Source organism: Homalodisca vitripennis, chromosome X (genome assembly GCF_021130785.1).
Source record: "Homalodisca vitripennis isolate AUS2020 chromosome X, UT_GWSS_2.1, whole genome shotgun sequence".
In the NCBI taxonomy this organism is placed as follows: domain Eukaryota; kingdom Metazoa; phylum Arthropoda; class Insecta; order Hemiptera; family Cicadellidae; genus Homalodisca; species Homalodisca vitripennis.
In genome coordinates, this window is record NC_060215.1 from 114,280,010 (window position 1) to 114,352,098 (window position 72,089).

General features: G+C 32.7%; 1 long non-coding RNA gene across 1 annotated transcript; it reads right to left on the reverse strand.

The window, feature by feature from the left end:
* Positions 1-19,299: 19,299 nt before the first annotated feature.
* On the reverse strand, positions 19,300-48,340 carry LOC124369805. Its single transcript, XR_006923096.1, has 4 exons — positions 42,267-48,340; positions 37,148-37,235; positions 32,670-32,758; positions 19,300-21,345 (listed from the first exon to the last, which is right to left on the reverse strand). It is a non-coding gene; the product is annotated as an uncharacterized LOC124369805 (long non-coding RNA).
* Between the last annotated feature and the right edge of the window lie 23,749 nt (positions 48,341-72,089).

The window sequence follows — 72,089 nt, forward strand, 5'->3', positions numbered from 1 at the left end:
AAAAACTTAATAAGTGTATTTCTTCTGTTTTTTAAAAAAGCTTGTGCATGAACGTGAGATCGGAAAACCAGTAATATTCCACTAAGCAAAATTATTTCTTAAGCTCTTATTTTTATTTGTTTACGTGTTTATTGCAGATATAAATATATTTGATTTAATGTTCATTTAACCTCAACGCAAAGAAATAATACACACAAACCATTTCAACGCTCATTAAAGTGATGTAACTCAGTTAATTATAGTTTTTTATACTATTTCTATTGTAGTTGATATGTAGCATTGAATAATTATTCATGATTACAAATACGTAATGTATTATTCATGAATTATAATTATTTTATCTAAATAAATCATGTCCATCCACAACAGAATCACAAAGTTAACACTTAAGGAAAAAGCTTACTACTTCAAGAAGCACATACTACGCTACTTCTTCTGTACAATAGTAGTGTATGTTTTTAGTAATTTCAATTATTTTAGACAAATTAATTTTTACCTTGACGTAAAAAGTATCTATAAACACGATAGAGTATAATTGAGTGTAAAATTTCGATAATGTATTTTATTGAATTTTCAGAATTCGATAAATAAACAAACATCTATGTAAATATAGAAAAACTCTAACAAGTTCTAGTCCTACAACGAGAAGATTCAATTCCAAGTATTTCAAGTGTAGGTTCAATTTAAATTTTCTAAGTGTGCCAATGGAATGTATAACTAATGAGTATTCCTTTCATGTAAAAATGCTTAAAGACATTATGTGGTAAAATAGGCTTAATATGAAAAATACTTAGTACAAGACGTAGGACATCTAATGAGTTCACTAAAGGATGTATTAATTCAGCTAAGGATAAAATAAAATAGGGGAAATACTGTTAAAACTCAAAAAAGCCTACTGACCTATAAAAGAATATTTTTGAATTATAGCATACGAATTGACTGAAATTAAAGTGTATCTCATTTTACAACAACCTTGATCTTCATCTTCATCATTGTTAGCATAATCGTGTGACCCAAATAAAGTGTCAAAATGTTAATTTAAAAATACAAAAATGACTATCCCCTGAGTGGTACGCGAGATGTTTGAAATTTTAGGACCGAAATGAAAATAAGAAATACATTATGGACAGGGCATCTGTAAGTATCATAAGTGTTATTTTTATATTCTGAGAATAACGGTAAGATATATACAGGAAAAATTTCAAATCCAAGTTTCACTAGACTTTTTTGCTCGATCTATAGTTAAAAGGTCTTTCTACATACGCACGTAACAGTTATAATCAGGTTGTTATTCGGATGTCGAATTTGAATAGTCACAAACAAAACAATACCATAAATAACTGTGAAATTTGGCCGGGAAATTATGCAGCCTAAAAACTGAGTGTTTAAGACATTCCTTTCTACCATAACCCAAACAAGTATGATTGACACCAAAAAATCATTATACAGTAACAATTTTTTTTGCAATGCAATTACGCACGCAGGTGGCCAGCCTGTGGTGTGGGACTCCCCTAAAAATGGGTTTACCCACTAAAAAACCTCCTCTACTCTTTAGGATTCTAACCTGGGATTGTTTATCACATTACTTCAGGCTAGGCCTAAATTTGGCTTAATCCCGTGGGGCTTGCTCCTTATCCAGCCGCTCGGTCAAGGGATCTGGCCCACTTCGCGGTCCAGATCGGGTTTCTTTTCCAGGAGGATGCCCCGGACGAACTGGGACAAACAATCCCAGTTCCCCTCATCCTCCATAATCTTTTCGCAGACCATATACAGTTACCATTGAGTAAGTGGTAACTACCAGTATAAGAATACTTTCAAAGCATAGGTTTTGTGTCGTGTATATTATGATGCACTAGCAATTATCCGAGTCTTCGCACACAATTTCACAGATTTCGCACTAGTATGAGCAATTCAGGGTCGAGTGAATTGTATTTCCGTCGCCAATATTGAGATAGAAAATATTTATACAATTTTGTTATTATTGCCAAAGTAATTTACTCCGGTCTTAGTATTTTTTGTGTCATAGTTAATAATTCCTTTCCCCCGATCAAACAATACATATACATCCATAGGTCTGAGGATCAACGTGGAACATCGGAGCCATTAATTTATTTTTAATGTGAATGCTTTCAAATCCAAACAGCGGAGTATCAAAGGAGTCTGCAGAAAGTAGCGAGTTTTTAACCAAACGAACTGTAGCTTTGTTCCCAAATTATTACAACTTTGATGCCCTTTTACTCTGTCTGTTGTGCCCAAGTTTGATCTCTCTAGGATCTTTACATCATGATTGGACAACCTTTCGCAATTGATTCACTATAAGGTATCAAATATTTCAAAAATTCAAAGCCTTAAAATAAAAATGTAAAACATTTCCTCAGCACACTTTCTTATGTTACGGATTAAAATACGTGGATATACACGTCGTTTTTATAATTATAATAATTAATAATGACAATGTGTAAAGGGCTGAGGAATATTCATGTTTATATATTTTTCAATTAAGTGGCAATGCACTATTACAATTTTTCATGACTAACATAAGGAACACTTCATGTAATACGAATTTACTTTACATGTATAATTAAAGGAACGCTTAATCTACTGTGACTTTTGTTTTCATGACTAAAACGTGCTGGCATCTTTCCAAGAACGTAAATATTCATAATGCTAACGTCCAGTGTTATGACTATCACCAAGGTGTCGTGATTCAGAGTGCGCAAAAAATTCCAGACGTTTCAAATATTGAATTGTAACAACAAATATTTTGATGCGGGTAAAACAGGAAAAACTGGATAGAAGTTATCGCCAAAGTCAATCTTATATTCCTGAGATCTTTTCTGTTCTGTAACTACTCCCATATTTAGCCAAGTTCACTGCACACCAATTTGTAATCCACATTTGCTGAGGTGACTTCTTGGCGTGATAAATCCTGTTGATATCCTGATCTGGCAGACTTGTGCCCAGACATGGCGAAGGGTGAGAGGCTTGCCCTATGTTTGCTCAATATCGCCCAGACCCCAATTAAGTGGGCAGGCACATCGATTGGCATCGGTTGATTAGAGGTGGCTTCCTCCAACTCCCCCCCCCTCGACTCCAACGCCTCCACACCCATTAGATCCTGATGGTTTGACACATGACAGGTATGGGCTTGATGGATGAGCCGCTCGTCAGTGAATCATTATTATTAATTGGAATCTTTGAAGTGAAGTTATTTCGTTTTTAATTATGGGCTGGTGGTTACGACGATTTTGCCCCACCGATTACGACTCTGTTAACGTTTAATCTATATTAGGTATTTCAAATTTCTCTATTCATATACCTTTGAAATATGTTATACTCATATACTTTGACATAATCTTAATACCTTTAATATTCCAACAATATTTACTGTATATCAACCATTTATACAAAGTAAAACATCAGCACGGTTTTCCCGTTGGGTGAATAACAATCTATCAAACGTAACATATCATTAATAGCTATAACATTTATTCTACGAATATATATCAACAATCTGCAGTATACAATGTACAACATTAGCGTGTTTACACCGATTGATGAAGTAGGAATTTCTTAGACGTGTCATTAACTTCTTTTAATTGCAGACTGTTTTCATATTAGATTTCCACTTTCTACTGTATAAGAAACAAAACACGAACTTGTTTACACAGTTAGATAAAGTAACAATAATTACGTATACACAAATTAATTCCTTTATAAAGGTAAAACATTCTTTCCTACAGTGAAGTGGCTGAAGATATCAGAGTTTCGGATTTTGGTGAATTGATAGTAAAATTATGGCTGAATATGAATTCTGTATTATATCAAAGCGCACATATACCAACAGATTTTGAAATCCATTGTGTATACACGATGTAACATCCTTTATGGTGTTATAGTTTTAATATAATTTGTTTCTGAACCTAGATGTATACGATCAGTAGACATGTGCATTTCCGAATGAAACAGAATTGAATTATCTGCGTGGTAATGTCTTGTACATGACGAATGCAGGAAAAGGTTTGGACTTAATTGGTTAAAATGAAATTAAAACTTATTAAAACATCTGTTTAACCTGTAAAACAACTTTAAATACAAGTAATTTTTTATTTGTTGAAAGTGTACAGAACAGTTTAACTTCAAAAAAGACCATTTTTATAATGAAATGAAATACATATTTCATATAACTTTTACAGCATTCTATAGTCTCCTATAATCTGTGGTTATGGCCGTCACATTGAATGGTATATAGTAATAAATATAGCACAGTGAAAATGGGTGGTTATAGTAGTTCTGAACAAGTCCATATTTATACAATAAAGTTTGATTTTTTTCAGCATGGAGTTACATTTTATGTAAGTAAGATTCAAGTAAGTCTACCTGCGAAATTATAATAGCTATTCTTATTGTATCGAGATATTAAATTTTGTGTAATTCCACAATTCCTTTGGCAATAAATCTGTGAGTAATAAATAAATAAGCAAAACATTTGTAACAAGCCAGATGTCATTAACTTTAAATTTCTTCTTTTTAACGAAAAGCCAATCTACTCTAAGTCTTAGTCTGCCGTTCTCATGTGCCACTGGCCTGTGCGAGGATCTTATCAGACAAAAAAAGGGGGAAATTAAGGTCGAGGTTACTGAGGAATGTGTTAGGTCACAAACAGTTAGCGTAAATGAAAATGGAAATTTAACACATTAAGCCTTATTTAAACATTACAAAGAAGAAAACTATAAACTGAGGTTCTCACAGGTGCAAACAGTGATAAGATAAAACTTTAAAAACAGGAGCAACCTGTACTGTGAGTTTAGAACACCTCTTGTGGTGTCTATTGTGTGAATTGAAAGTTCTATTACTAAATCAAGATTACCAATTCAAGTTGTTCTATGTTCTATAATAATAATCGGGAACATTTCTATATGAGTATTGTAAAATTAGAGTATAAGTTCACTATATTTATACATTTTAAAGATTTTAATATATATATATAAAATATATAATACATACGTATATAATGTATATATAAGATATTATATATATATATATATATATATATATATATATATTACTCACCAAACTACTCACAAATAAATCATTCATACAGAGTGAGAGAGAGATATTTCATTTGGCACAGGATAGACTTGGTTTACCCTTATTAGGATCATCGCTCATCCTTATAAGAAGTCAAGGATTAGGTGACTTCATTTGAATAAATTCCTGTCCACTCAAGTTCCTGTATAAATTAACATGCTGCAATACACATCAAAGTGGTTATGTCTATCTGCAATAAATTGTATGGTGGTCCGGACGCAATGAGGAGACAGCCTGTTGGCAGCAAATTCAAAAAGGATTAGAATTATAAGCTCTCAGGTCAATGTGCTATTTCAAATTTGTAGTTTTTAAATTCTATAGAACTAATGAAATTTTCACACTGCAACACAAAGCTTTTCTCTAATACTGTAGTAATATTTGTTTCGTTGAAATTGTTAGATAATATTAGAGGATCAATAAAAAATCGACTGTATGGTCATGTAACAACCTGTAAACATTAACTTTGCTAGTCTTCGTATATACTTATACACAGAATCAAGCATTTAAATTATCAAAACACCTGGTTGTTGTCTCTACATTAAAGTTACTTCTTAATAATAAATATAAATAATAATAATTATAGTATAATATAGTTATGTCATAAAATATTAATCAACAACAGATAAACTATTTCCATGCACACTCAAATTAGGTTTGGAAGGTGCGCAAAATGAACTAAATATCCTGCAATATTAATTTGTTTCTTTTTTTAATAAAATCATTTTTACTTTCTTCACGGTTCCGTGATTGGCGGAGTTTTAATGACGTAAAAGATGTTCTGGAGGATCCATGGGAATTAGCCATCAGGTCTGCGAAGCTTGTGTCCAAAGTTCGAATAGATTGTTGCTTTCTAATATTATATCAAATAACTTTATATATTTTACTATAATCATCTATCAGATGACATAAAAAAAGAAAATTAAAAAATACAATTATGATATCAAAGTAATAAACAAAGTGTTTAAATAACTGTCAACATATATATTTTGAGTCTGAGGTATTAAAAAGCAACACGACATTTTTAAACTGCTATCCTATCTAATAATTTATCAATTAAAAGAAAATAAAGTAACTCAGACCAGTGTATTATATAATAATATATAATATAATATTGAATTTACACAGATTTAGGAAAAGGAATGGAAACCTAACGTTGGTTGATAAAATTCTCTTAGCTTTTGATTAAAGTTTCCCTACAAAGATCGTACAGTGGGTGAGTTCCTTATTTCAATCCAGTTTTGCCTCACCAGGACCCTGGTATATCAATTTTCACCGAGGAAGAACCAATCGTACTTCTCTTACATGGAAATTGATCATTGCCGTCTCACATATATGTAACCAATACCAGTTGTTATAAAAATGCTACAACGTAAGTTTCTTAATTTTCCACTTCATCGCTCTAGGCAACCGACTTAACTCCCATTTAAACAAGTTTACCTTAGATCCATTAGATTTAAAGTATTAACGTTTATCATTCACTATATGATGAATTTTCCTTAAATGTAAAAACCATTGCCTTTCGTAAAATCATATTTCTCTAACAAGCCCTCCATAACTTAAACTCTCTTTAAGAGATATGTCTTTGTACATAAAAAAGTATATTTTTACAAAACAAATTTCTGCGAATTATGTAATTTGGATTCGAAGATATTCTTGCAGCAGTCCAAACAGAATAAAGTTACTGGCAAGACATAGCGGGAAAGTATTAAATACGTTTCGTGGTTTATAAGTACAATCACCATTTAAAATGAAATGAAGTAGTGGTTTCGTAGCAAGTAGTTTTCTAAAATATGTCAGCATATTTAACGTAATTAGTAATAGTATGCAGTTTCCAATCTAAATGTATGTATATATGAATTCGAGATAATGCTTATTAACGGCTGATTTTTCTTCTTGAATTATTAGAATGAGGTACAAAATGGTAAAATTTAGGTTTAATAAATGTTAAAATAAAATGCAGGTAAAAATCTGTTGCAATGTTTCTTTATAACAGAAGCAACTATTCCTAGGCCTAATACCCTTAATACCATCGCTTTCAACATTTACTACACTTCCTTTCGTTGGGGAGGCTAAACAGTAGTTTTCTCAACTGCCACACAATAGTGGCTATAACTCATGTGACTCGAGTAAACGACACACGTGAACTGGTTTACGTGGTCAGTAACATAAACATGAACAACAACAAGAACCGTATTGGTGTATAACTTGATAGTTGTATACAATAAATTTTCTACCAACTTACAATACAACGCATTTCTAAAACTGTCCATGTTCTACTATTAATATATATTTTCAAGGTCTTTACCGAAGGTTAACCACGTGTCTCTATAGCAGGTTTACCGCCTTTGGAAACAGCTGTTTAAATATCGTAAAATGCTAATCAATTATAATTAACTCCCAGGATCAGAGCGTGTTATAAGGCGATAATTAATCCAGTGGTAGATTAAATATTGTAATAGTTCGTTTGAGTAGTTACGAATGGAGTTTGCCCATAAAATAGGAAATATGTGAAACCCCTTACTTACTTGGAACTCCAAATTAATTAATTTGTAGTGGGCAATGTGCCAGTAGATCATGAATTACTTTCAGTTTGTGTAATTTAATTTTAAAGGTTTTTATGAATAGATGTAAACAATTTTCAACTGCTTCTTTCTTATTAGTTAAACGGTAAAATTAATTGTATCAACACATTAAAAAATTATTAATAAAGTACAATTTGATCATTAAAGATTAAGTGATATAATTAACGATGTTCGCAGGGCTCAAATTTGTCTGGTTCTATAGGTTAGTCAATAAACATATTTATTACAGTTACCCTGTGCATATAGGTACTTAATTATTTAAACTTTATGAAGGCACGATTCTTATTCCAGAAGCAATATGGTATGATAACTCAACTTTTAAATTAATTGTGATCATTCGGGATTAAAACATTTTATGTTTCATAAAATCTCTTGGTGAAGAAATTATTGTAACGCTGGGTTTTATTGAACTTTGTCCGTAATGACTTAAAAATCTTCTAACAGTGTAAATCCCTCTATATAAATTGAATTACAATTCTAATGGTTTTGAATTCATGAGATGGATGGCATGCTATTAAAGAAATGCAGAGTTTATTATATTTTAAGTGTGAAAGATAGACATCGGTATGTTTTCAGTGGCGTTACTATTCCTGTCCTAGCTTTTCATAGAACTACTAAGCCTGTCAGACAGATTTCAAACTGGAATCGGCTGGTGGTTTTGTCTCCAATAATAAACTATGGATTTGTTTACTTCGTATTTTATAATCCGAACTGTTGAGATATATTGAAGTTTAAGCCAAAGAGAGTTTATTGGCTTCAGTTACACCCATCTTGAAATATATACAAGACGTGTTGAATATATTTTTACGAATGGTAAAACAATCTTAGATTATTTAATGGAGTTGGATAAAAACTTTATGATTAGTATGAAGTTAGTAAGAACGTTCATACTGATATGTCGAAACAAAATTAATGCTACCTCAAAAATGGAATCAGTAATAATTCACTTACCTATTTTAAATAGTAAATATTTTGAAAAACGCAGTTAAAACTGTAAGTTGTAGGCCTATATATTATATAGGAAAAGGTAACATTACAGCAAATTCGGAGGGTAACTATCAACCAGACAAACTAGATAGGCGATCTTATAAAGAAAATAATACTTCAGTATGTAGTAAGTGTTTCAATGAGTATTATGTTTTACTATATCCTATGCATATATAACAAGAAGTCCAAGTATAGTTCAGAAGCAGAAAAAATATAGAAAACATACGTAATAAATAATAATTAGGATAACGTAATTATAACATATGCACTGAAGTAACATAATCATATAATACAAAATAATATTTAATGGCATATTTAGAAAATCCAATAATGAATTAAAATATATACTATCGATCTAACGACATACACTCAATTAAATTAGAAAAGAACATAATTATAATCTAATGTGAATGCAAGTGGTAGTGTTGTTTAATTTTGTGGGAATGAAGTTGAGTAAACTTACCGACTCGATTAGAAATAAAATGTTACGCTACTTTCATTTATGAGTAAACTTACTTCTTTAACAATTTGTGACGAATATATGGACCGTTTATTATGTTGTTTGGAATGTATTGCGAATATATGGACCCTTTCTTGTGTTGTCTGGAATGTATTGAGAATATATGGACCCTTTCTATTGTATGTATTGAGCTAGATGATAAGGTCAGTAGACCGTTCAGGAATAACTAAAAACGTGAGAGAAGTACTTTGAATCGTGCTGACCGTTTAACACTCCAATTAATCTGCAATTTATTGATGAATTTTCTGACAGATCTCGTATGGGTAGACAATACTAAATATAGGTACTCATATCATCTTTACCATTACGCTGGAAAATTAAGTCACAGAATACAGGAAAAGTTCATGGGTGAAATTTTAAGTCTATTAGAATTAAGAAGATGTAAATACATGGTTTTCAATATTTAGAAATTTGTATTATTTCACATTCCTCTTTATTTTAACGTTGGCTATTAACTTTCCCTTTAGTGTAGTATTAAAACAAAAGGTTTCGTTATAAACGGTCAACATAATCTTTCCAGTTTAAATTTAAATTTCCAACGATAAAAATTTGTTATTTCATTAATCAGAAGCCACAGTATATTTTTGAAATTAATAATTAATAACAGTTAAAATCAGATGAAAATGTATTAGCAATTATTTTTGAAAAAATAATTTAATAGTACTAGTGTTATTAGTAATATAAAATATAGTGCAAACAGAATAGCAAACTATTTGGAGAAATAAAATTGTTTAAATAAATAAATAAATATATGTATGATATCTGGTACAAAGAACTGAAAAAATTGCAAAAAAAGATTAAATCGTCAAACTTAATATAAATAATACAATTTTAACGGAGAGGGTTTTTGTGCATGTATAGTACGCGTGCACGATTAGCCTACTTTGCATGTCAAAACAATACGGCGTTATTTAATATTTTATTTTGTATCATTTAATAGGCCAAAGTAGCTTGTATCGAACTGTAGCCTATCTATGAATGACTTCCTAACGCTCCCTAATTCCGACAACAAGGAAGTATCAAAAGCATTGCAATGTCTGAACGGCTAGTAGCGTACGTCTTAAGGAACTATAAAACCGAGTTTTATGGGTCGTAAAGCCGGAGACGCTCGATGTAACCCGAACACTTCCGAACCACAATAATAATAATATTTGTAGGTCAAGGCCACTGTGAGTGTCAATTAATCGGTTGATAGGCTATAAAAATAATGTAGCGCCTGCGCAATAAACCGTGTGACGTCAGGTTACGGCGTGCGTGACGTAGCTCACGTGGCAACTTTTATTGGTTTACAACGGCGACGTAGCTATACCGGTCCTGCTCCACAATTGCTGTTTGGGTTACCGGTTATTTCTCCAGCCAATAACGTCTTAAACTCAAACTTCCATTTACACCCACGGCCCTGACCATTTCCTGTACAGTATCGGGCAAACGTTTAATAACAGAACAACACCTAAAAAGAATGAAATCATATTTACTATGATTATTCCTCTTTAGCTCATGTGAACATTGTTCATTTTGTATTTATATCACGTAAAGAGATAATACATGTAATACATGACAAAACTGTAAAACAATTTTACTGTAAGAACATTTTACGGAAATTACAGTTACCTGAATTGCAATAATTCAATAGAACTTTTGAGTTCTTCAAGGTCAAAATTATGTTTTTTCGAGAAACATAGTTGAAAATAATTATATGATTATAGAACATAAACTAATTTACAAAAATATAAATCCCTGAATGCAGCTCAAAATAGTGAGCTTTGCTTCCTCCGCAGTAGGTTCTGAATCGAAGCTGAGCTTAATTAAAACATATATCACTTATTCGTATACGATGTCAAAGTGCAGATCCTTGTAAACCATGGTGTTAATTCCTAATGATGAGGAACCTCTGCGAGAAAATTAAAACAAGAATTAATGAGGTAAAATGTTGCCGTGCCTACCACTGAGCTCAAGTGCATAAATTACCTCCAGCCCACAAATAACCCACAATGCTTACCGCTATCAATGGTACTGCTACAGTTATCTTGGCGGAAACGAAGTTCCATGTTTCAAGAAAACTCCGCGATAAGAGCTCTCTCCCTCTCACTCACTCTTTCACTCTTTTTCTCTCTCTCTTTCTCTCATGACGCAAATCTTGCTCTGTCATACTTTTCGTAACCATTTTGCCAGCTCTCACAAAGGTATAATTTGTAAAATCATCGTTTATCCATTTTTTGGCCTGCAAAACAAATTTAACTGACAATGGACAAGCAGAATATTCAATATAGTACTGCTTTGGATTAGGATCAAAACATTTCCTACTAGTAAAATGTGCATGCATCAAAAACTGTTAATACTATTGCTGTACACTAAGAAAGGAGCCTTCATGGTCCATTAACATACATATCCAAACTTGGTTGTTTTTACATATTCAACTGTAGTGGTCCACAAAGTAGGTAATATGAATTGAATATAATTGTTACTGCTTTGCTATCCCAAATATTACAAGGATATGTCTACGCTCAGAATAGATAACAACGAAGTCCTCATTTAAGGTGATAGGAAACTTCCCTTACAAGATAAGGTCTCAGTTCTTTTTAAATTATGAGTGACTGAAGCAAGACTTTCCGCAACTAAGTTACTTACTGAGTAAGTCCTGCTTATACTGAATATCTTACAAAAAAAATAAGACAGACTTTATAAATATTGAAAGACTGTGTTTTGTAATACTATAATCAGTTAACACTACAAATTCGAGTTTTCATATTCTTTCACCCCGAGTAAACAATAAAATTAAATAGTGAATTATTACTCAACGAGCTATTTATACAACCGTTTATGTGTATACCATTTGAAAATAACGAACATTGTGTGTTCTGATTTTTAAATGTATCAAAATATACACATAAACATTTAAATTTATCGTATCATTTTCTCAGTGCTTATTATATATTATTTCTTGCAATAATAAATCTACTTATGATTTTAATAATAATGTTGTACTTATAATAGTAAATAGTAATTAAAATTGTATATAAACCATATTTTAGCTTAGATATATGAATGAAGAAAACGTTTTATTTAAAGCCTCAGTTAAGCATATCTTTTTTTCTCAAAACCCTCAACAAATCTGTAGAGAACTTGTATTTAGATCGTCAAAAATATATTTCGTAACCATAGAAACGTACTTGGCTGTAGAAATTCAAACTAACCCGACTATAACACATATTACAAACATACATATATTTCTATTTTAATATACAAAGCTTAGTTTCAAAGAACTTCTTTGTCAAAAACGCAAAATAACGATAAACTCTAAGGTTGTAACAGCTATCTTAACATACGCACTAACTTTGTAAGTTCTTATCTACGACAAAGTTAGTGCCACATCCTTACTCGTGTGAAATTATAACTGCAGGTGGAAAACCTGGCAATCACAACGCATCGCTTTGTTTAGAGGTTCTTTATATACACACATCCACTTCCAGGAAAACAATGTACGATCATAGAGCATGTACGCTGGTTTTATTTTGGTTAACTTGCACTTATTCAGATTGGTATTTATTTCGAAATATTAAATTTCGATTATTTTTTTTGTAATTACTAATTAATTCCATGGTAGGAGCATATTTTTCGGAATTATAAAGAAAATAAGACTAATACTACAAAAATTATAGTTTCTACACTATATAACAATACTAATTATATACTTATTCACACTCTATTTCATAAGTTTATACACAAATAATTTGGTATTCAAATAGGTGTTTAGATAAATTTTGTTAGCAATCCAAAAAAATACATTTATCTTGCACGTTTCGGTCTTAAAACAACATTGGCAAAGCAGTAATGCAATCTTTAAATGTTTCGGCACTAGATGCCGTCATTTGTCAAAAACACAAACACGGACACGGACACTAAATTTAAATATTTTAAAAAACACTATAACCAAGTTTAGTAGGCCTACCAGTGTGGCTCGACTGAGGATACGTATGAGACATCCTAATAGTTAGGAGTTTTTACACTACACGTAACAATTGTACTGTCTATTTAATCGGTAATATTATTTGTACAGTAACTTCATCAGTACTATTATTTTTTACTAAACTTCATGTAAAAATTCAAATTCATCAACCCTTTGATTTGTATCTTCAAATAAAGTGGCAGATAAAGCATTGGTTTTGTTGAATTTGATAATGAACTCAATTTTTGTTGTTGTTATTTTATAAAGCAAAGACAGAGGGATTAACAGAGTGTCATATAATATACTTTTAAAACTATAACGCGACTTTGCGTTTCAAACGTTATGATAAGTTAACTTTAACATAACATTGTACATTTAAATTATATTGATTTTAAACACAATAAGTTTAAAATGCTTGAATAATTAAATTTACCATTCATATCATTTTTTTTTAAATTATTAATTTCTCTGACAGTAAATTAACTGATTTGTTGTTACTCGCTTTTTAATTGTTGAGGGGAGGGGATTGAACGAGATAAGAAACGCAATTATTTGTTCGCTTTCATAGTGAGGTTTTTTCTTTAATTTTTTGTGTTCACATGGCTTAGCCCTTATATACCTTATAGTGATAATATTTTATACGTTTCCAAATGGTCTGATTTATAATGATTTGGGTATATGGCTAAATATAAAAATACCTATGTACATGATCAAAAATCTTAATACTTCAAAAATAGTTAGTTCTCATAAATTGTCCCATTTTGGACATATACCGTTTTGGTAATAGTTCTAAGTAATGTCTTGTGTAAATAAGTTTTTGTCCATAATGTGTCTGTAACATTGAAAAGTGGATAATGTTTTAGTTTTTCCTGGTAGGTTCACTCCAAATTACTCAAGTATTTACATTTCTAGGTTCTATAACTTTTTGTAAAGTGGGCCTGTCAACCTATCAGATCAACTGCGGTGTAATGTGATTGATGCATAGGTCAGACATAACCAACCCAATTAACGCTTAAGTACTGTGTGTGACGTGCAGTTATGATGAATATTGTAAATAGATGAATAAATCGTGATTGTGTATTTTAATTTTTCAAAACTGAAATGGTCGGCAGAGCAATGCTCTGAACGTATTGGACACCTTGAATACTGTGCTGGAAGGATATAAACGCTATGTACAATTGTGTTAGTATGTGTGGCTGACTAAGTCGACTCGGCACCAAGGGGCCAGAGAAACAAAGGGGTGTACAGGTCAAAATGACCTTCATTCCACCCGGGGGCCGGTATTTGTTTGATTGTTGTGGACTGTGACAGAGTCGAATCTATATCCTCCCGCTTGCTGAGCCTCGTCTGACACCCGCTTACAAACTAGGACATATCCGAGTCTTCTAATTGGATCCATATTGACCTAGGAAGACGCGTAGGCGTCTGGATAGCGTGGGAATAATGTGACCAAATTATACCACCCCACATGCCTCAGAGCTTAAATCAATGCTCAAATCATGGAAGCATTCAAATTTTTTTTTCGGAAATCATTTTAGACACTATTTCAATTATTGTCTTCATAGACTACTAAAATTGAATTCTAAGCGGTTACCATTCAGTAACGTTCTAGTTATATTAGCCTTATATCTAGTCCTGTGACGATCTGTTCCGTTCGTCTTGTGTTTACTGTAAAAATTAAGAATGACTTTTCTCGTTCGAGTTCACTGAATAAAAAGTTTTTTAGTCAATCTGTTGAAATCGATGCCACAACATATTTCATGAATCTCAAAAAGTTCTAATTTCCCTAGCAATCGCACAGACTTAGACACTTTACTGATATAGATCTAAGTAAAGATTACATACTCGAGTGTGTGAGTAATGTTATTTGAAAGTAGCTTCAAATAGTGGGTCGTTAGGTTGTTAGTTGCTGTTATTTTCTATGTAAAGTTATTTTGATATTTTCTTTGAGTGTGCTATCGTTGCTGGGAATAGAGACAAGAAATTAACTGATTCGTAATCTTGAATTTAATAGAAACTCCCTTTTCCTGGATAGCACTATGAATATTTATAGAGACTTTTATGGAATAGAAGTGTGTATCGATCCAGCCTTCTAATTAGTTGCCAACGATAATACTGGTAATTACCTGGATATTATTTGATAATAAATCTGACTTCCCAATAGATAAAATCAAATAAAAAACTAATTTACCAGAAAACGGACGCAAACTCCCTGTCAGTGCCAAGGTTTCTTGGAATTTTGTTTTAAAGCCCCTAGTTTATTTTTAGAGGTGTACCAATTTTAGCAATTCTACAGTGATTACGAAAATGGCAATACTTTTGTATTTATTGGTCAATATTTATAACTTTATTCAATACAAACAGCGCTGTTATGACAGACAGCAAGCGTTTTAAAATTCCAGATTATTGTTTATGTAAAGTGTTAGAAGTCTTTAGTGTTCTTAAACGGCAGGCGTGTTTTGTCGGCTGCCTGAAGATATTTAAATTATAAATTTGATTGAAGCACATATTAGTCTAGGTTGCTATATTCTATTGAGTCTAGTGTGATATTATGTAATTATGAATTTTTGGTGTTTCTGCTCAACTTTCCCACTGAGGTTTAGTCATCTCATCGCTACATACTACACGTTTTCACTGAAGCAAGTAAATCTGAGCAGTGATTTTCCGTGCGCTGTAGACATTGAACAGTTTGCGTGTGGTCTCAGACTAGATCATGCCCCTGTGTCGGTGACCACTATGTGTCCAGATGACCCGGTTATCGCCGCCATCTTGCCTTTAGAGTAACGTCACACAGGCCGACTCGGCGCTGGCGGCATGGTCTCACAGGCAGCCGGTATCAGTGGCATATCATCCACTCATTAGATAACAAGCTGTTTGTGACAAATGCGGGTTGAATTCTTAAAGGACCACCTCGGGAGCGGAAATGATAAAAAGCAATTATGTTAATTAATTGCAAACACAATTTATCTACTCGGCTGTTCACCAGTATAATGATACCAGTTGCTGTTAAGTGTCGATCTATTACATACTAAGTGAAATAACATTACTGTTTAAAACTGTTCTTCTTTAATTATAAAATTACCAGATATTCTTACATAAACCCGTTTATCAATTAAATTTACTCTGTATTTCGAGTTTCTAATGTCTGCGATTAGTACATCGTATTTCTATTAAAATATACCCACTTCACGCCTCGTCAATGGGATATGTGGTTACATGAATAGGGGTGTAACTCTTTAACTTTCTCTTTTGTCCTCTTAATGACTTAATGTACTGTATAATCTTTCGCAGTATTAATTATATTGCAGTTATGTATATTATATAACATACTGTGAATTGGTCAGCTACAGTATATTTGCTTTAGGGAGGTAATATTTTAAAATAAAATTTAATAACTTGAACAAAAGTAGTTTACTTCTATAAAACAAATCTCTGCACAATTTTGAGCAAGAAATTTTAACAAAAATATCCAACAACTTCACCTTTGAAAAATATATTTTTCCCTACCATTACATAGTTTTCAGAATTATCATGATTAATTTACAATTACCGTGTCTATAAGGCACTATTTACGTTTTTTTCTTTCTTTTTGTTGATGTGTGTGCTTGTAAAGTCGCCTTCAAAACAACCGTAACAGTAGCACTAAATTAAAAAATTATACAAAGCACAGAGACAGAGACAGAGAGAGACGCACTAAACAATTTTTGACGTCATGTTCCATTAGAAAGTCAAGTGGTCTAAGTATAGCTGCGAAACGGTGTGGGTTAACAGAGTATTGGGTGCTAGTTGACCATCCTGTATCTCTGTCATGCATACAAACAATACGTCACGCCTCAACCGCCATCTGCATGTCTCCACACTACTGTGGGCGCGGCGCGGCGCGGCTGCTCTTATTTAGCAATGACGTCATTTCTTAATATAACCTCAGAGATATTTTTTAAATGTCCTCTATATACAATGATATTGACATTTAAAATGATGGCCTCCTGCTGAGTCCTCCAATCTAAAGAACACAGAGTACGAAACATACTATTACACAAACGCATCAGTTAGTAACAGTAGGGTCTATTTGTAACACTACTTAAAATTATAAGCGAATAAATGATACTTGATTTGATATTGTCTTAGACAAATCCTTACGTGATACCAGATGAATATGGACTATGCTACTGAACTCATTAACCATTTTTAAGTGTGTAACCTTTTAAATTATCTGTTTACCATTATTAAATTACTTACGTATTTAATGTCAAAGATCTCGTAATACAAGGTTATTCTGATTAATTATAGAGCATATTATGTAACTAATTTTTTTTTATTTTAGGGGCAGAGGTTATTAAAATAACTGCTACACTACGTACGTTTGCTTAACTTTTATGTAGGTATTGAACTTTATGTTTACACCTCGTTTATATCATATTTTATTATATGCTATAGGTTATAGATCTAGGCGTCATCTACAAATCTAGGAACCAGGATGAATGGCTAAATTGAATTTCTAATTATGGCCAGTTCTTAAGTTACTAGATGCTGAAATCTTATACTGAGCAGAATGTTACTTGTGTTTTAATCCAGGGATCAGATTCTAAGAATTCTCGTGTTACAATGAGAACTTATTGTGATCATATCGGAAGCTGAAATCCGCCCTCAATTCAATTCTACTCTGGAAATCAATCAGCCTAGCAGCGGACACGTGCTGCAAACACAGCTTGCTGAATTCCAAACAGTTGAAGGAGACTAAAAGAGAACCCTGGAGCATTTGAAATAATCTTGCTGAATCTTGGCGGGAGATTAAAGAATGTAAGATGGCAGTGGGGACGGTCTGGTCCGTTGCTAGGCGACGGCAGAGTATAAATTACGATAATGTTTTCTTGTCGCCTTGGCAACGAGCGATGGCCGCCGGTTTCCCGCCAATAGACGCAGCTGGCGGCAGCCATGACTGTCTGGGCCGGGCTCTCGCGTTCTGGTAGTTCCGTTCTTCGTCACCAGAGGGTTTCTCGACTGGACATATCTCTCTCTCACTCTCACACTATTGATTTTCGCTTTAGGAACATGCCGATATTACAAAAAAATAGGATGTTGCATATGATAATACGTACGTCCGCAAGACGGGTAGTCGGTTCTCATCGTACACTGGATCCGTATAATTATTTGGTAAGATTGGTAAGATTAATCTCTAACATTATGTTCTGAAGAGTAAATAAAACTGAAAAGGTTAAAATTAATAAAATTTCTTAAATTATTGGGAAGACTGTTACGGTATATGGACGCATAAACAGACAGACCATTACTTACGTAACTAGTCACTTACACAGTAATATATTATTTCCGACCTTATTTCATATTTCTAGCCTTAAAAACATGTTTTCAGTCTTATATCATACTCATTGTTTTAATTAATTATAACATGATAAATAGTTGAACACACAATGCACTGAAGACCTATCAAACCTCTTTTTCAATAAGTTGTAAAATTATGTACCCGGATGGGATTTGAAACAGGATGGGACTTAACTTCTATCCATCAATAATGCCACTTATTTTTGAGAAATCTATCTAAAATTTATTTCCCTTGTGAAAAGGGACTTTAAATGTTTATACAGGAATCCGATCATGTGTTCCAACTTGATACAATAAAAGTAGCGCGCTGCTCTCTGGTTAAATCATCGAACCACTCCCGATTCACCACATCGGTGCAATACCATCTATGTTAGTACAGTACTAATTAGACAACAACTGACCAACAGAAGTGAACAAGGTCGTGTGCAGTAGGGTGGACCACTTGACTCTTCAGACGTAGAACTGTCCACATACTGTTCCAAGTCGTTATATAAGACGTGCAGCAAATTCGCTAACAGTTTATACTTTTCAAACGAAAGGAGCTAAATTATTTTTTTATTTGCCTGACTTACACTGATATCTCAATACTAATTTCTCCTGCTTAGCAATATGTTCATTTTATGAAAAATATTGTTTTATTAACTAGAAGACTAACATTCTGAGTAAATTATGGTATTAGTATACATACATTTTAGAGTCCATTGTTGTATTTAAATCTTTATTCGTTTTTATTTTAATTAATAAAATATTTAAGTTGCAGTTTAGATTTATCGGAACAAACAGGGAAAAAAATATAGATCAAAAATTAAAATCAATAATGGTTGATTAATTAATAAAATAACCATTTGCATTCAGTAATACAAGAATGTTACTATAAGAAAAAACAATAAAAAATCATGGATTGCATAAATTGTAATACACCTAATTACTATGTGGAATAATATAACAGTGTTTAGCATTGAAAAGTAAAATCACGATAAATCCATTGAATGAACGATATTGTACGTTACATAAATAATACTAGCAAGTTTATATGTGCAATTGTAAAACTAACAAAATGGATGTAATTTCTCAGGAAGAGAAAATCCAATCAAACGGCACGTATTGTTTTTGGAAAATAGAGCAAATCTCCACCCCAAGTTATTTGAAAGTGATTTACATAATCCATAAATTAAAGTTATCCTCACCTTAAATAGTAAGATAATTGCGAGTGCTGACCTACCAGTTAAGTAAGTTTATTAAAGGTCATACACTATTTATTGTTAAATACTGCTCGTATTATTAAATAATTAACTTACTAACTGCATTAATTTATATTTTTCATGAGAAATATAATATAAATGTATTTTAACATTCCGTTAAGTGTGATTAAATAAAAAAAAACTACAACAAAGAATCCGAGTAACGAAGGTTAGTAGACTAATAGAATAGCTGTGTGGAAATTAAATTATAATAATTGACCCAAAAGTTATTTAATCTAGGGTTAATTGGCTGAAACACCTGGCATTATTTAGTAAAAAAAAATGATAATTTCAATTAATAATGTAGGCTACTGAATGAGAATACTAAGATGTTACATCAACCTTTCTCTTCTACAGTTGTCTACTCTTCTGTGTTACAATTTAAAACTTACAAATTTAAAGTTTCCTCTTTTTAGATATGAACTTTGGAAAAATGGACGAAGTACAACAGGTTTCATTGAGGCTGATTCGAAATCTATACAACAGGGAACGAGCGTTGCGACCTCTTAAAGATCTTTGTAATACTCTTAGCAATATGTCTGAACTGTTATGTCACAGTGTCTTGCAATTAGTCGTTGAACCGCTTACGATACAACGACCTTCAGAGAGAAAGTCAAGGTTACCTGAGCACAAGAATAGGGGTCAAACTACGCACTTCGTTCCGCACTCACATTTACTTGCCCATGCCTATTTATTTGTTCGGTCAGAAGTTATTAAGCCAACTTCTAGAATAAAAAACAAGATTTTTTGCCATGTATCTTAAATCATCCAAAGTGTTCTTATCAATTTGTCGATATACAATTCAATAAGATATACAGCATGCCAGAGAATAAAAAATAAAATCTTAAATGAATTTTAGAATCTGTAGCAATGCAAGATAGTTAAAATAGTCACTTATTCATCGTATAACCTAACTACGTCTAAATTAAGTAAATTATCCTCATACATGATATAACCATATAAAATAAATTATATATCTACATAAACACAGTCTAATAATATGTTACAAAATCTAGATGACAGGATCAAAAATAAAAGTTAATCAACTCAAATGTAATCGTATGAAAGTGATGTAAAATTTCCTTTACATTGCTGTTTTACATTTCCTTGAGATTGTCCATTAACGTCTTAATGAAGAATACAAAAATTTGATATAAATCAATTTTATGTTTGATATAAACTAAAACCATTTCTTTCCATTTTATTCAGTACTTTATAAACTATAATTTATGAGCATGGAGATAGCAAAACCGTTTATTTTATAAAAACATGTACGTATGAATTTCACGTGTAGTTCATACAATAGTAATGACAAATTAATAAAAAATGCAACCATGTTTCGTATACAAAAATACAAAAGTGATATTTTCGTTCATTTCGTTTAAAATTATAAAGTGAAACATTTTTATTAAACATATCTCAAACAGCTTTAAAAGTACGATTACAAGTAATTTAATATAAATAACAACAAAATAGTAATTTCTTCAATAAAAGTTAATTACATGTAATAAATTGTATTGGTAAAGATAAGAACAAAACATGTAGGGCTGAGTTCCAATTCAGCGGACCGTGACCGCATCGATTTCTGCTGCAGAGGGCCTTGTCTCCCGGGATTGTGTGGAGCTGGCGCCCCTAGAACTGAGCAAGCGATATTTCATCACATATATCGTATTACTTAGAGTATACACACTTATAATACTTAATTATTTTGTATTTGTATTAGCATAATCTTCACATTTCATTTTTCTTAATTTGTATTAAGTTTTTTATGCAATGTTTCAATCAGAAACGGTCGAACAAAACTAATATGCATTACCTATATTTTCAGTCAAAATATAAACTTAAAAATAATTGTCAAGTAAAGATATTTATAAACTTTGTATAATTGTTTCTTACAATACAGCGCATTGTCCAATAAACCAAAATAAAAACGTCATTTAATAAGCTAAGTAATCTGCAACCTTTGTTCCGTTTTTTATTGTAGAGATGGGCAAGGATGACAACAGTGCACTTATACAGGCCTCATACATAATTTTCCGGTTTATAATAATAAATATTAAATATAAGCGAAAGGTTCAAGTCATATTGATATGCAGTTTAAAAAAAAGTTTCTCATTTCAGTTTATTTGGATAAAGTAAAAATTGTTTGCACTCTTTTGTACAACAGTTCATTGGTATTTCCATTAATAACAATATATTCAAAATCATTGTTTTGTATTTACAATTTATGTATATTTTTTAAATCTGTTCCGATATGTATTAACCTTGGGTACAATAAGTGATTGTTTAGGTTAATTGACAATCTGTTGTAGAGGCACTTGTCTTTCAAGAAATACTTTTTATTATGAATTAAAAAAATAAATTTCAGCTATGTAGGTCTTATGAGGTTTTTATTGAAAACCAAAGTACTCATGAATAAAAAGTTATACTCTATTGGGGTTTTTAACTGAGAATGGTTTTTTGTGTATAAACCGTGTGTAAAGGTTTGATCCAATGCAGTTTTATCAGTACATGCAGATCATAATTGCATATTGTTCTATAAAAATAATAGTCCAGTTTTTATTGTATTATTTCTTAAATTACGTGCATAAACCTAAAATTAAGTAATGATATATCAGAGAATTTGGTAGGCCTAGAAGGTGTATGATTGAACTAGTCACACAGATATCTTCAGGAAATCTCAGTCTATGAAGTGTCTCAAATTTATAATCGCAAGGTTATAAAACTTAAGGCAACGATGTATATGCATTGCTAAAGTGACAAATATAGATTGGTGCACGCATCTGTACTGTGTTTGGGATAAACATAGCCAATCATATCTCAGCAAATAGTAAACAAACCCATTGATTCGTTGGAAATAGTGATAATGCGCGGATGAAGGTCAAGACCTACACGTGGATGATATCTGTGGTAGATCCATTAGAGTTCTTCCTTGGTCACATTGCCAGAGTAGCGAAGAGTGGGGTGTCTGCAAGATCTCTCGTCCTGCCTCATAAATCCTTCGTACAAGTCTTGAAATATGGCAGTGTTGTTTAAACACCTTGTTAAGCCAAAAATTTAGACTACAGGGTTTCCAACGTCGTTATTGGGGTCCCTGCTTGGCTACGAATTCTGGAATGTATCTGATGTTCAAGTGGAACTGGACTTTAAGCTGCAACCACTAGAGCATCGGAGAGCTGTAGCAGATGCCCCGTTTCTCTTCAAATTGGTTCGTGGAATTTTAAACTGTCCTGAACTTCTGCAGCTCATCGGTTTTCGTATACACGGGTCAACAAGATTTACAGAAACGTGTACACGATGCGAAGTGACTACCCTTTGTGTGAATCTATTGCCCAGACAAATACGAAGTACTGAACAAAGCTTCTTGTGGTGCAACTGATAATGAACAAGATTTCATTAGTTGCCACTTTTTTGATACCATACATTAAACACCACCAACAGCATTATAATTTAGGCGTAGATCGCCTTGAAGTTAAAGTGAATAAGGTTAGAAGAATGACAAAAAAATGTTATTGATAAAAATGTTAAATAGTAGGTTTTAATTAGTATATAGTATTACTTATACATGTACATACACTTCGTACCTAAATAATCGTCCTCAGACGTCATGTTATAATTGGACTGATGCAAACTTAACATATTATATGTTTTGTTACCTTTTCCATAATGTTTTGCAATTTTAAGAAAAGGCGGTATGAATATTTAGCACCTGTAATATAAATATCAGCGTTTAAACTTTATACACGTTTTGCGACCATTACAACACGTTTTGCTCAAAAAATGTTTTACATCAACATTTTGTACCGTTGTTCCTACACCACTGTTAGTAAGCTGGAGTACTTTAGTGTACATATGATCGCCCTTAATAATAAAAAAAATAAAGGAAGGGCGAACAATTTGCTCCACTTTTATAAGTAAAAACCATTAATTCTGGAATTTCTGGATAAGGACGGATTTCAGAGCTCCACGGATTCCTATATAGAATGACCCTTTGTCAGAACCACTATCACTAAATTCAATCCTGCACACTTCTAGAAACATTCTGCACTAATGGATCCCTAGGAACTCTTTTCCAGATATGTTCTTTTCACTAAAAAACACATTCTGTTCCTATCTTCTTTATATATTTCTATATTAGTTTTTGTTTTTATTTAAAATTATTTTCTGGTCTTGACAAAATCATAAGTTATTCTATTAATCATAGTTATCGTATTGATCAATTTATGTAGTATTATCTACAATATTTATAGCAAATCTATTTTTTGGGAAATGTATGTTTATTATTTTATTATATCGTACTCATTGTTGTTTTCCAACAGTTATTATTGTTTTTTTTATGTCGTACGTCATACATAAGTCTGTTCACTTGTTCATGTTTCGACTAAATTCAGATCCTTTAAATGGTATCTTGTTTGTGAATGAGCTATGATCCCAGTAAAAAAGTGTATGTGGTTTGCTTATATTGCATTTTTCTGAGAAGCCTAATTAAGTGCAATGTAGCAATCCGGCCCTAAGAATGTAAAATGTACAAGTTAAGTCACTAGGATCTCTTTAAAAAACATTAAACTGAGTAGTATTTCGGTTAGGTTTAATTTCTGAATAATAATTATTATAGTACATTCACGTCATTATTATATAAAGGTAATCCTTAGTTTCATTAAATGTGTGACATATACATATACATATATGTATATATATATATATATATATATATATAATTTTACACGATTTTCAACTGTACTAGTAATAAATCACAAGGTTTTTTTTTTGTTGTCATAGTATTTAGTTTAATGTTTTTGCGTGCAAGTTTTCATGCGAAAATTTAAATGGGAAGACTATTGACATTAACGTTGCCTTTAGCACATACTCCATGTCGAGCCTTAGTACCATTAATCCCTTGTCAACTTGATGTTTGAATTGTTTTCATGGATTATGTTTATAACAATCATTCGACCACCACAAACTTTCGACAAATTAATTGTTTGGAAAAAAGCTCACTTAATTCATAACTAAAATGTTAAAATGTTATCTAAATGTATTTTGAATAATTTTATTTTGCGTAAAGTGTAACGTGGCTAACTCTCGTATAATTATTCATTTTCGTTCAAGAGTGAATTGAAATTATAGTCTATAGTTTAGCTGTGCACTATTATGGTTTAAATGAGCACAATACCAACCCTAGAAAACACTGTTTTAAATTCCGTGCAGGTTTGTGTTAGTGCAGTTAACATATATTACGTATTAACTTTATCTGTGTGATAGTTGAATCGTGCAAGTAAAACATTCAGAGTATAACAAATCGGTTGACGAGAGACCAAATTTTTGAATCCCTTTACACAGTTTCGTTACAGTAGTTCTTAATACAGTTGTATAACCAAGCTGTGACATAGAGATGGAAAAGAAGAGAATTCGGAGAACAAATATTCACCCAATCGGAAACTGTACCTGTAAAAAACATTAAACATGAAATATAATCACTTCAAGTAGTACACCTGACTAGTTTTCATTCGTTGACACCAAGTCATGCATAAAGTGGCATCTCGTAAGGGATGCCAATGAGTGTATTTGAGTTGCAAAAGTTTCATTGCAAATTACCTGTTCCACGAATTATAAGATGGTATTTTTCAATAAATCTGTGATTTTTGAGCACAAATAGTAAACATAGAAAAACAACTGAGTAGTTCGCAGGGAAACTAAGTACCTTCGTTTGAAGTCATTGTTTTTTGTTACCAGGCTAAAGTTTGTCTCAAAGGTAAATGCGGTAGGGTTTGAGATTGTAAAGGTTCCCATGGAAAACCACTTGATTAAAAAGGTTGATAAATGGTTACCAACTTAGTGGCAAGCATCAAAAGCGTTGTGATCCTAACCCGGTCGTCCAAGTTCTTTTCGTGTATGCGAGACCTTGACTGAAAGATAACTTGTATAAGAAAAGAACCATCTTACTTTCCGTAATGTAAAATTACATGAAAGTTACTAAATTCTAACGAAATACCTAGGTCAGGTACTTTACTAACTTCTGAAACTCTAGCGTCATAGGATGCATTCCGACATGAGGCATGCTGAGTTGAACATAAACTCTTTTCAAAACACAATTTTAGTGTCGCTTTACAAATTGATTGTGCCACATTTTTCTACAACATAAAACACAATCATGTTTTTATGATTAAAGTTAACCACATACACCAAAATAATTTTGATACAACTTCAATACTTTTTTAAGTTGAGTGTAAAAATATAATATAAACAAATTAAATAGATCTAAATATAATCGATTGATCAAGTCGTTTGGGCATCAAAACATTAACATGCTAATGGTAACACATCAGATTTCATTAATATTCTTTTAAGGATAGGTTTTGGTTATTTGTATGCAAAATTTCACTTTGTTCAGAATCAAATACACGGTTTATCCATAAATTGTATGGGTCTACAAGATCTTCATTAAAATTAGTAGCGTTTTCTGAAAAGTTTACACCAGTTATCTCCAACACTAAACACTTATGGAATGTGGTCTGGAATGTGTTTTATACAGTTTTAGGGTTTTGAAAGTAAAAAAAACTTAAATCTATTTAACTTTGTAAACAAACACATTTATTTATATTCTTTTTCAACTAGCTAATTAAGCTTTTTGACTCATAGTCTAAAATATGTATTTATTTGATCTTACTTTTAGTACTGTAGTCAGTTCTAAAATCTTCAATTTTCTTTGTGGAACATTCAAATTTATAAGTATAATAATTTGAAATAATAGCAGCAGCTGAAACTACTTCAAACTGTATCGTGCTAAAGCCCAGCCAGCACTATAAGATATAACTGGTTGGTCATGTCCTGTAGACGGCTTAACCAGTGTAAGTAAAACATGTGGTAGATTGTCGCAGTGGACTCGAGTAGAGGGAGTTAAGTGAAATAAATACGAGACAAAAATTAAGGCACGCTAGGCGCAGCGCAGCGCGCCGCCGGGAGTCGTAAACCTGGTGATTGATATGACACCTTGGTGCCTGGCATCACACTGTGATGTGTGGCCCCAGTTGAGGCTGTTTGTATGACGGGTCCACCTCTCATACATATTGTAGTTTATTCCTTTAATTCCACGGAGCAAGGACGAGCTGGACACCTGAATATGTAATCGGCCGTTCCACCATTCTCTTTCGACCGACTCTGATTGGTCGGAGTAACGCTGATTGGCGGTTCGTCCGCCACTTATTTTAATGCAGAATGAACTTATTTTTCTACGAAGCATACCTGATAACCGTATAAACCATGGTTACATTATTTTATAATGCATTAGTATTTACTACAAAAATTATTGCGAACTAATTTTCAATTGCAAATAATTGTATTCCAAATGCAATTATATAAGTTACGTTAGGTTTCACTAGTTTACAAAAAGGTTTTATTAAGGGTTTTTATTGAGTTTTTTAACTCATACAACTGGTAGGTTTAATTTTCTGTTAATGTTTCAAAATATTTAGCAAAACAAAATTCTGTACTACAAAGTATAGTGATTGTACTATATGTGACCGTTTTTTCTAGGTTTGTAATATACTGTGTCCGTACTCCGTACGTCATATCCTTGAGTTGTTGCCAATTATTAGGAAATATAAAGCAATAACATGGGTTTACATAATATGATTTTCTTTAAAGCGTAAGATATTTGTTAACAACTATTATGTCGAAACTATGTAAATAGTAATCATCAGGGACCTTTTAAACGCATAACAGAACTGAAAAATCTTATAATATTCTTCTTAAATATAGATTGAATTCGTAAACTTTTTCTTTAGTTTTAAGAATATACATATATTATATAAATGTTTACACAAGTGAATTCTTAGAAATCCTTGTAAATTCTTACCAATAACTCCAAAAATGATTATGAGAGTCTGTCTTATAATTGAAATCTAATAAGCTTTGTTTAAATATGTCCCTAAAATTGAGAATGGCTCATCTACAAAATTAATGATGAGTGCATTTATTATCAGTTATAGGCCTACTACGTATACACTATTATGATTTGTTTTGGTTACGATTATAATATTTTTGCACACCTCATTTACAAAATAGATGTTGAAGAGTGTTGTAGCGAGAGAAAGTGCTGATAGCTAGAAGTGGAAATCAGAGTTTTTGGCAGTGGAAACATATGAAATGAAAATCAGTACACTTAGAGTTTATATCTGAAGGATTATTCTATTGAATAAATATGTATATTCGAAGGTAACATGAACAAGTGGAAAGAAATACTTACATAATGGATAAAAAAATATATATAAATTTAAAAAACCATTAAAAATTGGAAGTAATTCAATTACAGTATTTATACATTTGTTTGTTAACTTAGGGGGGTAAATGTAAATGAGGATGTATTTGTTTGTAATGAAAATGTTTCTAATCCATATATATATATATATATATATATATATATATATTACTTTAATAAATTTTTCTACGAACATTGTCACTAAATAAATGCTTAAAAGTGCAACTCTGATGTTTATTTCTCAACTATCTATTTCAACATAGTTTACAATTTTTAAAAACTTTAGATACATTCATTTACATTAATAAATGTTTGTAGCTCCATGGGATTAGTTTTATTACATGTATAAGTCAATTCTTTAAAAATGTTTCCTTTGTAAATACTAATTTATACTGAATTTTTTGTTGTGTCTATTACTTTGTTTAGGCCAATGACAATTTCAGCTTCATCGACAGTCCACGGAAAGCAAGCTATACATACAATGTTCTATAAGATACCGTTAAATTTTTAGATCTGTAAATGAAGGTGACATGGTCTCTTACAACAAACACCCTATTGAAACAAATTGCCTATTTTCGTCTATTCCCGATATGAATGAAAAAAGAATATGCGCTGAAAAAATATTATAAAAATAAATAACATAGGTAGTATTAAAAGTCGTATTTATTCCTTCAGTAATAAAGTTAATTAGAATAACACATTTTCTATTGTAAAAACAGTATTGTTGTTTTCCTCAAATACTCCGTTCATTCGGTTTAACAGATGTTATAATTTAACCACGAAGTTCTTAAATTTATATAAGATTTTTTTTACTGAGGTAATGGTTTCTTTTTGTACTGAACGTCTACTTATAGCGTGTACATATAATTAGTGTTTCTATAGGTGTTAAAATTATACAAAACTTATCCGAAGTCCTGTTTCAATATCAGTTACTGAAAAAGCAAAGGTTCAAATTTTTCCTACGTGTAACAAATATATCACTTTGTTGCTTAAATGATACAAATCTAGGGACGTGTACCCTGAATGTGATAATATGCTAATGCACAGGCAATGTCTTCACATATTTAGTTTCACCTATGGTAGGATCTTTATCACCAACGGTGTTAAAGTCTCGTCGAGAAGCTTAGGAGGGATCATGTGACGCATTAGCCATCAAAACTTGTTTATGATCGTGTTTCTTGGAGGATTCGTTAAACTTGATCAAACCTCTGATCAGTCTTATAACCTCCCAATCTGCCCGAGTACCTCTGCAGTCGATGTCGATTATAGTTGAAGAAAATATATGGGTTGACCGATTGCTGGAACGTCTCGATTAGTTAGCCTCACTGCGGTTGCTTTAATAAATTTTCAACGCCATTTTCGAAATAGAATTGTAATAGCGTAATAATTTACAAGCATGAACATTATAATGCTATTAAATTATAAAACTCATTCTTGAATGTTGTAGAAAAGAAATTTTATTACTTTTAATGTACTTTAATTCTTCTAAAGAATTGAAATTTAAAGAAAAATATAAATCACAAATGCATGTTACATTTCAGTTGATCTCAGATAGTAATTAATATTTGTTACTCATTTACAACTTATTTAAATTAAGTTTTGTTAATCTATCAATATTATTACCGACAGTAAAAGTAGAAAATTATATATTTAAAAGTAGAAAATTAAATTGAGTAAAAAATGTTCTGAATGTACTTAACAGTTTATGGTAATAAATATTTTGGCATTAAAAACGGAGAAACTTTCTGTCAGTTGAAACGCCGCCAATTGCAAATATTTATATTAGTTATTATGTTTATTTACAAATGTGTATATAACTGAACATTTTCATTTAAACATACCAGAATTAGTATTGAAAATCACTATTGTATTTTATGATAGATTATGAACATGTAAAGTACAATAAGAAATTGATGGTTTTATACTTGAGTCGGAACTTGTAAAGGAGTGAATTGTACTACGAAATAGTATATGACGTAAAGTAATTGAGCTAGCCCAATACACACACAGTAATATTGTCTATACAGCTCCAGTCAGGTCCGACTGTGGTCTGGTTCCATCGAAACCCTAACCACAGTTCCTGAGCGCCGCGCCGCCGTGCCGAAGCGCTCCGCGCCGAAGAACCACTTGCTTGTTTAACACCGCCGTAACGGCCGTAACCGCACGTTTACTACCGGGATGGTAGGTCAGTGTCGGGGTATAAACTTAGTTTTATTTCAAGAATTGAATGAAGTGCCATTTTATTATGGTGGGCCCGTCTCCGCACGTCATTTTACAGCCGTCCCGCGCCACTCCGCGTTGTGACGTGCGCCACTAAATGTTTATGTGCAGATGGCCTGACGTCACTGCCTCAGCCCCAAGGACAGCTGTCGAACAGCTGATCTTTAGGAGGCCGTTGGCCCCAATGACAGCTGTTATGGCCAGCGGCAGTTTTACGACCTGTAAGTGAGGTTAGTTCTTGTTCCAATGGGCTTCTTATAAACGTAACACTTTTTTAGTATTTTTTGTATCGATAATTGGACTGTATATTTTTTAACATTTAGTCTAAATCTATACGAATGTATTGAAAAGTAAAATATAAATTTATAAAAATTACATGTGGAAACCATTTTTAAATTGTCAGTTTGTGATCACTACGCATGTACGCATCAGCACTTCCTAATTTAAAATGTTGTATTAAGTTTTTTTTTTATTTTTTACAATTTTATTCGTTCACATACAATAAATAACCTTAAATAACACTTCATTGCATATAATTAAATAGTTATTCTACATAAACAATATTATTATATACAGTTAAATTATAAACGGATTTCGAAATGAAGTATATTGTGCCTGATATTACAAGGCAGGACGTTATAAATCGTAACACACGAGCTTTAAGGATTCTTTTCATGTGTATTTGTGTTTGGGAGTGCAAGATTTCCTCTTCCTGTTGTATCCAAATAAATTTTTCGCTATAATATAAGATTTCTATTCTTGTGCTCTATACTCGCGTTCTATTACTAAAATTCATTTTTATTATATTTATTATTATATTATTATATATTATTATTATTATTATTATTATATTTATTTTATTTTTATTTATTATTACATTTAAATACAAGTTAAAAGGAAATTATTGAGATCGTTGAAACCGCCATTCAAACTAACATCTTTTACTAAGAATGATGTTGTGTTAATGAATGTAGTTCATATTAATTTATACTAATGTATTCTTAATAATTGTACTGTATTTTATTGGCAATAAAATACTATATCATATTATGTAAGTAAATAAATTACTTAAATAATTAAAGTAATTATTTTAGTAGTATTTAAACGTGTTATTTATTTGTTGTATGCTAAGTAGCATTCAATCAGCAAATTAAATTGTAGGTATTCTATGAATGCATATTTTATGATTGTCATAATTTTGCTTTTTACGTTTGTAAATAGAGTAATAACTGCTGCTATTATAGTATTATAATTCTGTGCCTTTTTAAAATTAATTCTAACTATATACACTTGGGCATTACTTTGTGAAGATCGTTTGATATCTCATAAATTTGTCTCAACTCATTCACAGCCATATTATAACACAATTGAGTTTGTCCAATATATACATAACCATCTAAACATTTACTTCGTATAATCACGAATACAAATTGGTTAATTTATTGCAATTTAAATGCATATTTATCCCATCATATAATAAAACTTTTCTTATTTTTTTAGAGTTATTGAAATATGTGCTCCTATAAAATGTTTCATGTAAAAAATATTTTAACGTCTGGTTTTGTACTAACAGTATTATCACGGTTCTTTAAATTTGAAGCTACTAAAGATTTCTTCACAATGGCTGCATGCAGTGGCAGGAGTTCAGCTCAATCTTGTCAAAATGACCGCAACTTTTAACCACCACAACGGCCACAGGGACAAACTTTACCTATACAAAGAATAATTACTCCAGGGGTTCCCCATAAGGGAGAAGGGGAGATGACAGAGAATGTCTTGAGAGTTACGGAGGGGAGGGGAGCCTCATACTTTCTTCTAGATTGGATTGCTACTTGACTAAGATGTTTTCTGTTGTATTCGCTGAGATCATTTGGAATACAAAATACCATGATGTCGCTACTGATCGTTGTCACATGCAATATGTTATAGTGTAGTAGAAGAGAATAATTTAGGCACTTAAAATATATTACAGTTTTCTTACGTGCTATCTCAATAAAACTCTACGATTATTAAATAAAGCTAACGGTCAAACAGTTACGTCGAAATAAACTACTAATGATATGGAAATATTATAATAATCCTTTTCTAAAAAATTCTTAAAATGATTACAACATACTATAATAATTAAATTCTAAGTGTAATAAGAAAATCTATTTAATTGCTATGAGTATTTTCCATTTTTATATTAAACCTTTTCGAGAATCACGTGGCAATACCACAAGTTTTGTCTCAGTTTACAAATCCAAAATTATTTTAAACATCAATAATCTGCCCTACATGTATAAGTTTACGATGTAGATGTAACCACCTGAAAAAAACGGACACAAATTACCAGTAGTCATACTTAGAGAATTACTGACTTACTTTCGCACATGTTACTATGGACATACAAGTCTTCCAGCTTATCCTATTGCACTAATGTTATGCAATTGATACCAATTATTTAAAAAGAGACAAATGATATTTAATGTACTATATAATGTACCTTTTCAAACTCGTATATTTCGTTGCTGGTGACTCCCATTCTATTTTGTATTTGCGAAAGAACTGGTCGTTTTCATGAACTTTTTGAAACTGAAACATAAATGGAGGTTACAAAACTGTTGATGAGAAGAAAAAGTGTAGTTCAATTCTATTAAAGACACCAACATTACACTGTATTAATAATACCGTAATATTATTAATATTGATTTTAATAATTTATTTATTTGAATTTTATTTTATTAGTCCCACAGAAATTACAATTAAAAATACAGTCTTCTAAGTAATTAAGAGTTAAGTCAAATACCAGCGTAAGATAGGTTAAATCATAACAAATTGTTTTATTCTTTGTTTAAAGTTTGTTATTGACGATGGATGGTTTCAGTATATAGCAATATTTCATACAATTGCCCCCACTGTTTATTTACATTAAACTTCAGGTGTTAAAATAATACTAAAAATAAGGCATTAGGTAAAACGAGTACAACAACATTAGATTCACAAGACATTATTGCAAAGTGTCCTATTAGTTTTTAAATTTAAATTTTTGTTGTTAAGTTAATCTTACAGTGGTTTTTTGACACTTGAAGACGCGGTTGGATAGCAATGTACGAAACGTACTTTTCATGTTCTGTAAAATATATTGATGGTAAATGTTGAAAATCCTGTTTCCTTTACAAATTGTTTTTACTGGATATTATCCAAAAATGTTGGCCTAAAGTAATGAGATTTATTTCTGAAGTATTTTATGGTTTTGTCTTTCTAATTAAATTTATATTTAATGAATTATCGATAAAAAAACAATAAAGATATCTCAATACGTGTGGTAAAATATTATACGCTCTTTCCTATGACAAGAACTGGACATGTACTTTTTACCGTTCTTTGCCAAGAGTTGATTCAAAGGCCCACACAAGACTGAGAGGGGAAGAATAAATTGTATCCTACAGCTCTATAAAGTAGAAAGGTAATAACACCTAGAGAAGTGACACCCTGACACGAAGTGCGGTCCGGTGTATACTGTATATAGAATTTACTTATTTGCATGAATACATTACTGCTCCGGGCAGCCAATAACTTACTTAAATACAAGGTAACCTGACTACCACAATATGTACGTGCCATATGATGCAATAAAAATTGCGGTATACTGCCGGATACATCCCATGTTAGTCCATACAAGTCTTGTCACACTATGAAACTAAAATATATTAGTAAGGATTCCAGGAACTGGGTTGGGGTAAATTATTACTCTTTAAAAAAAGCCGTTAATGTTAAAAACCCTTATTCTTTTTTATTATACAGATTTTGAGGTAAAATTACTAATTCAAATTGATAACTGCTTGCCTTAGCGGCCCGTATATACTTATTTTAAATGGTATATAATAAATGCTAAATTCAAGGGACCACCAAGTGTAAAGTCTTATGTTTTTTTTTTTTTTTAATGTCGATTTCAATGCTTCTATTTTGAAAACTGCCATTTTAAACTGTTCCATCCAACATGAGAGGAAAAACTCAAAATGTAAAAAATTAAATTCTTGTATTTACCTGAACTATAGCCTATTTTCTTACTGTTTATTACCACGTTTTCATAAACATTTCAAGCAGGTATGGCTTTTCTTATGTATGTAATTAATATTAATTAGAATATTTTGTAACTAAATTTACTAAAAGTGTGAAAATATTCTGTAATATAATAATATTAGACAACTATATGTATGTATGATTTTATGCATGTATGGTAAACAATTTTTGTTTTGCTTCATTTAAATTTTGCATTGTTATGTTAAGATGCAATAGGAGCTGCATGCTTTCATTAGTTTTGTGTATTTATATGTTCTATTTTATACCTTTGTTTAAAATTTGTTATTGGTGATGTGGCATTAGGTTTAAAAGGGTAATACTTATGTAATAAAAAGTAATAAAAAGATATGTTAAACTCAACATTTAACTAGTGTTATACATTTTGTAGCATATAACGATTGCAAATCTCCAAATCCTGTCTCCAAGTCCTGTTATATTTGCTATCTTATATCCTAGTTTGTATTCTTTTTTTTATTACTGGCCGACAATTGGTTTAAAATATCAGCAAAGTTTTCCATAGTGTTCAAAAAATACTAGCCGACAATTGTTATTAGTTTTTGAAATAAATGTATATTACTCACATTGTTTGATTTTGCCTACTTCACATTTACGAAATTTGGTGCGTAATCATAGTTAGGATCATCTATAAAAACTCACAGACACCTTACTGTTGGTGAAACTTATTCTTCTCTATATTTGTACTGGGCTGCAGAAATTCAGCAAAATGTTTACTGAGAGCAGAAACACAGTTTCCTTTATACGCCGAGTTGTACGGTGAAAACACGGTTGACTCGGCTCGCTTAATCTGCCTTGGCAGAACAGAGTTAAAAAAACTGCAGGAAGCATTTTGTGTAGTCGTTACCCTCAGCTGGCGACAACTCGTAGCAAAAACTTGGTCGAGCGTCGCTGGAGTCTAATTTAAAAAGTTTACTCGCTCAAAGTCGCCCGAGGTCGGATTGAGGCGAATTTACATTTTTTGTCAAAGATGAACGTCGCCGGTCTCATCATGCGCCCGGAAGAGACACATCGGGCTAAATTAAGTCCTTTTCTTTTCTATCTCGTGAGCCTTTAGTGTTCACTTTGCCCTAATGAAGGGTAAATATTAAGTTACGTTGATGAGTGTCCCAGATAAAATGCATTTGTGACTAATTAAAGTGTCAAACAATAGTTGTTTACCCACAACAATTTATGAGACCTAGAAAAATGTTTACGCAGACAGCAATTCCAATTAATTTGAGTTCGATTTATACGAGTACTTTTTTAGCGCACAAAATACACGATCATACAAGATCGATGGTAAGTCAAAATATAAATTAATACATAATATTTATCAACCAGTTAATCATTTCTTAATTTCCATGAATTGTCACTAGTTACTGAACAAGCTTTTTCTTGCTTCATTGTTATATTTTAAGTATGATAAATAACACATACAAGTAATATCTCTGGTTTTGTTCAAATAAAATAAAATTAAGGAGGATTTTTGTATCGGTTAAGCTTTTAATATTTTTACAAAGGCACAATATGTAGGACCTTGTTGGTTCGACTCAGAATGCAGTGCGTCCTTGGACACCGAGACGAGACACTGATCCTAATTACGGCTTGATTCATTGGCCAGACGGGTCACGAGTCTTGGCCGGTCTCATGCATAGGCAACGTTCCCGGCCGTGGGAGAAGGATCATTGTCGAGTGACAATATCAGTTTCGAGTAATTGTATAAATCTGTTCTCGGCACAGTCGCTTCTCGCCTCCCTCACGCAATGCCTCTAGTCCGCGCCGCGTCGTAGCGAGCCGTAAATAAGTTTCTTGAAAGGGCAGCCATTTTGCGCCTCCACCCCTCCCCCTCGACGCTGACACCAACGCGCTCTGGGACAAAACATTTCCCATAAAAAGTCCAGTCTTACGATATGTCACACTACTTTCTAAAAGCATTTCAAAATAAATATCCTTCTCCCTCTCCGGCCGAGGCAGGTGAAGTAAGGTAGGTATTTTATTGAGTCGACTCAGGCCGCGCCGTGCCGCGTTCTACGCCTCTTGCTCTGCGATAGCGGCTAATCCAAAACACCGCTGTTTCTCTCAGCCTGATGGACGGACATTTTCAATAATTTGTTCAATGTTGTTGTAAAAACACTACTTTATGAGGATCCGGATTTCATGGGCCCGCCCCGTCGACCTTGAACTCCCAGGGTACCTTTTTTGGTAAAATAATGTGATTTTCCTCAGCGATAGCGATGGATTTCTTTCGCTCTTTTTTGTCGCCCTGCGCCACTTCTCAAATAACGAATTACGTGGTATATAAATACGCAAAATTCGCGATTTCACGAGTCCAGGCTCATTATTAATCTGAATACTACTGAGTGTTTTTAAACGTAGTACATTATAATTACATTAATAATTTACCCATTTATTGGTATATACAAATAAAAGTTTCTTGAGCTGGCGACAATAATGCACACAATTTCACACAATTTTATAATAAATTAATAATTTCATTTCATCTATAATTGAGTACTCATTATTTTCCAAAACTCCTGATAGGCTAGAATTGTATAACAGAACGTATCAAAACTGGCTTGAGTTTCGATGACGCTATATATGACACAAAGTACATTATAATTATTTACAAATTGTATCAGTATGTTATATGAATTTTCATTTATTAATTCTTCCAACAAGGGTTAAAAAGCCACCACAATTCTCGGTTAAATTAGCAAAATTATAATAATTAAAGTTATAATTCTAACCAGGTTTCATAATCATAGTAGGCCCTCACATGTGGAAAAGATCGACGCTAATACAGTGAAAAGTAATTGTGTACATAATGTACTCATAAAATTGATACTTCTTAGGTGCATTTTTCTTTATATGTTCCATATATTCGACTTTGTCAATACTCACCACAAGGTAGGAGTACACCTGGGAAACACCGCGAGTCGTGGTTCAGGCTCTCCTCAAGTCTTTAGGTCATTTTCAGTCTTGATATTTCCTGCGGGCAGACCGACAATCAGACGGGCAGGAGATATTTACGACCCTCCAACAGAGAGAACACAAAATCTGCCATCATACTGAGTGATATAGGTCTACTATGAACGCTCAGTCAAATCCCGTGGATTGACATACACCTTCGGTATACAGATGAAATTGTTCTCGAGATATCCTGCGGACAGTTCGGTTATGTAAAGTCTCGGCCACGTGCCTGTCGTCAAACACGTCATTGTCTACGTAGAAGAGACGTTACATGTAAATGTTAAGCCTATAGCTCAATTTATTCTTAAGAAATATTGCGGGCACACAAGCAGATTGAAATACAGGAGAGGATTTAGCCAGAACCCTTAGTATAGCTTAATTAATTATCCATATATCGCCCTAAGTAATAGGCTTTGCTAATGCTCAGTCGTATTCCATGGAGGAATATGCACCAATGTCAAATTATATATTTTATACATTTAAGCAAACTGATAAAAAGGAGTATTGAAAAAAGGAGACCTGATAGAATGCATCAAGAACTAATCAATCCGCCAAATTTAACACGTTAAAATGTCACATGATTGAGCTCAGTCTGTTTAATCGGAAATTTTATCCGTGCCTTTTAAAATTAGTTGAATTCTATAACTAATAACAAAAAATTCCATGTATATTAAAAAAGGAAACTAGAACAAATAAGTTTCCTTTCCTCAAAGTCCAAACACACCTAAGTGTAACTTAACAAAGACGATATATTTGTAGACATTACAGTCACTTGATTATGTATATAACTTCTAAATTTATAGTTAAAATATTAAGCATTGGTGGGGAAAACCGAAAGCATCGTAAATATGAAAATACGGCTATAATTTGTACCCACTATAACAAGAAAATGTAAAGGTGTTATAATAGTGATTATTAGAGACCAAATATATTCTATATTTAATTCCCAGGTTAAGTATTAGAGAGGGCTTCTTAGCCCTAACTTCGCCTGGTAAAATAAGACATTCTTTACTTTTTACTTTTACTTTTATATTTATTTTTATTATACTGTAAAATATATTATCAACAGTCCAGTTACAACACTTTGCAATGGAGTTAAGTCCAGCGTGCATAGTCTAGTAATTTAGAACAAATCTCGATGCACACAAGAGACGTAAAACATTACATACTCCTTTGAATAATAATTTTGCTACGCGATGGTCAAACCAAATAATCGAATGTTTGAAAATGATTGAGTTTAGAAGGAAAACGCCTAAAGTTCATAGATATTCTTTGAATAGCTTTAAATTAAAAAGTATTTAGTATTATATGTTTTTAAAACACTAAATTATATATATTTTTCAAAACGAAGAAAATTGTTGTAAGCTATTCAAATTTTTTATATCATAACAAACTTTAATAAAATCTTCTCTACGAGAAATTATATTTAATGTTTATTTTCTATAAAAATATAAAATGTTTATTTATCAAAAAGTATTCCAGCTTATGCAACATGAGAAGGTGTATTTGGTGTTGGTATACAGTTTCTTTCTTGTTACTATAATCCGGTTTACATCTACTTTTACGTGTACATTGTGTTAGAAAATCTATTTAAAATTGTTCATAATGTATTCCAATTTGATGTTTTTGACTTGATCGGGAGCATCTAAAGTGAAAACATTACGAGTCTTACTGTTTATACCTCTGTAACAGATGTATATACCGTACGTTGAAATAGTATACCGTACGTTGTAATGTATAAAAACTGTAATCGCAATAGTGTAAATTGTAATAAGTGTAGTATAAATGTACGTTTTTGTGTAATTCTTAAAATTGTTATAATTTCTATAAATTATTAAACTAAATGTAACCTATGTTTAGGAATTCCTTATAAGTTACTGTGACACCGTGTCTTTAAAACCATTTGGTAAATGTTTGGGAACCATTAGAAAGTTTTTCAAGTGGCCAATTATACTGAAAACTGATGGGTGTCCTTGATACCTGAAGTGAGCTCGTAAAATAGTTTTTTGACTCCGGAAATCTCTCAAGGGTGGGGAAGTTTGGCAGGCGGAGTTTTGCAGCCCTGATCACGGCAGAGGCGACAGAGACACCCTGCTCAGGGACCATTTGAATTCAAGGCGCCTCCACCCCTGAGCCCTCGGCCCTCCAATGTCCCGGACATCGAGATGACCGTCCCTACTTCTACTGGTTTTAGCCACGATTAGCTCACAAAGACGTATTTTAGTTTATAGGCCGGTTAACCCTTTATTGCTTCTGCTTCCTTGTTGGCTCATTTTGTGCTCGTTTATGCGCGTAATTAAATCTATTAAGGCAATTACTTTGGTAGATTTATAAGATGACGATCTCACAGATGTAAATTATCTATTCATGATTGATTAAATTACCAAACTTTATCGGTAGTGCTTATCTCATCACCAATATGCTACTGAACGATCCAAGTGCGCGGAAACGTGACAATATCGTTATTTAAAAACATTGAAACAAAACTAAACCTGCTTTCATATTTTTAATATATGAGACAAAACTTACAATTCATAACACACACACACACACACACACACACACACACACACACACACACACACACACACACACACACACACACACACACACACACACACACACACACACACACACACACACACACACACACATACACACACATATATATATATATATATATATCAGTGTGTGTGTGTGTGTGTGTGTGTGTTTTTGTGGTTATTTCTATTTGGAACTTATATATGTTTTGCACCTTATCATGATTATTATGGAGTACATATTTTGTTGAGTATATTATTATATGTTAGTAATATATTAAATGATATGAAATAAAGTACGAGTAAAAGATAATTGATTATTACTGTTTTTTACAAAATTTTTAAAATTTACATAGGCCCATATAATTTTATAACCAGGTCACGTATCGGGGCTATTTATGTACGATGAGTTGGATTGATTCTGACGTTGACGGAAGGGACGTGGCCTGGGCTTGCCGCGCTGTGACGCGTACGTGTACGTGACGCCGGACAGGGACCTGGAGCCAAGGTCTCTGCCCACCCGTATGTCAAATATCATCTGACGGTTGGGATAAGTGAAGCCAAACAATCAGGGGACTGACACAGGCCTTAGCTCAGCTCCGGCTCCTGGTGTTCCAGATCTGTGTACTTTACCTAGCTTACACTATCTGGCACACCCCCGGGGCTGTTTTCTGTTGTACGTTATTTACTGACACCAACAGACTTTGAACTCGACTTCCTGTTGGTTGCTAGGGAAATTATGATGTTTACAATGTCCCGGATGAAAGGTATTGATATTGTTTTTGAATACCTGGATTATTTCACACGTTCGTTGATTTATTTTTTTAAATTCATTTCATCCTTTGAATAAGTATGCTGAGGCGTTTTAACAGTTTCACTCAATTTTTAAATAGTTTAAATATATTTAAATTTGTATAGGTACTGTAAGTCGGCAATTTCACTATTATTACATAATAATAAAACCCATAATAGCCTATGTTATGGTTCATATGCAAACAAAATAATTTCCCCTCAATTAATTTTGTCACATAACAGGATGCAAAGGTTCCTAAATTAATGGGACAGAAAGAGATCGAAACGTTTATACTGCCACACAGCGTTGAACAATTATAACTTGACGTTTGTTATACTGTTACAAAGTTTTGCCATTGTTCGGTGCCAATTCCCGTCAAGCACCGCCCTGATTTGTTTACTCCTGAATGTCGCTCGGCTGACGACAACAACGGCGACGAAATCAAGTGAAATATAATTATTTGGCACCCGTCGGATGATTTACGTTATCGGGGGAAGAAACTGAAACCATTTGGAAACTTGCCCCGACGAACTGACGCTTTCGGAAAAGTTTTAATTTGTTTTGCCCCCAGCGGAGAAGTTGGATCCGTCATATCTCCCCGTTCAATTTTTGCCCGACACTTCAAGCCACTTTCTATAAAACGGATTCCGGCAAATATTTCTGAAAGCAAAGTTGGGTAGGCCTAAGTGGAGTGAGTTATTTTCCACCTTAGAAGGGTTGATCGCCGTTAAGGCTTATCGACTCGCACCAACTGCGATTCCACGTCGTATCGACATTCGGCTTTCAGCCTGCGTGCCAAAAATATATCAACTTTTCATGACACCGGGATTTGTTTGATGCAGTGGAGGATAATTTTTCGCAAATACGTTTATGAATTTTTATAGTTTATTTGTAGGAAATACGTGTTTTACAGTTCCCATTCACTAATTGTATACAACTTTTAACCACAAATTGTAAACCATAATGCAACTATTGTGGTACGAGAGATAAGGCAGTGGAATATGAGTAACAACATTTCTAAGAGCTTCTAGTCAAGTGTCACAGTTTTATCTCAGTTTACTTCCAAAATGAAACAACCAACTCTAAACCTGCTATATGTATGATGTTATAGCTATAATTATTTTACAACACAAAAAATTGTAGGTCGCAGGGTGTATTAAAAACACAAAGTGAAATCCCCTTAATCTACTCCTATGGTCAGTCAATTAGATATATAGCAGAAACTGGAAGAACTGTTATTTCGGTCCTACAATGTTAAATCGAAAGTTCGGTAGGTCTTTCTGAAAGTTTAAGGAATTTTCGTATTTTAAAATTTAAGAATCACCTATAAAAAAGCATTGTATCTTTCTAGTATGATGTTGGGCATTGAGTTGTTTTGTAAACCAGAAATAAATCGGAGAAGCACTAAACGATTTTTTTATTTTGTTTATAACTATCATTAATTTTGTTTCCATAATTTTATACAACTTGACTAAAATGTATTTGTATTGAAAAGTAAATATTGTATTTAAAGTAAGTAGCTTCGAAACTATGCTTTCTAAGTTAGACGTTCACAATAAACGAATAGCTTAGTCCCTTCACGGGAGATTCTAGTGTTCCTTAAAACTCAAAGGGTGGTGCGACTGAAAGCTTTCTCTTTTTTAACTAGGGTTGTGCAACAGTTTTTGCTCCAATTAGGTGAAACTGATTTACAACTGCCGTTGCGTCGAGTCTTTACCATTAGAACCCTTTCCTGATTTATTGGGCAGTCCGTCCAACCTGTAGATTTCACTTTCCTCTGCTGTTGCCCTTCACCCTTCCGGCCGGGGTTGCACAATAGGCGGTTTGCGCAGGGCCGGACTTTTAACTGCAAGCTGCGTCAGGCCTCTATCCTCTGCAACAATGAAAACCACCGTGAGACAAAACGCATGCAACAAATTAGGGAATTCCTGAGAACACTGACACTACAAGCTCGTATCTCAGTGTATTGGCGGGTGATACTTCACACGGTAGATGTGTGTTTACGTTAGAAACTGCTATATTTTAGTAGCTTTGACAAATAATTCGTTTTCTACTTTCGCTCAAGGAAAATGTACGTTAAAAGTTAACAATTTTAGAATGTCAGTTTGTCAAATAATATTATAAAGACTCAGTTATATGGTTAATAATTTGCTTCTTTCTAATCTAATTAACTTCTTTATAGATCTCTCTATCTGTTACAATTACTTGATTATTAAAACTGAAAAAAGTTTAAACAAATTTCTATAATATTCAAGACTCTGTAAATTAATGCTTATTGTTTTGAAGGAGCAAATAATAGTGTATATTACTACGATTTCTGTTTAAGGAATGAATCATAATTTTATTTGTACATATGAAAGTACAAATATGAAATTGGGGCCGACTGTTTTGTGTAACAACTCACAGGAATACGTGCATTATGTAATGTATTTGATAGATATAGTTTTAGAGGGTTCTGTGTTGTATGCGATAAGTTCAGCTCAAATAATGTCTGAAGTTTGTTTACGATGATGTACATCTTTCTGCAAAACAGAAACGTAAAAAATGTATAAAAATAAAGTTTAATTTCCCTTTATGGTTGTCATTTTGATATATTCATTAAGGTTATAAGGTAATAGTATGTAATACTAAACTATACATTGTTTTTTTACAAAAACTTATTTTTCTTAGTCCTCATAGAAATGTGTTAAAAAGGTAACTAAACAAAATTAGTAACTAGCTACCACTTACATTCCAACCAGCACATTGAATACAAATATTGAGAAATAGATAAGTACGGTTTTACATCAAGAAGTTTTACTTTAGGTATATTTATAAATTGAATCAGACATAGTTTGAAAGTTGTATTCAATGTATCACGAACATTTTGAACGGTTGTCAATGAAATTATGTACATTCTACATTTAGGATCATTTTATTAAAATAATGGAAAATATGTTATATAGTTAAATTCAAGCTTAAAATTAGCTATCAAAGAGTGTGAAATATTTGTTTCATACATAACAACACTATATCATCGCTTATTTTATATGTCATGTTATATTTATGATTATGAGTGCAGTTAAAAGTTTAAAAACTAACCATTTTTGTTGAATATGTAACAATCTCTCAATAAGTCTAAATAAATCGGTCTTAGACATCTGCTCCCTGCGAATTTCCTTTGTAGCAGAAAAGGGAAAAGGTTAAACGTGGAGTTTGAGAAAACAAATAAAGTGCAAAGACAGCAGAACATTTGAAGGAAAGCGAAGCAAGGCGGTGACAACGTCACATGAAAGCACTTAGAAGATTGTGATAGAAGGTGGTACAAGTCTCAGTGGCAGAGGCTGTAAACAGTTTAGCCGGGAGCAGCTGTTTGCCAGTAGATCGCTGATACAGTACCACCTGACTTGTTCAATTTAATAAAACTGCTAGCAACGACTCTCGTTATAATAATGAAGGTGAGTGCTCATCTCGACTGTACAAGTACAACTCGTTCCCTCGTCTCGGCAATTCGCTTAATTCGAACTTCTTGTACAAGTGATTTTCTTTTAGCTACAACCCCTCTTCACCCCCGGCCTACACTGTGACTTTTGTTTACGTAGGGACTTTGGAATGTAAATTTTCAATGAATTTTAAACACGGTACACCACCCACAGGGAACAATCTATTTACATGCTACACTCGCTCGACCTCTGCTCTCTCTCCAAATTGGTTTGTTCTTCTGTTGATATTTGTTTTTTTTTCAAGTCCACGAACACCATCAGTGATAATATTAAAACACAAAATTGTAAAGCATATTTAATTTATCACAGTGATCGTATCTTTCGATGAGAAAGTTCCTAAAATTGCCTTAAATTGTTTTATAAATATCTCAAAAATGTGTACTTGTTTTATGATTAATATAAAACCCTCCAAATATTAACTATTTTTACGAAGTAATACGCAATAGTTTTTTGCAGCAATGATCAATGGTATTATTAAACATATAGAATTATTAAAAGAATTCTACAGTTTCAAATAAAAACCAGTCACAGCAATTGAAGGGGTTAGCGTTAATAAATCATCAGTACGGAAACAAAAGTTTCGGTTATATAATAAAATTTAGAGAAAAATAGATTTTTACATAAATATGAATACAAAAGTAATATATTTAAAGAGGATTTCATAAACAAGCGATGTAAAACTATTCCAATATTAATGTTTTTACTGACCTTTCCTGGCGAACAGCTTACAATTTTTTATTTAAAAACTGCTCAGGTTAAATGTTAGGTTTAATTTGTTTCATAACAGCTGGTTTTAAACATAATTAATTGCATGAATATTTGTTCTACAGTACTTTCTTGGATTTCACATACATTGAAATGATCCTTTAGAAAAATAAGACAGTTTATTGTTTTAAAAAATTATGATAAATATGTACATACAAAGTATTTCATATAACACGTGTATGGAGCCTGGGGTTTCCTAACGCGCTGAGAATTTTTCATTGAGGGAATATTCACTGCTTTTACCGATACCAGGGGGAGTCGAGGGTGGAAGAGCAAGGATCCCCTAGATGGAAATATGATCGACATCGGGGGAAGGGTGGAAACGAGATATGGAAACAATGCATGTCTTACTTCGCTTCAAGCAGCACATGCTGGATGATCGAAGGCCCTTTGGACCATGTGGTGCGACATTTCAAGTCGCAAATCAAACAATATTTGTTTTTAATTCCAAGTCATTTTCATGCAGCACATGAATTCAACCAACATTCTTCAAGGTTCGATTCATTGTTATTTTAAAAGTACTATAACTTATTATTTATATATGGAGGTAAAAGTTAAAGAGTTTGTAGATCTAGGACTTCCCGTAGTATCCAAACGTCCTGGACTTTTCTTTTCTACAGCTACTTTTCATGTAATATAATAACTTAAAAGCTACATTTCATGATCGGTTCTAAGTATAGTAGTTTTATGTAGAAACCATTATTTCAATATGCTATAACAATAATTTAAAATTAAGAGAACAAGTTCCTGTTGAATACATTCAGAACCATATAACAAGAACTCATGTAAGATACGAGTATGTCGGTTTACGTGTGTATCACACGGTCACAATGCAGAATCGCTCCCGCAATATTTATTATATTGTTTGTTTGATCACGTATATTTGGGAATATTCAAAATTGTATTATTAAAATAATATTTATTGATTATTTAAACCATTAAATCAGATACTAGTAAGTATTGCATTCCACAACAACGATATTTCCAAACCCCTTGGAACGTTATGCACAAAACGATGTGCCCAGTTACCTCGACACGTCTACATTACTAACAACTAGCCAAATAATCTTCACACGTTCTTCCTATCAATATACTGTCCAGATAATACATTCTCTACTCCAAAGATATACCGTACAACTCTGACACATTCAACATGTTAATAACCGGCCCAATTATCTCGACACGTTCCGTGCAACGACTTGGCCAGGTGCCTTGGTACGTTTTGCACGCCGATGCTTGACACGTTATGCATACCAACGACCTGTCGAGGTACATGCGCTGGTCGAGATACACCAACAATACGCACCATTACCTCAACACGTTCAACGCATTATCACCGGGCAGATCAACTCGGCACGTGCTGCATTCCAAGGACCTGTCTGGATACCTCGCGAGGTTGTCCTGAGTCTGCAGAATCGCCGCTGCAATACAGGTAACCTGGATGTTACTGACGAGCCCAGTAACCTCGTTACTTACTGGATACCTCAAACTGTCTAGTAATGTCTTATGTACTTTTTAGAACGAACAATCATTATGTGATGTTTGTTAACTAACAAAAATAACTGCTTTAAGAACAGCTTCAGGTCAAAAATAGATATTAGAGGTCATAAAGGAGAGAGGTAGAGAAACTGTTTAAGCCCTAACAGTATGTTAAAGGGCTGCATATCATTCATAATATTAAACTAAGAAATTATTTTTCAGATTCAGTTGGAATGAAGTAAAGATAACATATTTGTACGAAATACATTCATTTTCGCTGGGCAAAAAGGCAATTTCGTGTACATGGAAAATAAGTAACTCCCTACATAATCAATTCATAAGTGAAAACTATTTTGTGGTGAGATTACTTTACGCCTCTTCTTAGTATGAACAGATATACCGTTTCAAATATAAGTATAGTAATTTATATTGCACATTCTAACTATCCTAAATTATTTTTTAAATTACCGTTTTTGAAATATATTTTGACAGACTAAGAAATTTGTACAAGACAGCAAAAAGTATTTCATCAAATATAGATGTACGTCTCAACGTTTACACAACAAAGATGTTTATGACATCTAGGTTTAACTGAGATGTAAAGAGATAAATTAGATGTTGATTAACATACCTGACCGTCTTTATAATAAAGTATGGAGATTAAATAAATATAGCTAATATCCCATTCATATTATGGCATTAAAATAATAAAGTTTCGTTTTACACGTAAAACGATTTTTATTACTGTTAAAAACAGCTTTAGAATTTTAAAATAAATCCCTAGTCTTATCAGAACAACGGAAGAAACGTAAATAGAAAACTGTCTAGAAATGTATTCTACTAGAAGTAAAAAAATACATGAGGAGAAATAGGACAATCTCTACCAAAGGGAAATTGAAGGCGAATGAGATTGCCCCTGAACACCGAGGTAAGTGACTGCACTGCATGGATACATATGAATACATGCACTGCGATGTATTCAGAGGTAACTGCCTGGCGAACTGGCGTTCCTGACAGCTAGGTAGATTCTTTGAATACAAGGAGAGCCAATACAGATTTATACACTCCTACAATACAACTTTTTTGTTACTTTAGTTCAAGGCAGTTTTTGTATTGCTTTTCCAATTACTTTCTTTACTAATTTAACACATACCTATTTATTGATTTGTTACTGTTTAGTGATATATTTAATTTTCAAAAAGTGTAAATATGTTATTTACATTTACACTGATGTTTAAAAATTTTGGTTTAGAATGCACTACTCAAATTTTGAATAAAATATGATCTTACCAAAATAATCCTCATGAAATTTTAAACTCACTCCTATACTGTTTGATTACATACTCAATAACTCTGCTCTCATTCGTAAAACTTCTATTAGAGATCTTGGAATCATAATCTCCCACAGTCTTGGCCCTGAATCCCACATTGATGCCATCACCACTAAAGCCTCTCGTAATCTGGGATTTCTGATCAGAACTTCAAGAAGCGGACTGAGTGTTGCAGCTATGAAGTTTATCTTTACTGCTCTGGTGAGGTCAGTGCTTGCATATGGCAGCGTTGTCTGGTCGCCCTATCAGGTTGGTCATATCCAGCAGCTCCAAAGTGTCCAGGATCGCTTCTTGCGGGTGGTTAGAGTCAGATGTGGATTTGAATGCAGAACTGTGCCATTGGAGGATTTGGGGATTTCCTTGGGTTTGAACTCGCTTGTGAAGCGTAGACAACTTTTAGATGTGGTTTTCCCCATAAACTAATTAACGGAGACGTGAATTGTCCAGAACTGCTCAGGCGGATCGACTTCCGAGTGCCTCATCAGACCAGGTCCCTTCACACTTTCTGCCGTCGTGTCTACTCAACCAGTTATGTACATCACAGCACTATCCCGAGACTTCACAGACTTGGAAACCTCGTCTCCTCCCGGCATGACTTTTGCAGTGATAGTGTTATGCACCTGAAAAAACATTTTCTTTTGATGTAGACATTGACACCTGGCTCATTGTAATATGTGTATATATTTCTTTCTTTCTATTTTTTCCTCTACTCTTTTCTACATGTATACATTTGATTCTTTTTTTTTCCTTTTCATTGTTATAAATTATTCCTACGTATTATATGTGTAAGTGCAGATGGATGTATATTTGATCGTATAATTACTGTTACTATTTATTATTGTTGCTATGCTATTATTGTTATTTTCTATATAGTCTATTTTATATGTTTTATATGTTATATTGTTATGTTGTAGCAGTTTACTTTAGCATTGTTATTAATTTATAATGTGGATCATTTTTATTGGCTCAATGTTGAATATAAGAATATCTTATTGTTTTTTTTTTACATGTACTAATGGTGTTACCGTAGATAAATAAATAAATAAATAAACTCAGTCAACACAGGCTCTTACCCGACATCGACTTGAGAGATCAGTCCAAGTGGAGTACGTTCGCTTACTTTTAGTACGTAACCCCATGGTGTATTAAGTAGGCAAGTTTGGTCTCTGCGGACACGACAGAGGCGAGGCCGGAGATAGCGACAGTTAGCCCGGCCATCTTTCTAATGTTGCCGGCCATGATTGCGAGCCTCCCCGAGGTCTGGAGATAACCTCTCCCTTCACCTTCATTTCCCCCTCCCACTTCCACCCAGCATTGTCTAGGGACAGGAGACTAATGTCAACCCTTGTTCTTACAAGGGTCATCAACATAAACGCGTTTATTCTCACAAGAACATCATTGAACTTAAGATTGCAACTGTGAGAAACGCGTTTAAAACAAATCGCCGAGCATTGAACGAAAAAAATGTTAGGCAACTTGTAGGTGCCTTTCCCATATTGTTTTTGGAGACTTTTCAGTTTAAAAAACTAAGGAGGTGATATGAAAAATTTTATAATTTCGTTACCACGATTTAAAAAGCACTATTTAGAAACTAATTAAATTGTCTTCTTAACAAGTACAACTGATTTTAAACGTATAATAGGAATTCAAATTGCACTGTTTACGTCCAACAGTTCATCAAGTATGAATGTTAACTGACGAATACACATTCAAATACTTAAGAAACGACAGACAAGTGATTTATGAAATCACCTGAAATTGTCATGGTGAGTTCTTGAAACGTCATGCCATGTTATGTGGGAAGACTTAGCAAAATCTAAACAGGTTATACACTACCGTTTGTATAACTAATGGGCGACCCTAGAGTAATACCCTATGAAACAAAGTCATTGATGCCTAAAAATATCTGCTTACCACCATTTAGAAAATATATTCGATATACTACTTAAACAACAATTTTTAAAATATGGAAATAACTTAAAATTGTAGAGTAAACTAAAATCATTTTAGTATATACTCTAGTAATTATGTGACGTTGTACTCGACCAATTACACGTTTATAACAAATAGCACACTGTTTTCGTCAATGATCTTGAAAGAGAAAACCAGACATTTTTAACCTAATTGGATTTATATGAATATTCTGTAATTATTGAAAATAAATATTTATAGCTAATAAATAAAGTAACTAATCAAATAAATGAGTATAATTACGCCAAAATAAAGCGCTTAAGAAGATTTATGGCTGAAGTTCTGAATGTATAGAATAATTAGTAATTTTAAAAAGGGTTTCTCCATTTTAAACTTAATGGCACTTAAGTACTCAGAGATAAATCTTGTTTTGTTACAAAATAAAATACTATGTTAGGTCAAAAGTTACAGGTTTTTTTATAATAAAATATAAACAGAAACAACTGGACAATTGTGTTGGTATGCTGTTGTATGGGTTAAGATGGTGCCATTACTTTTGTGTTCCGGAAAAATATTATAGTTGTTTAATTGATATCCCTTTAAGGTAACATACCCGAATACATAAAATCTAAAAATGGAATAGTTTTGATCAATTCACGTGAAATTGTAGGTATTAGTAAGTTAGACATTTATGCAATTATGTAATAATGTACAAATTAAAGCTGAAGGTAAACAGATTTTCAGTATTTACATGATTTATAACTTTAGGGAAATTAAAAAAATTATTAATATTTGAATTTTGTAAAAATTATTAAAAACACGTTATTTTAAAAATGGTACTTAATTATAATATATAATTTACTCAAATCGTAAACTAATTAAAATAATTTATGGCTCTCTGAAGCTATAAATCATTTACATACAGTTATATAAATTTCGTTATTTTCTCTGCAGGCCTTTTTGTATTTGGGCCTGATTAAAAATTGCCTACATTTCCTACTTCAAGTGCCTGTAATTTCGCGCGATTGCAACATCTCAAGACTGTACAGTTACTATAGTATCCACACATTCATAGATGCACTTTAGTAACAACACATTCATAGATAAACTTTAGTACACGCACATTCATACACACTTCGGACCACGCAAATTCATATATATATATATATATATATATATATATATATATATATATATATATATAATGTATAATGTATGATATATATCCTTTAGCACACACACGCATATACATATACTTTGATTTTGCTCATACACACTTACAACAATATGTAAAATATCTTTCCATACTTTTTTTGTTTCAGCACGAGTCAAATAAACCATATAAGGGGACATAGGTCAATAGTACTAAGGAATAGATAAATTCGTATATTGCTACTTGGGTTCATTCATCAGTATTGAATTCGAATTCACACTATTGGATAATATTCTGACACGCGCATTGTTACCCAACGGGAATTATCCAGAATATATATATATATATATATATATATATATATATATATATATATATATATAAGGGGGTTTAATTATATTTACTCATGTAAAAGGTGTTAAAAAGAAATGTGTAAAATATCCCATTACAAATAATCATAAATGACGTATTAATTTATTATGTTAAAATAGGGCTCCAATATTTATGATAAATAACAAAACTGCGTATTACTCGGTACTATCGTTTTACTTATCAAATAATTACCTCCATTTAAAAATATAAATGTATTCTTTTTAATCAATAATTTTTTATTTACAATTTACGTAATAACAATAGGCATAAATATTCCAAAGTTGAATTGTTGTTTATTCAGTAGACCTACTTATTAAAAAAACTTTGTGTAAAGGTTTCAAATCTACTTATCTTTAATAAAGTTGTCTGCCAGAGGGACATACGTATATTATTTGAATGAGCGACTCAGCACATGTAGACCATGATAAACCTCGGCCCGGCGAAAAGCATTTTCAATCTACAGTCCATAAACCATATTGGAGACAAGGCCTGGCGAAGATTTAGAGGCAATCGAGTGGGAAGTCTTCAGTCGAGGTCAAGTGATTCTGCTCTACTGCACTGCGTTACAACTTTCCTAGAACACATACATCAATTTTCTATATTTTCTACATAACTCACCTCTTCTGGCAACATTCTTAATATTATTGTAAAGTATGTTTCTTTTTTGTTTTAATTTAAATAAGTTTGACTCTGAAATAGATTAATTGTATTTACTCGGAACTAATAAATTATCATTTATTAAACAGTAACTCGATATCTAAGAGTAAAACATTTTCAGACAGAAATTTTGAAATTTACAGTTATTACTAAAGGACTTCAACAAATTTATTGAGACATGTAAAGCATGGCAAGTTATCCAAGGTAACATCACCAATGGACATTTAAAACTGTATGATTTTAATGCGAGTTAAAACAATAAGTTACAGAAAAGCTTTTTGAGAGCGATGGGATAAAATTACTCTGCCTTGTACGTAGTCACGCCTTGCACATTATTACACTTGTAGTAAATGTATTCTGCCTTTTATTAGATAAATATTAAATATTCAACGGTGCATTCAATTTTTAATAACCGATTTAGCTTTTAAATCATAACCAGGTGTAAAACGAAAGTAAGAAAATATAGTGATATTACTTTGTCGACGTCATTAATTCGTATAGATTTCTGATTGTCCCACACTAAATGTTAGTCATCTCAGAAACATTGGCACTCATCTCAGAGTTGGCCTGTGATTGGAACATTGTTAGTGTTTTCATCAAGGATTTATTAAACTATTTTATATATAACAACACTGTGTTGACTTAAATATGAGGTAACATATCATACACTCTTATAATATTCCCACCGTTTCTTCTCCATATTCTGTTTGATAAGTTCCTCACATAGGCCAAAGGAACATGAGGAAAAGGGGTACGGCCTCACCTTCCGTTTGTTAAATAAATAAATAAAATAAACTGTAAATACTAAAAATAAGTAACTAAATAAATCAAAGGGTTATACATAGTGCAAACGATGAAAAAATAATACGTAAAATCTGTGTAAAAGTTAACTATAAAACTAGGGTTAATTAGTTCTTTGTCATAAAATATAAAATGAGAATAATTCAAATCTGTTAACGTGTAAAATGAGAACCGTCATATCAAATTGTTTAAAATACTAATATATTATTTCAGTATACCGAAACGAAAGATAACAATATTTCTCCCCAGATAAAAAATATAGTTGTCCAAAACACGCATCATAAATTCCTGGAACAAGACAAAGGTGGTAATAAATATACAGAAATAAGGAGTATGCGGCCTATATATCCTTGTAAAACAAAACAAAGTAAAACAAATCTGAAACTTATTATAATATAAAGAGGACAGCCAGGACTGATGGATGGACGGTCGGACAAAGAATGATAGAGGGACACGCGAGGTACAAGCAGGATCATGCCTAAACTCGCTTAAGGGTAATGAGGCATTCAAGGGGATCTCCCCTGATGTTCGTGGCCTAAGCATTATCCTGTTTCATTTTCTTTATTGGAGTCTTTCTCCTGTTCGCTTGCAAATATAGTTCGCCCTCGCTGCAGCTATCTTGTACTCTACCTTCTTATATTGTCTTCCCCCCTCCCTTGAAAGCGCCCTTGAGGGTCTTTCCGTCAACTCACGGTATGGAGGTTCCTCTTGATGGGCAAAGTGTGATTAGTCGAACAACCCCTCTTATACGGGACTGGCCGAATTGAAAAAGACATGATGGAACTATTTGTTTATTTTGAATTAATGCATTAACGTCACTCTGAAAAACGTAATTTCACTTTAAAAAGTTTTAGAATTGAAAGAAATTTCCAAAAACGTAGTTTAATTATAAAACAATTACTTTATTTAAATTGACAATAAGCTGACGAAAACTCAAAATCAAGAAACAGGAGTAAATTTCACTGTGATCGTTTTTAAAACACGTCTTACATAAGACCTTTCCAGTCAGTAGATGGAAGGAGCAAGCGGTTGTAATAAAAATACATCTTCAAGCTTAAATTGATTTTTTAATAAAAAGATTTCAACTAAATAACTATTACGTATATCTATTAATACCATAGTATAATGGCAATTATGTTAAATTTGCCTATTAATTTTATGATGTGTTACGAATATACTTAAATTATTTTAAAATAGTTCATACAAAACCTTTCTCATTGCTATTTCGATGTTTATTAATTACTTTACATTAAAACTATTATAATAGTAATAAAGAGGAACAATAGATTTATGCCACGGTCGTATCAATAGTGTGAGAATGACCGTTATCTTTCAAACCAGTTTATAACTGCAATTAACGGACTTGAGCGCTACTGACGACTGATCATTCAATATACTTCTCACTAATTGGTCACACACGTCCATCCGTATCCGACGGATGACTTCTCCGGACGGAGGGAATTAGTTCCGTGGAAGGCTTGGGAACCTTCCATGGCCAAAAAGAGTGAGAAAAAGCGCTCGCCGAGGGCTTCGATAGCGATTAGCATAAAGGAGGGACTTGTCAGCAATTAGAGTCTGGTCGGAGCTAGCTAAGGTCACATTTCACCGATTTTATTGTCCGAGCTGCCTGGGAAGATACGGCCTCGTTCTAACATAAAGTCCTAACTTAAGGTGACAATTGAGCAAATCGTCCAGCTTTCTGGGTGTCGCTGCTTTCCTTTACTTTTTGTGGCCGAAGTCTGCAGCCTCCAGCCAGCCGGATTCGCCACTCGAAGGTCGCCCCTTCTCCCTTCCTCCATCACAGTAGTCTCCAGTAGAAATTTCCCTCTTCAATCATCCATATTCGGCTTTTCAAATATCTTAAAAATAATCAAAATTGATCAATGCTTTATTATGTATAGTATTAAAGTATTAATGTATACTACTTTAACCATAACTTTGTGTGTAGACATTCTGGATAAAGTGGTTATTCCAAGTAATCGTAAAAATTCACAGAATGGTTCATGACAAAAATATCACTCAAACATTCCAACGTTAGTTTTTCACATTGACTAACTCATTGAGTACGAAATTTTGTTATGAGTGAAGTTGTTCTCCCTTAAGTTAAAGGAACATAAAGATTCCTTTAATGCCGTATTCTTATGCGTACATAATCATAATATATTCATTATTTATTATTTTTATTACATGTTCTGACTATTAACAACATTACTTGAAAAGTAATGCTCATTCAAACGGTTGAGGGAGTGACATGTTTATATTTATAAAAATAAATAAATTTACTTAAGGAAAAGTATATTAAAATGTAATTAAATTTTCTTAAATAACGCTTAAATAAAAATATAATTTGTCTGATTTTATATAAATGTAACGAATGTCACTCATTGAATGTATATTTAATGTACGTATGCAAAGATTTCACATGTTTACTTGGTTAGTTTTAGTTTGGGTCTAATTGCAAAATTGCCAACATTTTCTTATTTAGAAGACTATATATCTCATAAATTATAATCAAAATCTACTTTTTAAAAGAATATGAATTTAAATAAAATAGAATTCAAAATAAAATCTCGATTGCACAATTGGGTACAAGTGTATAAGTATTATTGAATATTTCCATAGAGGTCACTTTCGTATTTCCTCTGACCACTTGTGAATACTGCTTCCCGCTGGTCAGTTTATACCGCATGCAAGGCTATACGTCTACGTGTACGCTCTCTGATTGCTATCGCAGACTTGGCAACACCGCATCGTCTGCAATGCTTGTTCTATTTTTAGTACAACATCTTGAAAGTGTTTACATTACCTCAATCCATTTCGGAACTCTTCCGCAACTGATCTGTTCTGGTGTTTGATTGAAGACCGGAGTGGAGGATTGGTATATTTCAAATCACTTCGTAGGTATATTCTGTATTCATGGACATCACAAGTCTCCAGACGAATATGAATAGATCTAGATATAGTAAACGCGCAATTAGAAAGACAATAGGTTAGCAAAAGCTGATTACTGTGGGTCTGTAACTCTTAGAAAAAATATGAAAAATAAATAATAATAAAAATGTAGTAAACTTCTTAAAAGACGTTTAAACGATAATAACAGGGTTATAATAATATCAGGAAATGCATATGATTACAACGTATAGTCCCATAAAATGCATTATTTTTACAGTAAATTTCGTTAGTGAAGAGAATTCAATGATTATAGAATTGATAATGTGGTTTAGAGTAAAATTTATGAAAACATTTACATACCAGTAACAATGTGTCAGAAAATATATGTCATTAAATAAATGAACGTTTAAAAGTCTTATTGGTTGTCAGTTTGGATCATTTGGTTCTTTCAGTTTGACTCCGAAAAGACGTCAGTTAAATAAGAATAAGAGTGTTTATCTACAATTCTAAACGATGCCGACAAGTTAACAACAATCCACAATAAATAGTCATGCCTATACGTGGTTAAAGTGCATACAATGTTTGTAAGTTGCACATTAATGGTCACACCAAATAATTGTAAATTCGAGGTTGAGTACACGTATTTAATACAACATGCGTTGAGTACACGTACAATACCTTTCTGAATTCATTAAGAGTAAAACAGAGATCAACTTATTTTTAGAATAACAGATTAGTTACGTGATTGAATATAAATATTTTATACTATATTACAATTTAGTGACTGTGTTCTCTCAAATTGTTCTCCAGTTTTCAATATTTCGAAGACAAGTTTATCTAAAAACCAATTGACAAGATAAAAAATAATTACTTTTATTTTTTATAGGTTAGCATTTTCATACTTCCTTATAGAAATGTATATTTTAAAAGAAATGCCATGCATGCAAGTTTTTGCGAACAGTCTCAACAATTTGGTATTAGAAAAATTTTGAACTAAAAAAGTTTTTTTTAATATCAAAAAAGCTTTACTTAAGTTACCTAAATGCCAACAACTCAGAGAATTCTCGTTCAAACACTGTATCAAATTGGTGTAGTATATTAATTTAAATAGAAATGAGGACCTGCCATATAATAAATTATACATATACTTATATAGTATTTGAAGTATTTTAAAACTAAATAAAGTTTGAACTCTTATCAAGGCTTTAATATTTTGGTCACGAATAGGAACAATTTTACTTTACACCAGTATATTCGAACGAACAGAGGATGATTAAATTAACTTTAAATTTGAAATATTTATTTATGAATATTTATAATCTATAGCATTTGTTAAAAATATCTTTCAAAAATAATAACTAAGCAATTTAATTCTGATTTCGCATACTAAGGCAAATTAAATCTTAGGACCACAAACAATATCACCATCCAATTTAGGCTTTCCAGCTTTCGCTGGTAGTGAACCACCTGAATGTGATATAATGTGTGCTGGTAAAGTATCAGGTATGTGCCACATCTTATGTATGGTAGCTTACGTTTAATTTAGTAAGCCATTAGCGTTGGTTACTCCACATTAAAGTACTTTCAGTTTCTTGAACTAAAACAATTGATAGTTTGATCTCCTTTATGGCTTTATTAGTGCCCATTCTCATAAAGCCATTCTCATAAGGTCAGGTTAGTCGATTTTCACTGACCTGTGTGAGGATCGTATCAAAGATAATAAGGAGTAGAGTCGATACAATACATGTCACCTTTATTAATAAAAGTGCAATGGTCACAGACAGAATTTGAAACTGCGTCAGAATTTGAATCCCTAACTCAGACTCCGACGTCTTACACGGCTTGGCAACCGGTTCTTCCATATATACAAGAACTCAGATACACAAGGTATAAAATGTATAAAAGGAAAAAATCTATGTCTCAAAATCCCATTATATGATTACTAGGTGTAAACAATAATATTAATAGCTTGATGACTGCGCTGGATTTCTCGCAGGCCTTTGACTCGGTAAACTTTGAGTTGCTCCTGGCAAAGCTACAGTTTTATAGATTTAGTGAAGCTTCAGTTGGATGGTTCTCATCGTATTTGTCTGGACGAACTCAGCGAACTAGGGTCAACGGGCAGCTGTCATCTGCTCTTCCTAGATCTGTTGGAGTTCCCCAGGGCAGCTGCCTGGGACCGATTCTCTTCCTTTTATACACCGCAGACTTGAAGGATCAGTTGAGACACTGCTTATTGAATTCTTATGCTGACGATTCGCAGCTGTTGTTGTCTTTCCGCCCATCTGAGATAGCCGAAGCGGTTCAAAAAGTCAATAATGACTTAGACAGAGTTAAGATATGGTCTGATGATCATGGCCTTCTACTGAACTCTGATAAATGTTCTTTTTTGCATCTAAATAGCTCGTCTTTGAATGGTCAGTTGAGAGGTAGTGGTGTAAATAATAGAATATTCGTTAACGGTAGGGTTTTGACTGCATGCAGTACTCTAAGGATTCTTGGTGTCACTTTTGACTCCCAACTCGATTTTTCTTACCATGTAGAATCCATATGCAAAGGTGTTATATTCAAACTGAAGTGTCTGTCTAAGCTGTGTACAATTTTGCCGGTTGCTTCAAAATTAGAAATCGTCAGATCAGTTATTTTCCCTTCAATAAATTATGCTCTTCCAACTTTTGCTAGTTGCTTAAGCAGAGAGAATGTGATGGTTCTTACCCGTCTGCAGAATAGGGCTCTAAGATTTGTTTACGGACTAAAAAAATTTGATCATATCAGTGAACACAGATTACGTGCTAAGGTACTATCAGTAACAGATTACTATAATCTGCAGACGGTCAAGCTGGTGCACAAAACTATTCAGACGGGAAAACCTGAATATCTAAGAAAAAAACTGGTTTTTAGACATGAAGTCAATAAGCGCAGTACTCGACAGGATGGCCTACTGCACCTGCCAAGGACAAGATTGGAGACGGGGAAAAAAGCGTTTAGATATTTTGGACCTGCTAAGTACAATGCTTTGCCCTCTGAGTTGAAAAATCTCAGCCTTGTTAGGTTTAAAAAAAGTGTTTTAAAATGTTTGTCTAGGTAAATTTTAGTTATTTTGATTTGTAAATGTATTAAATTTTCTAATTTTAATATCCTGAATTTGTATATTTAACAGGAGTTGTCATGAAAAGCAAAGTTGCAACTTTGATGAACGCTTGCCAAATAAAGACATTATTTATTTTTATTTTATTTTACTTCTTCGCCCGTATACCTTAATATATCTAAATTTAACACACGCATTAAAAGGCATTTCACAAATACCGAACAAACATTACAGAAGAACGTCTATAGAAGGGGCAGTAGAAACGAGGATATCATATAAAGTTTCCGACCCTCTCGTTCCTGTTTCTCACGTTTTATGCATACTTATTACGAGGTATAGCATTGCCACGGTACAAACGACCAGTGCTTACTCGTCCCCCGGGACCCGAGCCCCGACCAATCGGTCACTATAAGAGGCAATCCGTAAACATGAGTCCGGAGCAGGAGCTGTGGGAGGAGGGTGTTTCAAATTTGGAACACGTTTCCCGTGGAACAATAAGGCTGGCGCGTACTCGAGAATATTGGGTGTTCGCTACGCTCACTGGCGCTGTCAACAGAAATTGAATTTTGCTTCCGCACGCGTTCACACACTCTATTTCAAGTAGCGACGGAAATGGAACTCGGATTTCATTTGGTGTTTGTGGAAATTGCCAGTTCTGAGCACTAGTCAGGTTTTTGCCGACATGAACTAAATTCCAGGTTACTACTTCAACTTTATCTTTTACCTTTGTAATTCTAAATGATTTTAATTAAACATAAAGTGTCACCACACTATAGGTTAATCTGTATACATCATAATACCGTCATGGGAAACTATTAGATAAAACCGTATCCTTACTTAGTCCTTTTAGCGTTGATATACATATTTTATCCTCTGTTCACGGCTGATTCGCCTTGCAGGTTGGTCGCACTCAACTGTATTGAGTGCTACTACAAAAATTCAAGGAACATTGCCTCATTATATAAAAAAATAAATGTCAATTCAATATTGATTATATAATACTTATAATCATACCACGTAATTAAGTACAGTAAATATATTTCAAACGGTCTTCTCACATAGCGTAACTAAAAAAAGCGAAGCATTTCACTTAGCCTAGACAAAAAATTTATTACTTTCGAAATCTATGATGAAAAATTCATTACTTCATATATCGCTATCATTAAAAGTATTAAAGCAATTTTTATTATTAATTTAGACATCTGTGTTTTGTTAATTTGTATACCATTATTATACATTCTATAATAAAACTAAAAATATATTTATTTAGGTAATATATATGCCATTTCAATAAACATTGACATATCACAAATATCCTTAGCAAACAAACTAGATTGTCTGCCTTAATGGACGAGTGGGCTAACAGTCGTAGTTTTTGTCCATCAACGTTTTTTAATTATCTCTTTATTTATTATACGTGATTGAGTGACCAAACTAACTTGTGAGTGGCAGACCAAACATTAAACGCGAATTTATAACTTAAAATGAGGTGATATCATTTCACTATTTAATTAACAAATAAAATGAGTATTGTTAGAATGTATTTTTTTAATTAAGTATGGCTATTGCCTTTTATACAACAAACGGAATGGACATGTGCAGATATGATTGCTTAACAGAACGTGATACAGATTGTTGTGCACGCTCTATAACTATACTACATGCTTTGAGGTATTGTTGCATAATACCGATGTAATAGATTTATTTTTGTCTCATTTTGCAAATATTATACGTATAATTTGCACAGCACGTGAATAAACAACCTGTAGAAATCTTAAATGTCAAAGTGTGAGCCAAAGAACATATTAGTTTTAGTTGAAAGAGAAAAGAACAACCAACAAATCTTGAGTTTTATTGCTCTTTTACTTTTTATTTAGCGAGATGTTCAATCTAAAACATTAGTTCTATGCACAAATAAATTCGGTTTTTCCTATATCATTACCACCCTTACAATACAAAAATGCCTATTCATTCAACTCTCAACTATGAAAAAAATACATAACACAAAATAGCAATAGAATTATTGTAATATACATAAACGCAAAGCCACTAAAACCTTTGTTTGGTGGAGATTGCAAAGATTGCATATAAAGTATTGTTCTTACGGGACAGAACTCTTGACGATTTGAGAAGAGCCGGCTCTGAGACTCCCTCACTAAAAGACGTTTGTGTCTTCAGTGTGCAGAGCAGATGGTAATGTCTCCACCGCATGATACCCTGTTGTTGGAGATAACCGTTTAGCAGCTCCTTACCGCCCTGTCAGTGATAAGAGCTCGTATATCTCCACCGAGCCATCAACCCCAAACTGACAGAAGATTAGCCGTGATGAGACTTTGATGGCAGCCATAAACTCCTTGAGGCAGGTCGGCCTCGGCCTCACGCCTAGCTCTGCCCGCCTCGCCCCGTCCGTTACAGGACTTCCTCGGTTTTATTATGGGGAGACAAGAAACACCGTCGATAAACGGCCGATCGCCTTTCGTTTTGACAAATTGTGGCCCCTGTCCTCCCGTCCGCATTGTGGGTCGGCCATAAACAGTCGATTATAGACCTATAAATGTTCTGCCTCCTTGTTTGTGGAAACAGCAATACTTTTACAACGCCTTACTGAAGGTTTTGCAACGGAAGCCAGCTATAACCTCCGCCCCCCCTTTTACCACATCCCCAACACAGTTAAGAGGTCGTTATAAAACAAACAGATCGGTTATTTGTATAAAAAGTGAGTTAAGTGGTTTACAGAATGTTGACTATATTCATTGTTACAAGAAAGATTTAAAAGTTGCTTTGACATTTTCGTTACTTGATAAATACAAAGAATATGTATATATGTAAACACATACATATAATATAATTTATATTCTTGAGCTACATTACGCAGTATCATATTGCAGCAACTTAAAAATATTGTAACATCTTTGATAGGAAGGATATTATAGTGAAAACCTATTGACAACTGTGTTTAATATTATATAAAGAATAATAACTGTTATTGTAAGTAATGTGGTAACAGCTGAATTGGCAGTTATCAAATTATTTTGAATCATAGTGTTTATAAGGCTAGATGGAAATTATTTCAATTGATTTGTATTAATTATGTTCACTTATACTTAGTCTATTTATTAAATTATTATTTTATTCTCAATTGGAACTGTGACGTACACAAAAATATACATTTAAATATAATTTGATAAACAATAAAAATCCATAATGCTATAAACATCCGCGTTTGAAACCGGAATTATTAACTTTTAAATCTATAAGATTTAACTTTATATTAAATGTTAAAGGTCCTTGTGCATTATAACAATTGATCTAGCGATTTCATAAAACTACTGTAAATTAGAATTCATGGTTTTTACAAATCTTTAATATTGATGTTATTTAATAATTAAAAATCATTATACTTGTAATTTAAATTTAAGTATTTTAAAGTGGACTTAATTTGTTCAATACAATGAAATTTTTTAAGGTATTTTACGGTCCACATTATTAGATTTTTATTTGTTCATTAGGATTGGCTTTCCAAAAGACGTGTTATAAAACGTAGGTACTCATTTAAAAAAGTGCATTTCATTCGAAGATGTGTTAACCTTTGATGGACAGGCAAAAGCTTATAGCAGCAGTGACATATATATGTTAACTATAATATTAAAAACATTCACTCAAAGATTAACGCGTAAATACTTTTTGTTTAGTTATTAAAACATATTTTAACAAGTAGCTGGTGTCGGGTAAATTTGAGCTTGTATAAAATCAAATTCTAAGATTTAATTTATCATAATATATCATAGATGTAATCTGGCGTCCGGTATATTAAGTTTTGAGTAGATACGAGTATATTTATTATATCAGAATAGCTATGAGAACGTCAAGGTATACATATGTCCAATCGTTATTAAGCAAACCGTTATCGTATTAATACTATTATAATACAGTTGAAAACATTTTTGTCATGTATCAATTGACTGTTGTTAAGATCGAAATCGAAAGAGCGCATCAGACCCTATGTTACGGTGGTCCGGAAACTCCAGGCCGTAAACGCTGTAAGCACCGTGGTCGCCGCGGCCGGCTCTGACGGGGAGGCCGATTGTCTAAGTATGTCCGGGGTTTACTACTCCGCGTCGTACAGTTTTTACGGCCCTAGAACGACCGTTAAATCTGCAGTCACGTGACTTTCATTCACACACGATGACGTCACAGTTTATTGTTGTACGTGACGGAGTGCCCGGTCAGCAGGCCACTGTGCGCTATCTTATCTTTCTCTTACCGCTATACGTGTAACCTTGCACTTCACCCTGTATACGATCCGAGAACCTCTCGTCAAACAGGTATAGTTTGTGAATACGGAAATGCACACTGCACAATCATACGAGTTGACATTTCTTTTTTTTTACAATTAACGAGAAAACACTTCACTGGACATCACAATTAATACTACTCATAAGGAGGAATGAACTTCATTTTAAATGGATAAATAATATTAGAAACCATAAAAGAGTTATAACATTTTATACTTTCACATATGCAACTTGTTATAATTGTAATAATTTAGGCTGTAAATAGGACCCTCCAATTCCTTACATGTGGACGTTAAAGGGAAATCTTCTTAATTAAGTTTCAATGTAAAGAAATCTTTTAAAAATGTAATAAGATAAGGGCACATATTTCAAATAGGAAATTTGTATAATTTCGCCCAAAATGGCATAACAATACATGTTCCAAGATTTCTGTTTAAATATTTATCCTACGAAGCAGTTTGTGAGGTTTGAAAAAAATTAATTTACTCATACAATGCCTCGTCATATGACGATGTACAAAATTATCTACAAGTTGGAATATGCTAGCACTCAAACACGTTGTAGATTCTTTCCGGTTGCAAGTGAAAAGTCGTTAGTAATATAATAATACGCCATTCTGTATTATTTATTAAAATGTATTGAAATTGGTTAGATATTGGCGACAATATATCGGAACAGACTTAATGGAGACTATAATTATTGGAGTGTTTCCAACGATTTGCAAATGATCTCTGATATTTTTATACTACGTAGTTACAAAAGTATTGTTCTGAAAATTGAAATTGGGAAAAGGAATCATTAAAGCGAACGATATTTGATACAATTCATTCATACAACGATTTTAATTCAAAATACAAAATAAGTAAATCGTAAATCATCATAATCTCAAATAAGACCTAATTATTACATTTAGTTTACCAGTCTTATATTGACCTGATAATTTAAAGTAAATAAATGTTTGTAATGACACATATGTACGTGTATACAAAATTTGCTAAAAGCTTTTTGTGACGGAACTTCCCACAGTTAGATATAATCAGAGGGACGATAATGTTTTTTATTTGTGATTTGTAAAAATAACAAAAGGGATTCCTACGAGCTTAAAGATGGAATGTATACGCAAGATATATGTATAGGACTTATGACATGCTGTATTATATGCATTTTACATTTAGCAGTAAATCCTATAAATTGATGACACGGTTTTGTTCCTCGTGTAAATTTTAAAATACCATGATAAATAATACACATCAGAAATGGTCGGTTTGTTAAGCAGGCAGCCCTTAAATACCTTTATACGAGCAGTACAACTGCTCAGTTACATAATGATGGCTGGCAGTAAAACCTGCTCTTTATTGTACAATCAGCCGAATGTTCCCGAGTAATTTTTTAAATTATGAAAATTTAAACAGAGAAAGACAGGTGAATCATAAATAGTAACGCGATACCATCGGGGGCTTGGCGTGCAGGTCTAGCGTAGAACTCGGAACTCTCGGGAAAAGTACGGTAAGATGGCGGCGACATGGCGCGCATTTCCATACATACGACAAGCCAATTTGTAAGCTGTGCGGGCCCCCCAGATAGGTTCAATTTGGTTACTCTCGAAATGTGGTTCAGACGTAAGAGTCACGTGGTTGGGGGAAACGGCAAGAATCAAAGTGTTTTGCATATTTCATCCTCTTTCCGATGGCAGCTTTAGAGGCGCCAACAGCCTTCTCTAAGATTGCTTTTGAAAAAAACTAGGTTTATTAATACAAAATCTGTTAAAGTACTTGTTTTAATTTAGGTTGAATTTAACTTAATAGAGTAAAATAACATAAAGGAGTTTGTCACACAATATTTACTACACGTACAGGTACTACTACGTTGAACTAATTGGAGTAATCCTGTGTACAAAAACAATCAATGGTGTAGTTTATAAGAATAAAGTTTTTTTTTTTTTTTGTATTTACACATTCGGCTTTTATGTTTCCATTATCATAAGAGCTCGATGCACATTATGTGCCTAGAATAATTTTCAACAGTTTGAAATTTACCATAGATAAATATCTTAATTAACGTAACACGTTGTTTCTGAACGCAATACTCGTACATATTAGTTTAAAGTTAATCTTTCCGATTATATTATGACATTATATTTGGAAAATGGGGTAAGTATGCACCTTGTTCCTAAAAACATGAAAATGTCGAGAGTGGAAATTTTAATTTTTAGTATATTTTAAAATAAACATAAAATATTATAATTCATAAATAAATATTTAAAACTACCCTTTGATCCTAAAAACTTGATAAGACAAAAAGTATACATTTATGTTTGAATGGAACTGAAATGATTTATGAAACGTATGTTGTATACCTAGAACCCTGTTATTTTTCAATAATATTTATTCCCTCTAGAGGAACATTGAACATACTTGATATTGCACATACAGGGTGTCATGTACCATGTAAAAAATTCTGCTATATTTTAAAATTACGAGTATCTATCGCTAATAACAAACAAAGACTATATAACCTGTTCTATTTCTTAACATGTATTTTATGTAATAAGCAATTTGTATTCTGTATATCTGTAACAAATATTAAACTCGTACTCAGTTAGATGGAAGTGTTAATTCTGCAGACCGGTTGCATACCGGTAAATATAACGCCGTGCGCCACGGCATCAGAACACAAAAGGGCGGTTTGTATGCACGCTCACACCCTGCCCTACATGCATACACATGTATACACAATGTAGGTAAGCCACATCTACATCGTAAACTGGCGCTTGTTTGCTGACATGTCGAAAAACTGGCTGCGCTGATTTTGTAAAATACCGCAGAGCCGCTTACATAACGGGGCTGATCCATCAAAAGATAGTAAGGTAGGGTCGGAGCGGGAGGAGGGGAGGGTGGCATGCAGATGATAGTCAAACCACAGACCCATCACAGCACCCCATGTTGATACTGTATGGGTCGACTTGCTGTCAATTACTTTTTAATTCGTGCTTGCTCTATGCAGTACAATGTTTAGAGAAAGCTTTGGATTGATGCAGCTGTATTGATTACGGATCCAACAGTTTCTATCAAAGAATCTTTAATCATTCTAATACTTTTATACTAAACGATTGTAAATTATCTTCCTAAAGTACTGTATTATTAATAAATATAGTGTATCATATACACACACACGTGTGTGTGTGTGTGTGTATGTATGTATGCATATATGTATATACCTGTAATCTCCTAATCATTTTCAGACTTTTTTGCATGCAGGGAACAATAATGAGTCATATTTGAACACGTGATAATATGTCACACATTGAATACACATTTAACAATAGCAGCAGTTGTAGGAACAACTCGTCACTATAGGTAGTATATACGGTATAGATAAACTACATTACCAGAACATTTAATTAAATCCTTAGTATTTCGGAACCACGCGATGAGCTTTTTTGTGTTTAGGCTATGATTTAATACACATATGTTTATGTTATATAACAACAGTAAACCCAACCACTAACCACTATAACCAAACTAACCACTTTCCACAACAATCTACGTGCAAGTACTTAAACTAGTTCTGCACTCTAACTACTCTCAGGTATATGTACTTTGCAAGTAAATGTTCCACTAAACAAGTCCTGATTCCACTTTACGCTAATCCCCATTCCACATCCACATTCATCCATCATCGTTCCATTTACATTATCTGGAATATTAAACTACATCTGAACAAACAGTCTGTGTTCAGGTCCACTGTGATACTAATAGATTTACTATAACAGATTTTCAATCCTAAATCACCAAAAATGGGTACACACACCAGATTTCTGTTGCATGCTAGCTCCAAACACCGACGAGTATTGCATCTGGTCGAAATCCAATCTAAACTCATCTCAAAGCTTTTTCCCATTATAATGACTGACCTAAAGAAAGCTTCGATTTCCACAAAGAGTGGATTACTAAGGTGTGTCATAATATCTACAATGGACCAGCTCCAACTGCATTAATATAATTCAATTTATAAGTGTTTTTCCCAGAATGTGAATCGTTCACATAGAATGTTTAAAGGTAAAATTACTTTCAATTCACTATATCAATTACCGATATAAATTTAGCAAAATTATACGCAGCTTTTACTAGCCAGATCTCAATTATAATCTCACTTTACTGGTTATTTTATTGACATCGTCGAGTTTTTATAATTGTATAACTGTACTAGGTCTGATCATCTAATCAGTCTTCCTTATACACGCCTTCGAGAGTACCTCGATACTTAAAGTGGTTTTGACCTAACTTATCTCAGTTGTATGTGGATTCCGACTTGAACCCAGTTAATTAACTAACCCGCTTGTTAATTAACATTATTAAGTGGACCAGAGAATTAACTGGATCTCTTGATAAAGTCATAAATTACTGCTCGTATTTTCTGTTCTTACTGGAATAAAACGTGTGATATCCCCGCCACTTTCAACCACTAGCCATGTCTCAAATAGTAAAGTTACATATGAAACGGGGGGGTTTTTAAGTTTTATAAACTTGTTTAGGTATATTTGTAGTGTTAGTATATGTTTATAAAGTTATGTTTAATATACATCAAGTCTGTATCTAACGTGTTCCAGGGATCCAGTGCGAGACGGGCGCGAGTGCCGATGCTGTGCGTGTGCAAGTGTGGAGTAAAGTTATGTGACATGCATCCGATGGGAATTCGCCAAACAAGGTAAGATATCTCTTGATCTCATTTGTCATATTCGTTGTTTGAAAACAAGCCCTTGTGTCGTGAGTCACGTCGAGAAAGAACTACTCTATTTAACATACAGTCGACTTGTACAACAATTTTTATACACTTTTGTCAATAAAGCCGGGTATGAAACAACACAGTAATTCCATGATTGCAAAAATCACTTATCGGAAACTATTGATAAACTCATGCAGTGTTAATATGTACGTAGGAACACATAGTGTATTACAGTATATTTTTTAGTTGAAAATCACATTTAGATCAAATTATGCTGGTGAGTCATAGGACCTTGGAAATACGGATATGATAATTGCAGTGTTATTGAAGACAGAATCCCAATGTGTTTTTTAGAACAATTAAATGTGGTCTCTGATTATTGTCAAAGGGAAATCGAAACGTGTCCATGGAAATCCTAACCCCGATGACGAAAGTAATTCAATATAAAAAACTAGTGTATCGAATCTCATAGACATGATAATTTTAGACAGCACCGTTAAAAATCTTTCAAACACCAATAAAAGGATTATTAGTGTAAATTTACAAAATGGTCCTTTCAAGGATCGAGCTGGTGTTTTTCATATTCATTAATAGGTTACAATAAAATGAGTGCTTCATGGAACCATTGGGGCAATGTTTCGTGGGGACTCAAAACCTTCAAATATTCATTGTGTTTACCTCGTTATAAAATTGTATCTATGTAATGACTTAATTGTTGATTGATGTATACTAGCCTATTATATTAAACCTGAACCAAGTTAAGTCCACTTAAACACCCCAACACTTTGTAGTCACTTGTAATAAAAAATTGAATCTGTAAACTTGTTATTTTTAAGTCAGTTTCTACAGTTCCTTATTAGGATCTCTGATATAAGGACATTTCTCTTCACAAATTAGACGTAAGACCAGGTGTTACATAAACAATTAATTGAATATTTTTAATAAGTCTCTTTTAGAAATAAACTAAATCTTTATTCATATTCTGATCAGAACATAGTAAAATATATACGGGGTGAAAAACAAGTCACGCACAGGCTTCATAATTCACGAACAATTACAGGTAAAGTAATAAAACTTGGTACGTCATAACTGCACCTATAGATTTACTTTTTGAAGTAACTACCATGTCCTACATGTCAAGGGAATGGTCCCTAATGAAATCTTAAATTAAAGCATAGTTTGAGTGGTACATCAAATTAAGATCTTTATAAGTAGAGTGAAATGCTGCAAATCCGACCTGTGGAGGTTGTCTCTTTAAAAAGTTACGCTGGTTTGAAGTTTGAAACATTTACAACGTAGGTCCTCTTCTAGGTGGGTGAATTTTCTTGTCTTGGCTCAAATTGTGAAATGTAAATATATATATATATATATATATTGCATAAAGTTCATATCCCTATTTTAAACCATTTTATGTTGGCCTCGTTACACGATTAACTTCCATAATTTCCATTTGAGTAGAGAATACAAACTTCCCCTCCCCCATTTCTCCTGCCATGGTTGCTATTTCATATGGCTATGATTTCTCAAACCCATAAACAAACCATTTATTTAACTCCCTTGACACATACAATTGATTTAACAAAAATTTTAATAATTTAAAATTTAATTAATTTTAATAAATTTTTACTCTAACTGTATTCGTAGTTTCGAAGGGATAAAATGGTTCTTGTTATATTTTACCAAAATCTTAATCTAAAAATATAGTATTGCAAACCTCACGTGTGAAATGTAACAGTGGTTAAAATAATTTACTCACAATATACCTCAAGAGAGAAAATATGAAAAAGAAATGCATAATAAGTGGGGTTTTTAAGTGCGTTCGTTTCAAATTGTTAATTCTTAAATTTAAAATGCCATTATTGGTATTTTTAAAATTAATTTGCCATGATTGTGGCGTATCAATCACAGATGTTGATTGCGTTTTGTTAAAAATTTTTCAAATAAAACATTTTTGAAGCACTGAATAGGGTAAATTCTTCATTTTCCTCCTTCTAAATCTGACTTAACTTGCACTTTTGTAGTCGAGCATCACCGCACCACCAGGCATGGTGTCAGGACGCGCCACAGCGCACCCAAGCGTCTATTGTTGCACAGAGCTCAATGGGATCGAGAGAAACCACCCCTAGAATGATGGCCGCCCATCCATCAACCCCCTCCCCCTTTAACACCCCCGGCCCCTCATCACTGTTGTCATGGAAACCACGCCGCCATCTTGGATTCCTCACATTGTTGCCCCGATCGATAGTTAAGCACGATCCACACTCAATCTATGCCCTTGTCTGGCCTTATTCACGGCAAATCCATACCGTTGGACTGCTCTGAAATATTCAAATTCGTCGGTGTTTCCTCTCGTGCACCAGTACGAGTGGGGTTTCGCAAACAAACCGATTCTGAATAAGTTACAAATCTAATGACTAAGATTGTGTTTTCCGAGATCTGAAGGCAATCCACTGTTTAATAACATTTACATTTCTTTAAAAGCAACCATTAAAACTTTGCGACGGTTTGAGGAAAAATTCAGTACAAGAGATTATAGTATAACAAGTAAATTAATATTACTGTCCTCTTTTTATTAAATATCAATTTATTAGTGTCAAGGAAAATAATAATATTTTACATAAAAGACAAGTTGGTACGAACTGAATTTGAAGATTCATATTTCAAATATAAAATAGTACTTGTATTGGAATAATATTTCTCTGGCACGTAATCGGTCAAAAATCAGTGTTTTATGAAATGTGAATACTTTGTGCTCAAATATATGATCATTAATCATATAGTATAGTTTTCTCTACTAGTTTTCAAGACCATGTAAAAAGAAATTCGATTGAATTTCATACTGATTCAATATTCTGTTACATGTCAAAATAAGAGTACACTACACCACGTATCACCTAGCAGTGTTCGCTGATGTTGCAAGCAAAATTTCAAATCAACATATAGACCATTTCATTCTCTATAGTTGCTGTGAACAGGTAGATTGACAATCATATAGAAAACACGTGTTTACGTCCTTCTAGAAGATAAAAGAGAAGTTGAGTTAGTCTGCCGAGTGATAAACAGAGACATCAATGAAGTCGAACTTATTTTCATGGTTTGACATGCACCATCATAGAACTAATTATTGTATATGTTGAAATGAACTTTCGGGTAAAATTCAAAGTGTAAAGACGATATCTCCCTGAAGATATTTTGCCACATATACATTCACATATTTTTTCAGTTAGTTAGGTTTTATAGTGGTGTTCAAAGAAACGTTTCGGGTAGCTTCAACGTAAAAGATCGCTGAAGTCAAATATTGTGATTGGCTTTTAACAATGGCTACAGTATATTATACTTACTTCATGAATATAAGGTTCACTTGTTAAAATCTCATATGATTGTACCCAGTTTTTTTAGAAGAAATTCATTTATTATTCAGCTATTTTCTCGTTTCCACCATAGTTACCCATAACACCAACGTAAAGATATATTTTCTAACGCTCAGCCAATTCCCGCGGAGTGAAATGCATTGTCACCGAACTCAATAGTCGTATTATTGATGCTTAATACAACATTTTATATCCATAGGTAGGTTTGTTTTTGAGATATCGTTTGGACAGACATACAGAAATATTACCACCCCCACGAGTGATACGTTTCGCTAAAGCTCAGACAGTAATATGAAAAATAGGTTTTATTGCAAGCCTAAAAGAGGTAGAGATGTCAGTGGACATTTCTTAAAAAAATCTCCTTTGTCCTAATTTGATATAACAAGTTTTTATTAATTTTAAAATGGGAATTACAATATTAAAATGTATTTGGTTTTGTTTGCCATTATAACACTTTATATTTATCTCATTTATAACTTTTACATGTTCAGGTTAAAGGTTATGTAACAAAATGACAAATTGGTATATACATATATATATATATATATTTATATTTATATTTATTTATATATTTTTTCCATGTATACTTAAAACCTTTATAGTTTTATTACTTATATGATGCCATGATTGAGGACTGTGGGATCTTTTCAGGAAAATAAAACAAAATTTTTATATACCTTACAAAGCTGACAGAAAAAATTGAATAATTTTCCTCAGTGTGCATTAAATTTTAAAAAGTCAATTCAATTATAATCATAAATACTAATTATTAAAATTCTAACTTTATTTATAATAACACAGTCGGGTCAGAGGGTTAGTATAAAATAACAGTCATGCCATACCTGCTATGCAATTTGGCTTTTTATGAGCGCAATTTTCTTTAAGTTGAAATATACATGTTTTTATATTATATGTTTTATATTAGGTTCATGAGCAAGAAAGTATTAGAAAATAGCATTAAATTGTTGGACTTAGCCTGTATGTATCAATAGTTGGGCAAAAGTTCAAAATAACTAATATTGCATTGCTTTATTTATCAAGGGAGAACAATCATAGTAGTGACACAATCATTGTAAAATTAAGTATTTATAAAATGCATATACTTTTTTAGATATTCGAAATTCAAATGACAAGAACGAAATCTAAACAACTAAATTAAAATGGAGTGGTTTTAAGTTATCAATGCATCGGGTTACAGTTACATATTATTATATATTT